This window comes from Podarcis liolepis (assembly GCF_965112155.1).
Source record: "Podarcis liolepis genome assembly, chromosome: 7".
Lineage (NCBI taxonomy): Eukaryota > Metazoa > Chordata > Lepidosauria > Squamata > Lacertidae > Podarcis > Podarcis liolepis.
In genome coordinates this window covers 9,155,393-9,224,837 of record NC_139561.1, presented here as the reverse complement: position 1 = coordinate 9,224,837, position 69,445 = coordinate 9,155,393, and positions in this window count along the sequence as shown.

Genomic DNA, 69,445 nt, shown 5'->3' with positions numbered 1-69,445 from the left:
AGGAGAGCATTTTCAAGCTTCTGGCACCATTTTTGAGTGAATTGCCAAAAGTCAGATTTTTGCTGAAATTGTGACCCCGGGGCTTAGGGATTTTTTCAAAAAAATATTTTCTGCCGGTGAAGTTTTTGAGAGCTGATTTCTTGTCCTGTGATAAAAAGCCTTCTGTTTCCATCGCCAAAGCTTTCAGGGGAGCATTTGCAAGCTTCTGGCACCATTTTTGAGTCAATTGCCAAAAGTCAGATTTTTGCTGAAATTGTGACCCCGGGGCTTAGGGATTTTTTCAAAAAAATATTTTCTGCCGGTGAAGTTTTTGAGGGCTGATTTCTTGTCCTGTGACAAAAAGCCTTCTATTTCGAGTGCCAAACCTTTCAGGGGAGCATTTGCAAGCTTCTGGCACCATTTTTGAGTGAATTGCCAAAAGTCAGATTTTTGCTGAAATTGTGACCCCGGGGCTTAGGGATTTTTTCAAAAAAATATTTTCTGCCGGTGAAGTTTTTGAGAGCTGATTTCTTGTCCTGTGATAAAAAGCCTTCTGTTTCAAGTGCCAAACATTTCAGGGGAGCATTTGCAAGCTTCTGGCACCATTTTTGAGTCAATTGCCAAAAGTCAGATTTTTGCTGAATTTGTGACCCCGGGGCTTAGGGATTTTTTCAAAAAAATATTTTCTGCCGGTGAAGTTTTTGAGAGCTGATTTCTTGTCCTGTTATAAAAAGCCTTCTGTTTCGAGTGCCAAAACTTTCAGGGGAGCATTTGCAAGCTTCTGGCACCATTTTTGAGTCAATTGCCAAAAGTCAGATTTTTGCTGAAATTGTGACCCCGGGGCTTAGGGATTTTTTCAAAAAAATATTTTCTGCCGGTGAAGTTTTTGAGAGCTGATTTCTTGTCCTGTGATAAAAAGCCTTCTGTTTCCATCGCCAAAGCTTTCAGGGGAGCATTTGCAAGCTTCTGGCACCATTTTTGAGTGAATTGCCAAAAGTCAGATTTTTGCTGAAATTGTGACCCCGGGGCTTAGGGATTTTTTCAAAAAAATATTTTCTGCCGGTTAAGTTTTTGAGAGCTGATTTTCTGCCGGTGAAGTTTTTGAGGGCTGATTTCTTGTCCTGTGATAAAAACCTTTCTTTTTCGATTGCCAAACCTTTCAGGAGAGCATATTCAAGCTTCTGGCACCATTTTTGAGTGAATTGCCAAAAGTCAGATTTTTGCTGAAATTGTGACCCCGGGGCTTAGGGATTTTTTCAAAAAAATATTTTCTGCCGGTGAAGTTTTTGAGGGCTGATTTCTTGTCCTGTGACAAAAAGCCTTCTGTTTCGAGTGCCAAACCTTTCAGGGGAGCATTTGCAAGCTTCTGGCACCATTTTTGAGTGAATTGCCAAAAGTCAGATTTTTGCTGAAATTGTGACCCCGGGGCTTAGGGATTTTTTCAAAAAAATATTTTCTGCCGGTGAAGTTTTTGAGAGCTGATTTCTTGTCCTGTGATAAAAAGCCTTCTGTTTCAAGTGCCAAACATTTCAGGGGAGCATTTGCAAGCTTCTGGCACCATTTTTGAGTCAATTGCCAAAAGTCAGATTTTTGCTGAAATTGTGACCCCGGGGCTTAGGGATTTTTTCAAAAAAATATTTTCTGCCGGTGAAGTTTTTGAGAGCTGATTTCTTGTCCTGTTATAAAAAGCCTTCTGTTTCGAGTGCCAAAACTTTCAGGGGAGCATTTGCAAGCTTCTGGCACCATTTTTGAGTCAATTGCCAAAAGTCAGATTTTTGCTGAAATTGTGACCCCGGGGCTTAGGGATTTTTTCAAAAAAATATTTTCTGCCGGTGAAGTTTTTGAGGGCTGATTTCTTGTCCTGTGATAAAAAGCCTTCTGTTTCGAGTGCCAAACCTTTCCGGGGAGCATTTGCAAGCTTCTGGCACCATTTTTGAGTGAATTGCCAAAAGTCAGATTTTTGCTGAAATTGTGACCCCGGGGCTTAGGGATTTTTTCAAAAAAATATTTTCTGCCGGTTAAGTTTTTGAGGGCTGATTTCTTGTCCTGTGATAAAAAGCCTTCTGTTTCGAGTGCCAAACCTTTCAGGGGAGCATTTTCAAGCTTCTGGCACCATTTTTGAGTGAATTGCCAAAAGTCAGATTTTTGCTGAAATTGTGACCCCGGGGCTTAGGGATTTTTTCAAAAAAATATTTTCTGCCGGTTAAGTTTTTGAGAGCTGATTTTCTGCCGGTGAAGTTTTTGAGGGCTGATTTCTTGTCCTGTGATAAAAACCTTTCTTTTTCGATTGCCAAACCTTTCAGGAGAGCATATTCAAGCTTCTGGCACCATTTTTGAGTGAATTGCCAAAAGTCAGATTTTTGCTGAAATTGTGACCCCAGGGCTTAGGGATTTTTTCAAAAAAATATTTTCTGCCGGTGAAGTTTTTGAGAGCTGATTTCTTGTCCTGTGATAAAAAGCCTTCTGTTTCCATCGCCAAAGCTTTCAGGGGAGCATTTGCAAGCTTCTGGCACCATTTTTGACTGAATTGCCAAAAGTCAGATTTTTGCTGAAATTGTGACCCCGGGGCTTAGGGATTTTTTCAAAAAAATATTTTCTGCCGGTGAAGTTTTTGAGAGCTGATTTCTTGTCCTGTGATAAAAACCTTTCTTTTTCGAGTGCCAAACCTTTCAGGAGAGCATTTTCAAGCTTCTGGCACCATTTTTGAGTGAATTGCCAAAAGTCAGATTTTTGCTGAAATTGTGACCCCGGGGCTTAGGGATTTTTTCAAAAAAATATTTTCTGCCGGTGAAGTTTTTGAGGGCTGATTTCTTCTCCTGTGATAAAAAGCCTTCTGTTTCCATCGCCAAAGCTTTCAGGGGAGCATTTGCAAGCTTCTGGCACCATTTTTGAGTGAATTGCCAAAAGTCAGATTTTTGCTGAAATTGTGACCCCGGGGCTTAGGGATTTTTTCAAAAAAATATTTTCTGCCTGTTAAGTTTTTGAGGGCTGATTTCTTGTTCTGTGATAAAAAGCCTTCTGTTTCCATCGCCAAAGCTTTCAGGGGAGCATTTGCAAGCTTCTGGCACCATTTTTGAGTGAATTGCCAAAAGTCAGATTTTTGCTGAAATTGTGACCCCGGGGCTTAGGGATTTTTTCAAAAAAATATTTTCTGCCGGTGAAGTTTTTGAGAGCTGATTTCTTGTCCTGTGATAAAAAGCCTTCTGTTTCGAGTGCCAAACCTTTCAGGGGAGCATTTGCAAGCTTCTGGCACCATTTTTGAGTGAATTGCCAAAAGTCAGATTTTTGCTGAAATTGTGACCCCGGGGCTTAGGGATTTTTTCAAAAAAATATTTTCTGCCGGTTAAGTTTTTGAGGGCTGATTTCTTGTCCTGTGACAAAAAGCCTTCTGTTTCCATCGCCAAAGCTTTCAGGGGAGCATTTGCAAGCTTCTGGCACCATTTTTGAGTGAATTGCCAAAAGTCAGATTTTTGCTGAAATTGTGACCCCGGGGCTTAGGGATTTTTTCAAAAAAATATTTTCTGCCTGTTAAGTTTTTGAGGGCTGATTTCTTGTTCTGTGATAAAAAGCCTTCTGTTTCCATCGCCAAAGCTTTCAGGGGAGCATTTGCAAGCTTCTGGCACCATTTTTGAGTGAATTGCCAAAAGTCAGATTTTTGCTGAAATTGTGACCCCGGGGCTTAGGGATTTTTTCAAAAAAATATTTTCTGCCGGTTAAGTTTTTGAGAGCTGATTTCTTGTCCTGTGATAAAAAGCCTTCTGTTTCGAGTGCCAAACCTTTCAGGGGAGCATTTGCAAGCTTCTGGCACCATTTTTGAGTCAATTGCCAAAAGTCAGATTTTTGCTGAAATTGTGACCCCGGGGCTTAGGGATTTTTTCAAAAAAATATTTTCTGCCGGTTAAGTTTTTGAGGGCTGATTTCTTGTTCTGTGATAAAAAGCCTTCTGTTTCCATCGCCAAACCTTTCAGGGGAGCATTTGCAAGCTTCTGGCACCATTTTTGAGTGAATTGCCAAAAGTCAGATTTTTGCTGAAATTGTGACCCCGGGGCTTGGGGATTTTTTCAAAAAAATATTTTCTGCCGGTGAAGTTTTTGAGAGCTGATTTCTTGTCCTGTGATAAAAACCTTTCTTTTTCGAGTGCCAAACCTTTCAGGAGAGCATTTTCAAGCTTCTGGTACCATTTTTGAGTGAATTGCCAAAAGTCAGATTTCTGCTGAAATTGTGACCCCGGGGCTTAGGGATTTTTTCAAAAAAATATTTTCTGCCGGTGAAGTTTTTGAGAGCTGATTTCTTGTCCTGTGATAAAAACCTTTCTTTTTCGAGTGCCAAACCTTTCAGGAGAGCATTTTCAAGCTTCTGGCACCATTTTTGAGTGAATTGCCAAAAGTCAGATTTTTGCTGAAATTGTGACCCCGGGGCTTAGGGATTTTTTCAAAAAAATATTTTCTGCCGGTGAAGTTTTTGAGAGCTGATTTCTTGTCCTGTGATAAAAAGCCTTCTGTTTCCATCGCCAAAGCTTTCAGGGGAGCATTTGCAAGCTTCTGGCACCATTTTTGAGAGAATTGCCAAAAGTCAGATTTTTGCTGAAATTGTGACCCCGGGGCTTAGGGATTTTTTCAAAAAAATATTTTCTGCCGGTGAAGTTTTTGAGGGCTGATTTCTTGTCCTGTGATAAAAAGCCTTCTGTTTCGAGTGCCAAACCTTTCAGGGGAGCATTTTCAAGCTTCTGGCACCATTTTTGAGTGAATTGCCAAAAGTCAGATTTTTGCTGAAATTGTGACCCCGGGGCTTAGGGATTTTTTCAAAAAAATATTTTCTGCCGGTTAAGTTTTTGAGAGCTGATTTTCTGCCGGTGAAGTTTTTGAGGGCTGATTTCTTGTCCTGTGATAAAAACCTTTCTTTTTCGATTGCCAAACCTTTCAGGAGAGCATATTCAAGCTTCTGGCACCATTTTTGAGTGAATTGCCAAAAGTCAGATTTTTGCTGAAATTGTGACCCCGGGGCTTAGGGATTTTTTCAAAAAAATATTTTCTGCCTGTTAAGTTTTTGAGGGCTGATTTCTTGTTCTGTGATAAAAAGCCTTCTGTTTCCATCGCCAAAGCTTTCAGGGGAGCATTTGCAAGCTTCTGGCACCATTTTTGAGTGAATTGCCAAAAGTCAGATTTTTGCTGAAATTGTGACCCCGGGGCTTAGGGATTTTTTCAAAAAAATATTTTCTGCCGGTTAAGTTTTTGAGAGCTGATTTCTTGTCCTGTGATAAAAAGCCTTCTGTTTCCATCGCCAAAGCTTTCAGGGGAGCATTTGCAAGCTTCTGGCACCATTTTTGAGTGAATTGCCAAAAGTCAGATTTTTGCTGAAATTGTGACCCCGGGGCTTAGGGATTTTTTCAAAAAAATATTTTCTGCCGGTTAAGTTTTTGAGGGCTGATTTCTTGTTCTGTGATAAAAAGCCTTCTGTTTCCATCGCCAAACCTTTCAGGGGAGCATTTACAAGCTTCTGGCACCATTTTTGAGTGAATTGCCAAAAGTCAGATTTTTGCTGAAATTGTGACCCCGGGGCTTAGGGATTTTTTCAAAAAAATATTTTCTGCCGGTGAAGTTTTTGAGAGCTGATTTCTTGTCCTGTGATAAAAACCTTTCTTTTTCGAGTGCCAAACCTTTCAGGAGAGCATTTTCAAGCTTCTGGCACCATTTTTGAGTGAATTGCCAAAAGTCAGATTTTTGCTGAAATTGTGACCCCGGGGCTTAGGGATTTTTTCAAAAAAATATTTTCTGCCGGTTAAGTTTTTGAGGGCTGATTTCTTGTGCTGTGATAAAAAGCCTTCTGTTTCGAGTGCCAAAGCTTTCAGGGGAGCATTTGCAAGCTTCTGGCACCATTTTTGAGTGAATTGCCAAAAGTCAGATTTTTGCTGAAATTGTGACCCCAGGGCTTAGGGATTTTTTCAAAAAAATATTTTCTGCCGGTGAAGTTTTTGAGAGCTGATTTCTTGTCCTGTGATAAAAAGCCTTCTGTTTCCATCGCCAAAGCTTTCAGGGGAGCATTTGCAAGCTTCTGGCACCATTTTTGAGTGAATTGCCAAAAGTCAGATTTTTGCTGAAATTGTGACCCCGGGGCTTAGGGATTTTTTCAAAAAAATATTTTCTGCCGGTGAAGCTTTTGAGAGCTGATTTCTTGTCCTGTGATAAAAAGCCTTCTGTTTCGAGTGCCAAAACTTTCAGGGGAGCATTTGCAAGCTTCTGGCACCATTTTTGAGTGAATTACCAAAAGTCAGATTTTTCCTGAAATTGTGACCCCGGGGCTTAGGGATTTTTTCAAAAAAATATTTTCTGCCGGTGAAGTTTTTGAGAGCTGATGTCTTGTCCTGTGATAAAAAGCCTTCTGTTTCCATCGCCAAAGCTTTCAGGGGAGCATTTGCAAGCTTCTGGCACCATTTTTGAGTGAATTGCCAAAAGTCAGATTTTTGCTGAAATTGTGACCCCGGGGCTTAGGGATTTTTTCAAAAAAATATTTTCTGCCGGTTAAGTTTTTGAGAGCTGATGTCTTGTCCTGTGATAAAAAGCCTTCTGTTTCCATCGCCAAAGCTTTCAGGGGAGCATTTGCAAGCTCCTGGCACCATTTTTGAGTGAATTGCCAAAAGTCAGATTTTTGCTGAAATTGTGACCCCGGGGCTTAGGGATTTTTTCAAAAAAATATTTTCTGCCGGTGAAGTTTTTGAGGGCTGATTTCTTGTCCTGTGATAAAAAGCCTTCTGTTTCCATCGCCAAAGCTTTCAGGGGAGCATTTTCAAGCTTTTAGCACCATTTTTGAGTGAATTGCCAAAAGTCAGATTTTTGCTGAAATTGTGACCCCGGGGCTTAGGGATTTTTTCAAAAAAATATTTTCTGCCGGTTAAGTTTTTGAGGGCTGATTTCTTGTCCTGTGATAAAAAGCCTTCTGTTTCGAGTGCCAAACCTTTCAGGGGAGCATTTTCAAGCTTCTGGCACCATTTTTGAGTGAATTGCCAAAAGTCAGATTTTTGCTGAAATTGTGACACCGGGGCTTAGGGATTTTTTCAAAAAAATATTTTCTGCCGGTTAAGTTTTTGAGAGCTGATTTCTTGTCCTGTGATAAAAAGCCTTCTGTTTCGAGTGCCAAACCTTTCAGGGGAGCATTTTCAAGCTTCTGGTACCATTTTTGAGTGAATTGCCAAAAGTCAGATTTTTGCTGAAATTGTGACCCCGGGGCTTAGGGATTTTTTCAAAAAAATCTTTTCTGCCGGTGAAGTTTTTGAGGGCTGATTTCTTGTCCTGTGATAAAAAGCCTTCTGTTTCGAGCGCCAAAGCTTTCAGGGGAGCATTTGCAAGCTTCTGGCACCATTTTTGAGTGAACTGCCAAAAGTCAGATTTTTGCTGAAATTGTGACCCCGGGGCTTAGGGATTTTTTCAAAAAAATATTTTCTGCCGGTGAAGTTTTTGAGAGCTGATGTCTTGTCCTGTGATAAAAAGCCTTCTGTTTCCATCGCCAAAGCTTTCAGGGGAGCATTTTCAAGCTTTTAGCACCATTTTTGAGTGAATTGCCAAAAGTCAGATTTTTGCTGAAATTGTGACCCCGGGGCTTAGGGATTTTTTCAAAAAAATATTTTCTGCCGGTGAAATTTTTGAGGGCTGATTTCTTGTCCTGTGATAAAAAGCCTTCTGTTTCCATCGCCAAAGCTTTCAGGGGAGCATTTTCAAGCTTTTAGCACCATTTTTGAGTGAATTGCCAAAAGTCAGATTTTTGCTGAAATTGTGACCCCGGGGCTTAGGGATTTTTTCAAAAAAATATTTTCTGCCGGTGAAGTTTTTGAGGGCTGATTTCTTGTCCTGTGATAAAAAGCCTTCTGTTTCGAGTGCCAAACCTTTCAGGGGAGCATTTTCAAGCTTCTGGCACCATTTTTGAGTGAATTGCCAAAAGTCAGATTTTTGCTGAAATTGTGACCCCGGGGCTTAGGGATTTTTTCAAAAAAATATTTTCTGCCGGTTAAGTTTTTGAGGGCTGATTTCTTGTCCTGTGATAAAAAGCCTTCTGTTTCGAGTGCCAAACCTTTCAGGGGAGCATTTGCAAGCTTCTGGCACCATTTTTGAGTGAATTGCCAAAAGTCAGATTTTTGCTGAAATTGTGACCCCGGGGCTTAGGGATTTTTTCAAAAAAATATTTTCTGCCGGTGAAGTTTTTGAGAGCTGATTTCTTGTCCTGTGATAAAAAGCCTTCTGTTTCGAGTGCCAAACCTTTCAGGGGAGAATTTGCAAGCTTCTGGCACCATTTTTGAGTGAATTGCCAAAAGTCAGATTTTTGCTGAAATTGTGACCCCGGGGCTTAGGGATTTTTTTAAAAAAAATATTTTCTGCCGGTGAAGTTTTTGAGAGCTGATGTCTTGTCCTGTGATAAAAAGCCTTCTGTTTCCATCGCCAAAGCTTTCAGGGGAGCATTTGCAAGCTTCTGGCACCATTTTTGAGTGAATTGCCAAAAGTCAGATTTTTGCTGAAATTGTGACCCCGGGGCTTAGGGATTTTTTCCAAAAAATATTTTCTGCCGGTTAAGTTTTTGAGAGCTGATTTCTTGTCCTGTGATAAAAAGCCTTCTGTTTCCATCGCCAAAGCTTTCAGGGGAGCATTTGCAAGCTCCTGGCACCATTTTTGAGTGAATTGCCAAAAGTCAGATTTTTGCTGAAATTGTGACCCCGGGGCTTAGGGATTTTTTCAAAAAAATATTTTCTGCCGCTGAAGTTTTTGAGGGCTGATTTCTTGTCCTGTGATAAAAAGCCTTCTGTTTCCATCGCCAAAGCTTTCAGGGGAGCATTTTCAAGCTTTTAGCACCATTTTTGAGTGAATTGCCAAAAGTCAGATTTTTGCTGAAATTGTGACCCCGGGGCTTAGGGATTTTTTCAAAAAAATATTTTCTGCCGCTGAAGTTTTTGAGGGCTGATTTCTTGTCCTGTGATAAAAAGCCTTCTGTTTCGAGCGCCAAAGCTTTCAGGGGAGCATTTTCAAGCTTCTGGCACCATTTTTGAGTGAATTGCCAAAAGTCAGATTTTTGCTGAAATTGTGACCCCGGGGCTTAGGGATTTTTTCAAAAAAATATTTTCGGCCGGTGAAGTTTTTGAGAGCTGATTTCTTGTCCTGTGATAAAAACCTTTCTTTTTCGAGTGCCAAACCTTTCAGGGGAGCATTTTCAAGCTTCTGGCACCATTTTTGAGTGAATTGCCAAAAGTCAGATTTTTGCTGAAATTGTGACCCCGGGGCTTAGGGATTTTTTCAAAAAAATATTTTCTGCCGGTGAAGTTTTTGAGAGCTGATTTCTTGTCCTGTGATAAAAACCTTTCTTTTTCGAGTGCCAAACCTTTCAGGAGAGCATTTTCAAGCTTTAGGCACCATTTTTGAGTGAATTGCCAAAAGTCAGATTTTTGCTGAAATTGTGACCCTGGGGCTTAGGGATTTTTTCAAAAAAATATTTTCTGCCGGTTAAGTTTTTGAGGGCCGATTTCTTGTCCTGTGATAAAAAGCCTTCTGTTTCGAGTGCCAAACCTTTCAGGGGAGCATTTTCAAGCTTCTGGCACCATTTTTGAGTGAATTGCCAAAAGTCAGATTTTTGCTGAAATTGTGACCCTGGGGCTTAGGGATTTTTTCAAAAAAATATTTTCTGCCGGTTAAGTTTTTGAGGGCCGATTTCTTGTCCTGTGATAAAAAGCCTTCTGTTTCGAGCGCCAAAGCTTTCAGGGGAGCATTTGCAAGCTTCTGGCACCATTTTTGAGTGAATTGCCAAAAGTCAGATTTTTGCTGAAATTGTGACCCCGGGGCTTAGGGATTTTTTCAAAAAAAATATTTTCTGCCGGTTAAGTTTTTGAGAGCTGATTTCTTGTCCTGTGATAAAAAGCCTTCTGTTTCGAGTGCCAAACCTTTCAGGGGACCATTTGCAAGCTTCTGGCACCATTTTTGAGTGAATTGCCAAAAGTCAGATTTTTGCTGAAATTGTGACCCCGGGGCTTAGGGATTTTTTCAAAAAAATATTTTCGGCCGGTGAAGTTTTTGAGAGCTGATTTCTTGTCCTGTGATAAAAACCTTTCTTTTTCGAGTGCCAAACCTTTCAGGGGAGCATTTTCAAGCTTCTGGCACCATTTTTGAGTGAATTGCCAAAAGTCAGATTTTTGCTGAAATTGTGACCCCGGGGCTTAGGGATTTTTTCAAAAAAATATTTTCTGCCGGTGAAGTTTTTGAGAGCTGATTTCTTGTCCTGTGATAAAAACCTTTCTTTTTCGAGTGCCAAACCTTTCAGGAGAGCATTTTCAAGCTTTAGGCACCATTTTTGAGTGAATTGCCAAAAGTCAGATTTTTGCTGAAATTGTGACCCTGGGGCTTAGGGATTTTTTCAAAAAAATATTTTCTGCCGGTTAAGTTTTTGAGGGCCGATTTCTTGTCCTGTGATAAAAAGCCTTCTGTTTCGAGTGCCAAACCTTTCAGGGGAGCATTTTCAAGCTTCTGGCACCATTTTTGAGTGAATTGCCAAAAGTCAGATTTTTGCTGAAATTGTGACCCTGGGGCTTAGGGATTTTTTCAAAAAAATATTTTCTGCCGGTTAAGTTTTTGAGGGCCGATTTCTTGTCCTGTGATAAAAAGCCTTCTGTTTCGAGCGCCAAAGCTTTCAGGGGAGCATTTGCAAGCTTCTGGCACCATTTTTGAGTGAATTGCCAAAAGTCAGATTTTTGCTGAAATTGTGACCCCGGGGCTTAGGGATTTTTTCAAAAAAAATATTTTCTGCCGGTTAAGTTTTTGAGAGCTGATTTCTTGTCCTGTGATAAAAAGCCTTCTGTTTCGAGTGCCAAACCTTTCAGGGGACCATTTGCAAGCTTCTGGCACCATTTTTGAGTGAATTGCCAAAAGTCAGATTTTTGCTGAAATTGTGACCCCGGGGCTTAGGGATTTTTTCAAAAAAATATTTTCTGCCGGTGAAGTTTTTGAGAGCTGATTTCTTGTCCTGTGATAAAAAGCCTTCTGTTTCCATCGCCAAAGCTTTCAGGGGAGCATTTGCAAGCTTCTGGCACCATTTTTGACTGAATTGCCAAAAGTCAGATTTTTGCTGAAATTGTGACCCCGGGGCTTAGGGATTTTTTCAAAAAAATATTTTCTGCCGGTGAAGTTTTTGAGAGCTGATTTCTTGTCCTGTGATATAAAGCCTTCTGTTTCCATCGCCAAACCTTTCAGGGGAGCATTTGCAAGCTTCTCGCACCATTTTTGAGTGAATTGCCAAAAGTCAGATTTTTGCTGAAATTGTGACCCCGGGGCTTAGGGATTTTTTCAAAAAAATATTTTCTGCCGGTTAAGTTTTTGAGAGCTGATGTCTTGTCCTGTGATAAAAAGCCTTCTGTTTCCATCGCCAAAGCTTTCAGGGGAGCATTTGCAAGCTTCTGGCACCATTTTTGAGTGAATTGCCAAAAGTCAGATTTTTGCTGAAATTGTGACCCCGGGGCTTAGGGATTTTTTCAAAAAAATATTTTCTGCCGGTTAAGTTTTTGAGAGCTGATTTCTTGTCCTGTGATAAAAAGCCTTCTGTTTCCATCGCCAAAGCTTTCAGGGGAGCATTTGCAAGCTCCTGGCACCATTTTTGAGTGAATTGCCAAAAGTCAGATTTTTGCTGAAATTGTGACCCCGGGGCTTAGGGATTTTTTCAAAAAAATATTTTCTGCCGGTGAAGTTTTTGAGGGCTGATTTCTTGTCCTGTGATAAAAAGCCTTCTGTTTCCATCGCCAAAGCTTTCAGGGGAGCATTTTCAAGCTTTTAGCACCATTTTTGAGTGAATTGCCAAAAGTCAGATTTTTGCTGAAATTGTGACCCCGGGGCTTAGGGATTTTTTCAAAAAAATATTTTCTGCCGGTGAAGTTTTTGAGGGCTGATTTCTTGTCCTGTGATAAAAAGCCTTCTGTTTCGAGCGCCAAAGCTTTCAGGGGAGCATTTTCAAGCTTCTGGCACCATTTTTGAGTGAATTGCCAAAAGTCAGATTTTTGCTGAAATTGTGACCCCGGGGCTTAGGGATTTTTTCAAAAAAATATTTTCGGCCGGTGAAGTTTTTGAGAGCTGATTTCTTGTCCTGTGATAAAAACCTTTCTTTTTCGAGTGCCAAACCTTTCAGGAGAGCATTTTCAAGCTTTAGGCACCATTTTTGAGTGAATTGCCAAAAGTCAGATTTTTGCTGAAATTGTGACCCCGGGGCTTAGGGATTTTTTCAAAAAAATATTTTCTGCCGGTTAAGTTTTTGAGGGCTGATTTCTTGTCCTGTGATATAAAGCCTTCTGTTTCCATCGCCAAACCTTTCAGGGGAGCATTTTCAAGCTTCTCGCACCATTTTTGAGTGAATTGCCAAAAGTCAGATTTTTGCTGAAATTGTGACCCCGGGGCTTAGGGATTTTTTCAAAAAAATATTTTCTGCCGGTTAAGTTTTTGAGAGCTGATGTCTTGTCCTGTGATAAAAAGCCTTCTGTTTCCATCGCCAAAGCTTTCAGGGGAGCATTTGCAAGCTTCTGGCACCATTTTTGAGTGAATTGCCAAAAGTCAGATTTTTGCTGAAATTGTGACCCCGGGGCTTAGGGATTTTTTCAAAAAAATATTTTCTGCCGGTTAAGTTTTTGAGAGCTGATTTCTTGTCCTGTGATAAAAAGCCTTCTGTTTCCATCGCCAAAGCTTTCAGGGGAGCATTTGCAAGCTCCTGGCACCATTTTTGAGTGAATTGCCAAAAGTCAGATTTTTGCTGAAATTGTGACCCCGGGGCTTAGGGATTTTTTCAAAAAAATATTTTCTGCCGGTGAAGTTTTTGAGGGCTGATTTCTTGTCCTGTGATAAAAAGCCTTCTGTTTCCATCGCCAAAGCTTTCAGGGGAGCATTTTCAAGCTTTTAGCACCATTTTTGAGTGAATTGCCAAAAGTCAGATTTTTGCTGAAATTGTGACCCCGGGGCTTAGGGATTTTTTCAAAAAAATATTTTCTGCCGGTGAAGTTTTTGAGGGCTGATTTCTTGTCCTGTGATAAAAAGCCTTCTGTTTCGAGCGCCAAAGCTTTCAGGGGAGCATTTTCAAGCTTCTGGCACCATTTTTGAGTGAATTGCCAAAAGTCAGATTTTTGCTGAAATTGTGACCCCGGGGCTTAGGGATTTTTTCAAAAAAATATTTTCGGCCGGTGAAGTTTTTGAGAGCTGATTTCTTGTCCTGTGATAAAAACCTTTCTTTTTCGAGTGCCAAACCTTTCAGGAGAGCATTTTCAAGCTTTAGGCACCATTTTTGAGTGAATTGCCAAAAGTCAGATTTTTGCTGAAATTGTGACCCCGGGGCTTAGGGATTTTTTCAAAAAAATATTTTCTGCCGGTTAAGTTTTTGAGGGCTGATTTCTTGTCCTGTGATAAAAAGCCTTCTGTTTCGAGTGCCAAACCTTTCAGGGGAGCATTTTCAAGCTTCTGGCACCATTTTTGAGTGAATTGCCAAAAGTCAGATTTTTGCTGAAATTGTGACCCCGGGGCTTAGGGATTTTTTCAAAAAAATATTTTCTGCCGGTTAAGTTTTTGAGGGCTGATTTCTTGTGCTGTGATAAAAAGCCTTCTGTTTCGAGTGCCAAACCTTTCAGGGGAGCATTTGCAAGCTTCTGGCACCATTTTTGAGTGAATTGCCAAGAGTCAGATTTTTGCTGAAATTGTGACCCCAGGGCTTAGGGATTTTTTCAAAAAAATATTTTCTGCCGGTGAAGTTTTTGAGAGCTGATTTCTTGTCCTGTGATAAAAAGCCTTCTGTTTCAAGTGCCAAACCTTTCAGGGGAGCATTTGCAAGCTTCTGGCACCATTTTTGAGTGAATTGCCAAAAGTCAGATTTTTGCTGAAATTGTGACCCCGGGGCTTAGGGATTTTTTCAAAAAAATATTTTCTGCCGGTGAAGTTTTTGAGAGCTGATTTCTTGTCCTGTTATAAAAAGCCTTCTGTTTCGAGTGCCAAAACTTTCAGGGGAGCATTTGCAAGCTTCTGGCACCATTTTTGAGTCAATTGCCAAAAGTCAGATTTTTGCTGAAATTGTGACTTAGGGATTTTTTCAAAAAAATATTTTCTGCCGGTGAAGTTTTTGAGAGCTGATTTCTTGTCCTGTGATAAAAAGCCTTCTGTTTCCATCGCCAAAGCTTTCAGGGGAGCATTTGCAAGCTTCTGGCACCATTTTTGAGTGAATTGCCAAAAGTCAGATTTTTGCTGAAATTGTGACCCCGGGGCTTAGGGATTTTTTCAAAAAAATATTTTCTGCCGGTTAAGTTTTTGAGAGCTGATTTCTTGTCCTGTGATAAAAAGCCTTCTGTTTCGAGTGCCAAAACCTTCAGGGGAGCATTTGCAAGCTCCTGGCACCATTTTTGAGTGAATTGCCAAAAGTCAGATTTTTGCTGAAATTGTGACCCCGGGGCTTAGGGATTTTTTCAAAAAAATATTTTCTGCCGGTGAAGTTTTTGAGGGCTGATTTCTTGTCCTGTGATAAAAAGCCTTCTGTTTCCATCGCCAAAGCTTTCAGGGGAGCATTTTCAAGCTTTTAGCACCATTTTTGAGTGAATTGCCAAAAGTCAGATTTTTGCTGAAATTGTGACCCCGGGGCTTAGGGATTTTTTCAAAAAAATATTTTCTGCCGGTGAAGTTTTTGAGGGCTGATTTCTTGTCCTGTGATAAAAAGCCTTCTGTTTCGAGCGCCAAAGCTTTCAGGGGAGCATTTTCAAGCTTCTGGCACCATTTTTGAGTGAATTGCCAAAAGTCAGATTTTTGCTGAAATTGTGACCCCGGGGCTTAGGGATTTTTTCAAAAAAATATTTTCGGCCGGTGAAGTTTTTGAGAGCTGATTTCTTGTCCTGTGATAAAAACCTTTCTTTTTCGAGTGCCAAACCTTTCAGGAGAGCATTTTCAAGCTTTAGGCACCATTTTTGAGTGAATTGCCAAAAGTCAGATTTTTGCTGAAATTGTGACCCCGGGGCTTAGGGATTTTTTCAAAAAAATATTTTCTGCCGGTTAAGTTTTTGAGGGCTGATTTCTTGTCCTGTGATAAAAAGCCTTCTGTTTCGAGTGCCAAACCTTTCAGGGGAGCATTTTCAAGCTTCTGGCACCATTTTTGAGTGAATTGCCAAAAGTCAGATTTTTGCTGAAATTGTGACCCCGGGGCTTAGGGATTTTTTCAAAAAAATATTTTCTGCCGGTTAAGTTTTTGAGGGCTGATTTCTTGTGCTGTGATAAAAAGCCTTCTGTTTCGAGTGCCAAACCTTTCAGGGGAGCATTTGCAAGCTTCTGGCACCATTTTTGAGTGAATTGCCAAGAGTCAGATTTTTGCTGAAATTGTGACCCCAGGGCTTAGGGATTTTTTCAAAAAAATATTTTCTGCCGGTGAAGTTTTTGAGAGCTGATTTCTTGTCCTGTGATAAAAAGCCTTCTGTTTCAAGTGCCAAACCTTTCAGGGGAGCATTTGCAAGCTTCTGGCACCATTTTTGAGTGAATTGCCAAAAGTCAGATTTTTGCTGAAATTGTGACCCCGGGGCTTAGGGATTTTTTCAAAAAAATATTTTCTGCCGGTGACGTTTTTGAGAGCTGATTTCTTGTCCTGTTATAAAAAGCCTTCTGTTTCGATTGCCAAAACTTTCAGGGGAGCATTTGCAAGCTTCTGGCACCATTTTTGAGTCAATTGCCAAAAGTCAGATTTTTGCTGAAATTGTGACTTAGGGATTTTTTCAAAAAAATATTTTCTGCCGGTGAAGTTTTTGAGAGCTGATTTCTTGTCCTGTGATAAAAAGCCTTCTGTTTCCATCGCCAAAGCTTTCAGGGGAGCATTTGCAAGCTTCTGGCACCATTTTTGAGTGAATTGCCAAAAGTCAGATTTTTGCTGAAATTGTGACCCCGGGGCTTAGGGATTTTTTCAAAAAAATATTTTCTGCCGGTTAAGTTTTTGAGAGCTGATTTCTTGTCCTGTGATAAAAAGCCTTCTGTTTCGAGTGCCAAAACCTTCAGGGGAGCATTTGCAAGCTCCTGGCACCATTTTTGAGTGAATTGCCAAAAGTCAGATTTTTGCTGAAATTGTGACCCCGGGGCTTAGGGATTTTTTCAAAAAAATATTTTCTGCCGGTGAAGTTTTTGAGGGCTGATTTCTTGTCCTGTGATAAAAAGCCTTCTGTTTTGAGTGCCAAACCTTTCCGGGGAGCATTTGCAAGCTTCTGGCACCATTTTTGAGTGAATTGCCAAAAGTCAGATTTTTGCTGAAATTGTGACCCCGGGGCTTAGGGATTTTTTCAAAAAAATATTTTCTGCCGGTGAAGTTTTTGAGAGCTGATTTCTTGTCCTGTGATAAAAAGCCTTCTGTTTCCATCGCCAAAGCTTTCAGGGGAGCATTTGCAAGCTTCTGGCACCATTTTTGAGTGAATTGCCAAAAGTCAGATTTTTGCTGAAATTGTGACCCCGGGGCTTAGGGATTTTTTCAAAAAAATATTTTCTGCCGGTTAAGTTTTTGAGAGCTGATTTCTTGTCCTGTGATAAAAAGCCTTCTGTTTCGAGTGCCAAACCTTTCAGGGGAGCATTTTCAAGCTTCTGGCACCATTTTTGAGTGAATTGCCAAAAGTCAGATTTTTGCTGAAATTGTGACCCCAGGGCTTAGGGATTTTTTCAAAAAAATATTTTCTGCCGGTGAAGTTTTTGAGAGCTGATTTTCTGCCGGTGAAGTTTTTGAGGGCTGATTTCTTGTCCTGTGATAAAAACCTTTCTTTTTCGATTGCCAAACCTTTCAGGAGAGCATTTTCAAGCTTCTGGCACCATTTTTGAGTGAATTGCCAAAAGTCAGATTTTTGCTGAAATTGTGACCCCGGGGCTTAGGGATTTTTTCAAAAAAATATTTTCTGCCGGTTAAGTTTTTGAGGGCTGATTTCTTGTCCTGTGATAAAAAGCCTTCTGTTTCGAGTGCCAAACCTTTCAGGGGAGCATTTTCAAGCTTCTGGCACCATTTTTGAGTGAATTGCCAAAAGTCAGATTTTTGCTGAAATTGTGACCCCGGGGCTTAGGGATTTTTTCAAAAAAATATTTTCTGCCGGTTAAGTTTTTGAGAGGTGATTTCTTGTCCTGTGATAAAAAGCCTTCTGTTTCGAGTGCCAAACCTTTCAGGGGAGCATTTTCAAGCTTCTGGCACCATTTTTGAGTGAATTGCCAAAAGTCAGATTTTTGCTGAAATTGTGACCCCAGGGCTTAGGGATTTTTTCAAAAAAATATTTTCTGCCGGTGAAGTTTTTGAGAGCTGATTTTCTGCCGGTGAAGTTTTTGAGGGCTGATTTCTTGTCCTGTGATAAAAACCTTTCTTTTTCGATTGCCAAACATTTCAGGAGAGCATTTTCAAGCTTCTGGCACCATTTTTGACTGAATTGCCAAAAGTCAGATTTTTGCTGAAATTGTGACCCCAGGGCTTAGGGATTTTTTCAAAAAAATATTTTCTGCCGGTGAAGTTTTTGAGAGCTGATTTCTTGTCCTGTGATAAAAAGCCTTCTGTTTCCATCGCCAAAGCTTTCAGGGGAGCATTTGCAAGCTTCTGGCACCATTTTTGAGTGAATTGCCAAAAGTCAGATTTTTGCTGAAATTGTGACCCCGGGGCTTAGGGATTTTTTCAAAAAAATATTTTCTGCCGGTGAAGTTTTGAGAGCTGATTTCTTGTCCTGTGATAAAAAGCCTTCTGTTTCGAGTGCCAAACCTTTCAGGGGAGCATTTGCAAGCTTCTGGCACCATTTTTGAGTGAATTGCCAAAAGTCAGATTTTTGCTGAAATTGTGACCCCGGGGCTTAGGGATTTTTTCAAAAAAATATTTTCTGCCGGTGAAGTTTTTGAGAGCTGATTTCTTGTCCTGTGATAAAAAGCCTTCTGTTTCGAGTGCCAAAACCTTCAGGGGAGCATTTGCAAGCTTCTGGCACCATTTTTGAGTGAATTGCCAAAAGTCAGATTTTTGCTGAAATTGTGACCCCGGGGCTTAGGGATTTTTTCAAAAAAATATTTTCTGCCGGTGAAGTTTTTGAGAGCTGATGTCTTGTCCTGTGATAAAAAGCCTTCTGTTTCCATCGCCAAAGCTTTCAGGGGAGCATTTGCAAGCTTCTGGCACCATTTTTGAGTGAATTGCCAAAAGTCAGATTTTTGCTGAAATTGTGACCCCGGGGCTTAGGGATTTTTTCAAAAAAATATTTTCTGCCGGTGAAGTTTTTGAGAGCTGATTTCTTGTCCTGTGATAAAAAGCCTTCTGTTTCCATCGCCAAAGCTTTCAGGGGAGCATTTGCAAGCTTCTGGCACCATTTTTGAGTGAATTGCCAAAAGTCAGATTTTTGCTGAAATTGTGACCCCGGGGCTTAGGGATTTTTTCAAAAAAATATTTTCTGCCGGTGAAGTTTTTGAGAGCTGATGTCTTGTCCTGTGATAAAAAGCCTTCTGTTTCCATCGCCAAAGCTTTCAGGGGAGCATTTGCAAGCTTCTGGCACCATTTTTGAGTGAATTGCCAAAAGTCAGATTTTTGCTGAAATTGTGACCCCGGGGCTTAGGGATTTTTTCAAAAAAATATTTTCTGCCGGTGAAGTTTTTGAGAGCTGATTTCTTGTCCTGTGATAAAAAGCCTTCTGTTTCCATCGCCAAAGCTTTCAGGGGAGCATTTGCAAGCTTCTGGCACCATTTTTGACTGAATTGCCAAAAGTCAGATTTTTGCTGAAATTGTGACCCCGGGGCTTAGGGATTTTTTCAAAAAAATATTTTCTGCCGGTGAAGTTTTTGAGAGCTGATTTCTTGTCCTGTGATAAAAAGCCTTCTGTTTCGAGTGCCAAACCTTTCAGGGGAGCATTTGCAAGCTTCTGGCACCATTTTTGAGTGAATTGCCAAAAGTCAGATTTTTGCTGAAATTGTGACCCCGGGGCTTAGGGATTTTTTCAAAAAAATATTTTCTGCCGGTGAAGTTTTTGAGAGCTGATTTCTTGTCCTGTGATAAAAAGCCTTCTGTTTCGAGTGCCAAAACTTTCAGGGGAGCATTTGCAAGCTTCTGGCACCATTTTTGAGTGAATTGCCAAAAGTCAGATTTTTGCTGAAATTGTGACCCCGGGGCTTAGGGATTTTTTCAAAAAAATATTTTCTGCCGGTTAAGTTTTTGAGAGCTGATTTCTTGTCCTGTGATAAAAAGCCTTCTGTTTCCATCGCCAAAGCTTTCAGGGGAGCATTTGCAAGCTCCTGGCACCATTTTTGAGTGAATTGCCAAAAGTCAGATTTTTGCTGAAATTGTGACCCCGGGGCTTACGGATTTTTTCAAAAAAATATTTTCTGCCGGTGAAGTTTTTGAGGGCTGATTTCTTGTCCTGTGATAAAAAGCCTTCTGTTTCGAGCGCCAAAGTTTTCAGGGGAGCATTTTCAAGCTTTTAGCACCATTTTTGAGTGAATTGCCAAAAGTCAGATTTTTGCTGAAATTGTGACCCCGGGGCTTAGGGATTTTTTCAAAAAAATATTTTCTGCCGGTGAAGTTTTTGAGGGCTGATTTCTTGTCCTGTGATAAAAAGCCTTCTGTTTCGAGCGCCAAAGCTTTCAGGGGAGCATTTGCAAGCTTCTGGCACCATTTTTGAGTGAATTGCCAAAAGTCAGATTTTTGCTGAAATTGTGACCCCGGGGCTTAGGGATTTTTTCAAAAAAATATTTTCGGCCGGTGAAGTTTTTGAGAGCTGATTTCTTGTCCTGTGATAAAAAGCCTTCTGTTTCCATCGCCAAAGCTTTCAGGGGAGCATTTGCAAGCTTCTGGCACCATTTTTGACTGAATTGCCAAAAGTCAGATTTTTGCTGAAATTGTGACCCCGGGGCTTAGGGATTTTTTCAAAAAAATATTTTCTGCCGGTGAAGTTTTTGAGAGCTGATTTCTTGTCCTGTGATAAAACCTTTCTTTTTCGAGTGCCAAACCTTTCAGGAGAGCATTTTCAAGCTTTAGGCACCATTTTTGAGTGAATTGCCAAAAGTCAGATTTTTGCTGAAATTGTGACCCCGGGGCTTAGGGATTTTTTCAAAAAAATATTTTCTGCCGGTTAAGTTTTTGAGGGCTGATTTCTTGTCCTGTGATAAAAAGCCTTCTGTTTCGAGTGCCAAACCTTTCAGGGGAGCATTTTCAAGCTTCTGGCACCATTTTTGAGTGAATTGCCAAAAGTCAGATTTTTGCTGAAATTGTGACCCCGGGGCTTAGGGATTTTTTCAAAAAAATATTTTCTGCCGGTTAAGTTTTTGAGGGCTGATTTCTTGTGCTGTGATAAAAAGCCTTCTGTTTCGAGTGCCAAACCTTTCAGGGGAGCATTTGCAAGCTTCTGGCACCATTTTTGAGTGAATTGCCAAGAGTCAGATTTTTGCTGAAATTGTGACCCTAGGGCTTAGGGATTTTTTCAAAAAAATATTTTCTGCTGGTGAAGTTTTTGAGAGCTGATTTCTTGTCCTGTGATAAAAAGCCTTCTGTTTCGAGTGCCAAACCTTTCAGGGGAGCATTTGCAAGCTTCTGGCACCATTTTTGAGTGAATTGCCAAAAGTCAGATTTTTGCTGAAATTGTGACCCCGGGGCTTAGGGATTTTTTCAAAAAAATATTTTCTGCCGGTGAAGTTTTTGAGAGCTGATTTCTTGTCCTGTGATAAAAACCTTTCTTTTTCGAGTGCCAAACCTTTCAGGAGAGCATTTTCAAGCTTTAGGCACCATTTTTGAGTGAATTGCCAAAAGTCAGATTTTCGCTGAAATTGTGACCCCGGGGCTTAGGGATTTTTTCAGAAAAATATTTTCTGCCGGTGAAGTTTTTGAGAGCTGATTTTCTGCCGGTGAAGTTTTTGAGGGCTGATTTCTTGTCCTGTGATAAAAACCTTTCTTTTTCGATTGCCAAACCTTTCAGGAGAGCATTTTCAAGCTTCTGGCACCATTTTTGAGTGAATTGCCAAAAGTCAGATTTTTGCTGAAATTGTGACCCCGGGGCTTAGGGATTTTTTCAAAAAATTTTTTTCTGCCGGTTAAGTTTTTGAGAGCTGATTTCTTGTCCTGTGATAAAAAGCCTTCTGTTTCCATCGCCAAAGCTTTCAGGGGAGCATTTGCAAGCTCCTGGCACCATTTTTGAGTGAATTGCCAAAAGTCAGATTTTTGCTGAAATTGTGACCCCGGGGCTTAGGGATTTTTTCAAAAAAATATTTTCTGCCGGTTAAGTTTTTGAGGGCTGATTTATTGTCCTGTGATAAAAAGCCTTCTGTTTCGAGTGCCAAACCTTTCAGGGGAGCATTTTCAAGCTTCTGGCACCATTTTTGAGTGAATTGCCAAAAGTCAGATTTTTGCTGAAATTGTGACCCCGGGGCTTAGGGATTTTTTCAAAAAAATATTTTCTGCCGGTTAAGTTTTTGAGAGCTGATTTCTTGTCCTGTGATAAAAAGCCTTCTGTTTCGAGTGCCAAACCTTTCAGGGGAGCATTTTCAAGCTTCTGGCACCATTTTTGAGTGAATTGCCAAAAGTCAGATTTTTGCTGAAATTGTGACCCCGGGGCTTAGGGATTTTTTCAAAAAAATATTTTCTGCCGGTGAAGTTTTTGAGAGCTGATTTTCTGCCGGTGAAGTTTTTGAGGGCTGATTTCTTGTCCTGTGATAAAAACCTTTCTTTTTCGATTGCCAAACCTTTCAGGAGAGCATTTTCAAGCTTCTGGCACCATTTTTGAGTGAATTGCCAAAAGTCAGATTTTTGCTGAAATTGTGACCCTGGGGCTTAGGGATTTTTTCAAAAAAATATTTTCTGCCGGTTAAGTTTTTGAGAGCTGATTTCTTGTCCTGTGATAAAAAGCCTTCTGTTTCCATCGCCAAAGCTTTCAGGGGAGCATTTGCAAGCTTCTGGCACCATTTTTGAGTGAATTGCCAAAAGTCAGATTTTTGCTGAAATTGTGACCCCGGGGCTTAGGGATTTTTTCAAAAAAATATTTTCTGCCGGTTAAGTTTTTGAGGGCTGATTTCTTGTCCTGTGATAAAAAGCCTTCTGTTTCGAGTGCCAAACCTTTCAGGGGAGCATTTGCAAGCTTCTGGCACCATTTTTGAGTGAATTCCAAAAGTCCGATTTTTGGTGAAATTGTGACCCCGGGGCTTAGGGATTTTTTCAAAAAAATATTTTCTGCCGGTGAAGTTTCTGAGAGCTGATTTCTTGTCCTGTGATAAAAAGCCTTCTGTTTCGAGTGCCAAACCTTTCAGGGGAGCATTTTCAAGCTTCTGGCACCATTTTTGAGTGAATTGCCAAAAGTCAGATTTTTGCTGAAATTGTGACCCCGGGGCTTAGGGATTTTTTCAAAAAAATATTTTCTGCCGGTGAAGTTTTTGAGAGCTGATTTCTTGTCCTGTGATAAAAACCTTTCTTTTTCGAGTGCCAAACCTTTCAGGGGAGCATTTTCAAGCTTCTGGCACCATTTTTGAGTGAATTGCCAAAAGTCAGATTTTTGCTGAAATTGTGACCCCGGGGCTTAGGGATTTTTTCAAAAAAATATTTTCTGCCGGTTAAGTTTTTGAGAGCTGATTTCTTGTCCTGTGATAAAAAGCCTTCTGTTTCGAGTGCCAAACCTTTCAGGGGAGCATTTGCAAGCTTCTGGCACCATTTTTGAGTGAATTGCCAAAAGTCAGATTTTTGCTGAAATTGTGACCCCGGGGCTTAGGGATTTTTTCAAAAAAATATTTTCTGCCGGTGAAGTTTTTGAGAGCTGATTTCTTGTCCTGTTATAAAAAGCCTTCTGTTTCGAGTGCCAAAACTTTCAGGGGAGCATTTGCAAGCTTCTGGCACCATTTTTGAGTGAATTGCCAAAAGTCAGATTTTTGCTGAAATTGTGACCCCGGGGCTTAGGGATTTTTTCAAAAAAATATTTTCTGCCGGTGAAGTTTTTGAGAGCTGATTTCTTGTCCTGTGATAAAAAGCCTTCTGTTTCCATCGCCAAAGCTTTCAGGGGAGCATTTGCAAGCTCCTGGCACCATTTTTGAGTGAATTGCCAAAAGTCAGATTTTTGCTGAAATTGTGACCCCGGGGCTTAGGGATTTTTTCAAAAAAATATTTTCTGCCGGTGAAGTTTTTGAGGGCTGATTTCTTGTCCTGTTATAAAAAGCCTTCTGTTTCGAGTGCCAAACCTTTCCGGGGAGCATTTGCAAGCTTCTGGCACCATTTTTGCGTGAATTGCCAAAAGTCAGATTTTTCCTGAAATTGTGACCCCGGGGCTTAGGGATTTTTTCAAAAAAATATTTTCTGCCGGTGAAGTTTTTGAGGGCTGATTTCTTGTCCTGTGATAAAAAGCCTTCTGTTTCGAGTGCCAAACCTTTCCGGGGAGCATTTGCAAGCTTCTGGCACCATTTTTGAGTGAATTGCCAAAAGTCAGATTTTTGCTGAAATTGTGACCCCGGGGCTTAGGGATTTTTTCAAAAAAATATTTTCTGCCGGTTAAGTTTTTGAGAGCTGATTTCTTGTCCTGTGATAAAAAGCCTTCTGTTTCGAGTGCCAAACCTTTCAGGGGAGCATTTTCAAGCTTCTGGCACCATTTTTGAGTGAATTGCCAAAAGTCAGATTTTTGCTGAAATTGTGACCCCGGGGCTTAGGGATTTTTTCAAAAAAATATTTTCTGCCGGTGAAGTTTTTGAGAGCTGATTTTCTGCCGGTGAAGTTTTTGAGGGCTGATTTCTTGTCCTGTGATAAAAACCTTTCTTTTTCGATTGCCAAACCTTTCAGGAGAGCATTTTCAAGCTTCTGGCACCATTTTTGAGTGAATTGCCAAAAGTCAGATTTTTGCTGAAATTGTGACCCCGGGGCTTAGGGATTTTTTCAAAAAAATATTTTCTGCCGGTTAAGTTTTTGAGAGCTGATTTCTTGTCCTGTGATAAAAAGCCTTCTGTTTCCATCGCCAAAGCTTTCAGGGGAGCATTTGCAAGCTCCTGGCACCATTTTTGAGTGAATTGCCAAAAGTCAGATTTTTGCTGAAATTGTGACCCCGGGGCTTAGGGATTTTTTCAAAAAAATATTTTCTGCCGGTTAAGTTTTTGAGGGCTGATTTCTTGTGCTGTGATAAAAAGCCTTCTGTTTCGAGTGCCAAACCTTTCAGGGGAGCATTTGCAAGCTTCTGGCACCATTTTTGAGTGAATTCCAAAAGTCCGATTTTTGGTGAAATTGTGACCCCGGGGCTTAGGGATTTTTTCAAAAAAATATTTTCTGCCGGTGAAGTTTTTGAGGGCTGATTTCTTGTCCTGTGATAAAAAGCCTTCTGTTTCGAGTGCCAAACCTTTCAGGGGAGCATTTTCAAGCTTCTGGCACCATTTTTGAGTGAATTGCCAAAAGTCAGATTTTTGCTGAAATTGTGACCCCGGGGCTTAGGGATTTTTTCAAAAAAATATTTTCTGCCGGTGAAGTTTTTGAGAGCTGATTTCTTGTCCTGTGATAAAAACCTTTCTTTTTCGAGTGCCAAACCTTTCAGGGGAGCATTTTCAAGCTTCTGGCACCATTTTTGAGTGAATTGCCAAAAGTCAGATTTTTGCTGAAATTGTGACCCCGGGGCTTAGGGATTTTTTCAAAAAAATATTTTCTGCCGGTTAAGTTTTTGAGAGCTGATTTCTTGTCCTGTGATAAAAAGCCTTCTGTTTCGAGTGCCAAACCTTTCAGGGGAGCATTTGCAAGCTTCTGGCACCATTTTTGAGTGAATTGCCAAAAGTCAGATTTTTGCTGAAATTGTGACCCCCGGGGCTTAGGGATTTTTTCAAAAAAATATTTTCTGCCGGTGAAGTTTTTGAGAGCTGATTTCTTGTCCTGTTATAAAAAGCCTTCTGTTTCGAGTGCCAAAACTTTCAGGGGAGCATTTGCAAGCTTCTGGCACCATTTTTGAGTGAATTGCCAAAAGTCAGATTTTTGCTGAAATTGTGACCCCGGGGCTTAGGGATTTTTTCAAAAAAATATTTTCTGCCGGTGAAGTTTTTGAGAGCTGATTTCTTGTCCTGTGATAAAAAGCCTTCTGTTTCCATCGCCAAAGCTTTCAGGGGAGCATTTGCAAGCTCCTGGCACCATTTTTGAGTGAATTGCCAAAAGTCAGATTTTTGCTGAAATTGTGACCCCGGGGCTTAGGGATTTTTTCAAAAAAATATTTTCTGCCGGTGAAGTTTTTGAGGGCTGATTTCTTGTCCTGTGATAAAAAGCCTTCTGTTTCGAGTGCCAAACCTTTCCGGGGAGCATTTGCAAGCTTCTGGCACCATTTTTGCGTGAATTGCCAAAAGTCAGATTTTTCCTGAAATTGTGACCCCGGGGCTTAGGGATTTTTTCAAAAAAATATTTTCTGCCGGTGAAGTTTTTGAGGGCTGATTTCTTGTCCTGTGATAAAAAGCCTTCTGTTTCGAGTGCCAAACCTTTCCGGGGAGCATTTGCAAGCTTCTGGCACCATTTTTGAGTGAATTGCCAAAAGTCAGATTTTTGCTGAAATTGTGACCCCGGGGCTTAGGGATTTTTTCAAAAAAATATTTTCTGCCGGTTAAGTTTTTGAGAGCTGATTTCTTGTCCTGTGATAAAAAGCCTTCTGTTTCGAGTGCCAAACCTTTCAGGGGAGCATTTTCAAGCTTCTGGCACCATTTTTGAGTGAATTGCCAAAAGTCAGATTTTTGCTGAAATTGTGACCCCGGGGCTTAGGGATTTTTTCAAAAAAATATTTTCTGCCGGTGAAGTTTTTGAGAGCTGATTTTCTGCCGGTGAAGTTTTTGAGGGCTGATTTCTTGTCCTGTGATAAAAACCTTTCTTTTTCGATTGCCAAACCTTTCAGGAGAGCATTTTCAAGCTTCTGGCACCATTTTTGAGTGAATTGCCAAAAGTCAGATTTTTGCTGAAATTGTGACCCCGGGGCTTAGGGATTTTTTCAAAAAAATATTTTCTGCCGGTTAAGTTTTTGAGAGCTGATTTCTTGTCCTGTGATAAAAAGCCTTCTGTTTCCATCGCCAAAGCTTTCAGGGGAGCATTTGCAAGCTCCTGGCACCATTTTTGAGTGAATTGCCAAAAGTCTGATATTTGCTGAAATTGTGACCCCGGGGCTTAGGGATTTTTTCAAAAAAATATTTTCTGCCGGTTAAGTTTTTGAGGGCTGATTTCTTGTCCTGTGATAAAAAGCCTTCTGTTTCGAGTGCCAAACCTTTCAGGGGAGCATTTTCAAGCTTCTGGCACCATTTTTGAGTGAATTGCCAAAAGTCAGATTTTTGCTGAAATTGTGACCCCGGGGCTTAGGGATTTTTTCAAAAAAATATTTTCTGCCGGTTAAGTTTTTGAGAGCTGATTTCTTGTCCTGTGATAAAAAGCCTTCTGTTTCGAGTGCCAAACCTTTCAGGGGAGCATTTTCAAGCTTCTGGCACCATTTTTGAGTGAATTGCCAAAAGTCAGATTTTTGCTGAAATTGTGACCCCGGGGCTTAGGGATTTTTTCAAAAAAATATTTTCTGCCGGTGAAGTTTTTGAGAGCTGATTTTCTGCCGGTGAAGTTTTTGAGGGCTGATTTCTTGTCCTGTGATAAAAACCTTTCTTTTTCGATTGCCAAACCTTTCAGGAGAGCATTTTCAAGCTTCTGGCACCATTTTTGAGTGAATTGCCAAAAGTCAGATTTTTGCTGAAATTGTGACCCCGGGGCTTAGGGATTTTTTCAAAAAAATATTTTCTGCCGGTTAAGTTTTTGAGAGCTGATTTCTTGTCCTGTGATAAAAAGCCTTCTGTTTCCATCGCCAAAGCTTTCAGGGGAGCATTTGCAAGCTTCTGGCACCATTTTTGAGTGAATTGCCAAAAGTCAGATTTTTGCTGAAATTGTGACCCCGGGGCTTAGGGATTTTTTCAAAAAAATATTTTCTGCCGGTTAAGTTTTTGAGAGCTGATTTCTTGTCCTGTGATAAAAGGCCTTCTGTTTCCATCGCCAAAGCTTTCAGGGGAGCATTTGCAAGCTCCTGGCACCATTTTTGAGTGAATTGCCAAAAGTCAGATTTTTGCTGAAATTGTGACCCCGGGGCTTAGGGATTTTTTCAAAAAAATATTTTCTGCCGGTTAAGTTTTTGAGAGCTGATTTCTTGTCCTGTGATAAAAAGCCTTCTGTTTCGAGTGCCAAACCTTTCAGGGGAGCATTTGCAAGCTTCTGGCACCATTTTTGCGTGAATTGCCAAAAGTCAGATTTTTGCTGAAATTGTGACCCCGGGGCTTAGGGATTTTTTCAAAAAAATATTTTCTGCCGGTGAAGTTTTTGAGAGCTAATTTTCTGCCGGTGAAGTTTTTGAGGGCTGATTTCTTGTCCTGTGATAAAAACCTTTCTTTTTCGATTGCCAAACCTTTCAGGAGAGCATTTTCAAGCTTCTGGCACCATTTTTGAGTGAATTGCCAAAAGTCAGATTTTTGCTGAAATTGTGACCCCGGGGCTTAGGGATTTTTTCAAAAAAATATTTTCTGCCGGTTAAGTTTTTGAGAGCTGATTTCTTGTCCTGTGATAAAAAGCCTTCTGTTTCCATCGCCAAAGCTTTCAGGGGAGCATTTGCAAGCTCCTGGCACCATTTTTGAGTGAATTGCCAAAAGTCAGATTTTTGCTGAAATTGTGACCCCGGGGCTTAGGGATTTTTTCAAAAAAATATTTTCTGCCGGTTAAGTTTTTGAGGGCTGATTTCTTGTCCTGTGATAAAAAGCCTTCTGTTTCGAGTGCCAAACCTTTCAGGGGAGCATTTTCAAGCTTCTGGCACCATTTTTGAGTGAATTGCCAAAAGTCAGATTTTTGCTGAAATTGTGACCCCGGGGCTTAGGGATTTTTTCAAAAAAATATTTTCTGCCGGTTAAGTTTTTGAGAGCTGATTTCTTGTCCTGTGATAAAAAGCCTTCTGTTTCGAGTGCCAAACCTTTCAGGGGAGCATTTTCAAGCTTCTGGCACCATTTTTGAGTGAATTGCCAAAAGTCAGATTTTTGCTGAAATTGTGACCCCGGGGCTTAGGGATTTTTTCAAAAAAATATTTTCTGCCGGTGAAGTTTTTGAGAGCTGATTTTCTGCCGGTGAAGTTTTTGAGGGCTGATTTCTTGTCCTGTGATAAAAACCTTTCTTTTTCGATTGCCAAACCTTTCAGGAGAGCATTTTCAAGCTTCTGGCACCATTTTTGAGTGAATTGCCAAAAGTCAGATTTTTGCTGAAATTGTGACCCTGGGGCTTAGGGATTTTTTCAAAAAAATATTTTCTGCCGGTTAAGTTTTTGAGAGCTGATTTCTTGTCCTGTGATAAAAAGCCTTCTGTTTCCATCGCCAAAGCTTTCAGGGGAGCATTTGCAAGCTTCTGGCACCATTTTTGAGTGAATTGCCAAAAGTCAGATTTTTGCTGAAATTGTGACCCCGGGGCTTAGGGATTTTTTCAAAAAAATATTTTCTGCCGGTTAAGTTTTTGAGGGCTGATTTCTTGTGCTGTGATAAAAAGCCTTCTGTTTCGAGTGCCAAACCTTTCAGGGGAGCATTTGCAAGCTTCTTGCACCATTTTTGAGTGAATTGCCAAAAGTCAGATTTTTGCTGAAATTGTGACCCCGGGGCTTAGGGATTTTTTCAAAAAAATATTTTCTGCCGGTGAAGTTTCTGAGAGCTGATTTCTTGTCCTGTGATAAAAAGCCTTCTGTTTCGAGTGCCAAACCTTTCAGGGGAGCATTTTCAAGCTTCTGGCACCATTTTTGAGTGAATTGCCAAAAGTCAGATTTTTGCTGAAATTGTGACCCCGGGGCTTAGGGATTTTTTCAAAAAAATATTTTCTGCCGGTGAAGTTTTTGAGAGCTGATTTCTTGTCCTGTGATAAAAACCTTTCTTTTTCGAGTGCCAAACCTTTCAGGGGAGCATTTTCAAGCTTCTGGCACCATTTTTGAGTGAATTGCCAAAAGTCAGATTTTTGCTGAAATTGTGACCCCGGGGCTTAGGGATTTTTTCAAAAAAATATTTTCTGCCGGTTAAGTTTTTGAGAGCTGATTTCTTGTCCTGTGATAAAAAGCCTTCTGTTTCGAGTGCCAAACCTTTCAGGGGAGCATTTGCAAGCTTCTGGCACCATTTTTGAGTGAATTGCCAAAAGTCAGATTTTTGCTGAAATTGTGACCCCGGGGCTTAGGGATTTTTTCAAAAAAATATTTTCTGCCGGTGAAGTTTTTGAGAGCTGATTTCTTGTCCTGTTATAAAAAGCCTTCTGTTTCGAGTGCCAAAACTTTCAGGGGAGCATTTGCAAGCTTCTGGCACCATTTTTGAGTGAATTGCCAAAAGTCAGATTTTTGCTGAAATTGTGACCCCGGGGCTTAGGGATTTTTTCAAAAAAATATTTTCTGCCGGTGAAGTTTTTGAGAGCTGATTTCTTGTCCTGTGATAAAAAGCCTTCTGTTTCCATCGCCAAAGCTTTCAGGGGAGCATTTGCAAGCTTCTGGCACCATTTTTGAGTGAATTGCCAAAAGTCAGATTTTTGCTGAAATTGTGACCCCGGGGCTTAGGGATTTTTTCAAAAAAATATTTTATGCCGGTTAAGTTTTTGAGAGCTGATTTCTTGTCCTGTGATAAAAAGCCTTCTGTTTCCATCGCCAAAGCTTTCAGGGGAGCATTTGCAAGCTTCTGGCACCATTTTTGAGTGAATTGCCAAAAGTCAGATTTTTGCTGAAATTGTGACCCCGGGGCTTAGGGATTTTTTCAAAAAAATATTTTCTGCCGGTTAAGTTTTTGAGAGCTGATTTCTTGTCCTGTGATAAAAGGCCTTTGTTTCCATCGCCAAAGCTTTCAGGGGAGCATTTGCAAGCTCCTGGCACCATTTTTGAGTGAATTGCCAAAAGTCAGATTTTTGCTGAAATTGTGACCCCGGGGCTTAGGGATTTTTTCAAAAAAATATTTTCTGCCGGCGAAGTTTTTGAGGGCTGATTTCTTGTCCTGTGATAAAAAGCCTTCTGTTTCGAGTGCCAAACCTTTCCGGGGAGCATTTGCAAGCTTCTGGCACCATTTTTGCGTGAATTGCCAAAAGTCAGATTTTTGCTGAAATTGTGACCCCGGGGCTTAGGGATTTTTTCAAAAAAATATTTTCTGCCGGTGAAGTTTTTGAGAGCTGATTTTCTGCCGGTGAAGTTTTTGAGGGCTGATTTCTTGTCCTGTGATAAAAACCTTTCTTTTTCGATTGCCAAACCTTTCAGGAGAGCATTTTCAAGCTTCTGGCACCATTTTTGAGTGAATTGCCAAAAGTCAGATTTTTGCTGAAATTGTGACCCCGGGGCTTAGGGATTTTTTCAAAAAAATATTTTCTGCCGGTTAAGTTTTTGAGAGCTGATTTCTTGTCCTGTGATAAAAAGCCTTCTGTTTCCATCGCCAAAGCTTTCAGGGGAGCATTTGCAAGCTCCTGGCACCATTTTTGAGTGAATTGCCAAAAGTCAGATTTTTGCTGAAATTGTGACCCCGGGGCTTAGGGATTTTTTCAAAAAAATATTTTCTGCCGGTTAAGTTTTTGAGGGCTGATTTCTTGTCCTGTGATAAAAAGCCTTCTGTTTCGAGTGCCAAACCTTTCAGGGGAGCATTTTCAAGCTTCTGGCACCATTTTTGAGTGAATTGCCAAAAGTCAGATTTTTGCTGAAATTGTGACCCCGGGGCTTAGGGATTTTTTCAAAAAAATATTTTCTGCCGGTTAAGTTTTTGAGAGCTGATTTCTTGTCCTGTGATAAAAAGCCTTCTGTTTCGAGTGCCAAACCTTTCAGGGGAGCATTTTCAAGCTTCTGGCACCATTTTTGAGTGAATTGCCAAAAGTCAGATTTTTGCTGAAATTGTGACCCCGGGGCTTAGGGATTTTTTCAAAAAAATATTTTCTGCCGGTGAAGTTTTTGAGAGCTGATTTTCTGCCGGTGAAGTTTTTGAGGGCTGATTTCTTGTCCTGTGATAAAAACCTTTCTTTTTCGATTGCCAAACCTTTCAGGAGAGCATTTTCAAGCTTCTGGCACCATTTTTGAGTGAATTGCCAAAAGTCAGATTTTTGCTGAAATTGTGACCCTGGGGCTTAGGGATTTTTTCAAAAAAATATTTTCTGCCGGTTAAGTTTTTGAGAGCTGATTTCTTGTCCTGTGATAAAAAGCCTTCTGTTTCCATCGCCAAAGCTTTCAGGGGAGCATTTGCAAGCTTCTGGCACCATTTTTGAGTGAATTGCCAAAAGTCAGATTTTTGCTGAAATTGTGACCCCGGGGCTTAGGGATTTTTTCAAAAAAATATTTTCTGCCGGTTAAGTTTTTGAGGGCTGATTTCTTGTGCTGTGATAAAAAGCCTTCTGTTTCGAGTGCCAAACCTTTCAGGGGAGCATTTGCAAGCTTCTGGCACCATTTTTGAGTGAATTGCCAAAAGTCAGATTTTTGCTGAAATTGTGACCCCGGGGCTTAGGGATTTTTTCAAAAAAATATTTTCTGCCGGTGAAGTTTCTGAGAGCTGATTTCTTGTCCTGTGATAAAAAGCCTTCTGTTTCGAGTGCCAAACCTTTCAGGGGAGCATTTGCAAGCTTCTGGCACCATTTATGAGTGAATTGCCAAAAGTCAGATTTTTGCTGAAATTGTGACCCCGGGGCTTAGGGATTTTTTCAAAAAAATATTTTCTGCCGGTGAAGTTTTTGAGAGCTGATTTCTTGTCCTGTGATAAAAACCTTTCTTTTTCGAGTGCCAAACCTTTCAGGGGAGCATTTTCAAGCTTCTGGCACCATTTTTGAGTGAATTGCCAAAAGTCAGATTTTTGCTGAAATTGTGACCCCGGGGCTTAGGGATTTTTTCAAAAAAATATTTTCTGCCGGTTAAGTTTTTGAGAGCTGATTTCTTGTCCTGTGATAAAAAGCCTTCTGTTTCCATCGCCAAAGCTTTCAGGGGAGCATTTGCAAGCTTCTGGCACCATTTTTGAGTGAATTGCCAAAAGTCAGATTTTTGCTGAAATTGTGACCCCGGGGCTTAGGGATTTTTTCAAAAAAATATTTTCTGCTGGTTAAGTTTTTGAGGGCTGATTTCTTGTTCTGTGATAAAAAGCCTTCTGTTTCGAGTGCCAAACCTTTCAGGGGAGCATTTTCAAGCTTCTGGCACCATTTTTGAGTGAATTGCCAAAAGTCAGATTTTTGCTGAAATTGTGACCCCGGGGCTTAGGGATTTTTTCAAAAAAATATTTTCTGCCGGTTAAGTTTTTGAGGGCTGATTTCTTGTCCTGTGATAAAAAGCCTTCTGTTTCGAGTGCCAAACCTTTCCGGGGAGCATTTGCAAGCTTCTGGCACCATTTTTGCGTGAATTGCCAAAAGTCAGATTTTTCCTGAAACTGTGACCCCGGGGCTTAGGGATTTTTTCAAAAAAATATTTTCTGCCGGTGAAGTTTTTGAGGGCTGATTTCTTGTCCTGTGATAAAAAGCCTTCTGTTTCGAGTGCCAAACCTTTCCGGGGAGCATTTGCAAGCTTCTGGCACCATTTTTGAGTGAATTGCCAAAAGTCAGATTTTTGCTGAAATTGTGACCCCGGGGCTTAGGGATTTTTTCAAAAAAATATTTTCTGCCGGTTAAGTTTTTGAGAGCTGATTTCTTGTCCTGTGATAAAAAGCCTTCTGTTTCGAGCGCCAAAGCTTTCAGGGGAGCATTTTCAAGCTTCTGGCACCATTTTTGAGTGAATTGCCAAAAGTCAGATTTTTGCTGAAATTGTGACCCCGGGGCTTAGGGATTTTTTCAAAAAAATATTTTCTGCCGGTGAAGTTTTTGAGAGCTGATTTTCTGCCGGTGAAGTTTTTGAGGGCTGATTTCTTGTCCTGTGATAAAAACCTTTCTTTTTCGATTGCCAAACCTTTCAGGAGAGCATTTTCAAGCTTCTGGCACCATTTTTGAGTGAATTGCCAAAAGTCAGATTTTTGCTGAAATTGTGACCCAGGGGCTTAGGGATTTTTTCAAAAAAATATTTTCTGCCGGTTAAGTTTTTGAGAGCTGATTTCTTGTCCTGTGATAAAAAGCCTTCTGTTTCCATCGCCAAAGCTTTCAGGGGAGCATTTGCAAGCTCCTGGCACCATTTTTGAGTGAATTGCCAAAAGTCAGATTTTTGCTGAAATTGTGACCCCGGGGCTTAGGGATTTTTTCAAAAAAATATTTTCTGCCGGTTAAGTTTTTGAGGGCTGATTTCTTGTCCTGTGATAAAAAGCCTTCTGTTTCGAGTGCCAAACCTTTCAGGGGAGCATTTTCAAGCTTCTGGCACCATTTTTGAGTGAATTGCCAAAAGTCAGATTTTTGCTGAAATTGTGACCCCGGGGCTTAGGGATTTTTTCAAAAAAATATTTTCTGCCGGTTAAGTTTTTGAGAGCTGATTTCTTGTCCTGTGATAAAAAGCCTTCTGTTTCGAGTGCCAAACCTTTCAGGGGAGCATTTTCAAGCTTCTGGCACCATTTTTGAGTGAATTGCCAAAAGTCAGATTTTTGCTGAAATTGTGACCCCGGGGCTTAGGGATTTTTTCAAAAAAATATTTTCTGCCGGTGAAGTTTTTGAGAGCTGATTTTCTGCCGGTGAAGTTTTTGAGGGCTGATTTCTTGTCCTGTGATAAAAACCTTTCTTTTTCGATTGCCAAAACTTTCAGGAGAGCATTTTCAAGCTTCTGGCACCATTTTTGAGTGAATTGCCAAAAGTCAGATTTTTGCTGAAATTGTGACCCTGGGGCTTAGGGATTTTTTCAAAAAAATATTTTCTGCCGGTTAAGTTTTTGAGAGCTGATTTCTTGTCCTGTGATAAAAAGCCTTCTGTTTCCATCGCCAAAGCTTTCAGGGGAGCATTTGCAAGCTTCTGGCACCATTTTTGAGTGAATTGCCAAAAGTCAGATTTTTGCTGAAATTGTGACCCCGGGGCTTAGGGATTTTTTCAAAAAAATATTTTCTGCCGGTTAAGTTTTTGAGGGCTGATTTCTTGTGCTGTGATAAAAAGCCTTCTGTTTCGAGTGCCAAACCTTTCAGGGGAGCATTTGCAAGCTTCTGGCACCATTTTTGAGTGAATTGCCAAAAGTCAGATTTTTGCTGAAATTGTGACCCCGGGGCTTAGGGATTTTTTCAAAAAAATATTTTCTGCCGGTGAAGTTTCTGAGAGCTGATTTCTTGTCCTGTGATAAAAAGCCTTCTGTTTCGAGTGCCAAACCTTTCAGGGGAGCATTTGCAAGCTTCTGGCACCATTTTTGAGTGAATTGCCAAAAGTCAGATTTTTGCTGAAATTGTGACCCCGGGGCTTAGGGATTTTTTCAAAAAAATATTTTCTGCCGGTGAAGTTTTTGAGAGCTGATTTCTTGTCCTGTGATAAAAACCTTTCTTTTTCGAGTGCCAAACCTTTCAGGGGAGCATTTTCAAGCTTCTGGCACCATTTTTGAGTGAATTGCCAAAAGTCAGATTTTTGCTGAAATTGTGACCCCGGGGCTTAGGGATTTTTTCAAAAAAATATTTTCTGCCGGTTAAGTTTTTGAGAGCTGATTTCTTGTCCTGTGATAAAAAGCCTTCTGTTTCCATCGCCAAAGCTTTCAGGGGAGCATTTGCAAGCTTCTGGCACCATTTTTGAGTGAATTGCCAAAAGTCAGATTTTTGCTGAAATTGTGACCCCGGGGCTTAGGGATTTTTTCAAAAAAATATTTTCTGCCGGTTAAGTTTTTGAGGGCTGATTTCTTGTTCTGTGATAAAAAGCCTTCTGTTTCGAGTGCCAAACCTTTCAGGGGAGCATTTTCAAGCTTCTGGCACCATTTTTGAGTGAATTGCCAAAAGTCAGATTTTTGCTGAAATTGTGACCCCGGGGCTTAGGGATTTTTTCAAAAAAATATTTTCTGCCGGTTAAGTTTTTGAGAGCTGATTTCTTGTCCTGTGATAAAAAGCCTTCTGTTTCCATCGCCACAGCTTTCAGGGGAGCATTTGCAAGCTTCTGGCACCATTTTTGAGTGAATTGCCAAAAGTCAGATTTTTGCTGAAATTGTGACCCCGGGGCTTAGGGATTTTTTCAAAATAATATTTTCTGCCGGTTAAGTTTTTGAGGGCTGATTTCTTGTGCTGTGATAAAAAGCCTTCTGTTTCGAGTGCCAAACCTTTCAGGGGAGCATTTGCAAGCTTCTGGCATCATTTTTGAGTGAATTGCCAAAAGTCAGATTTTTGCTGAAATTGTGACCCCGGGGCTTAGGGATTTTTTCAAAAAAATATTTTCTGCCGGTGAAGTTTCTGAGAACTGATTTCTTGTCCTGTGATAAAAAGCCTTCTGTTTCGAGTGCCAAACCTTTCAGGGGAGCATTTTCAAGCTTCTGGCACCATTTTTGAGTGAATTGCCAAAAGTCAGATTTTTGCTGAAATTGTGACCCCGGGGCTTAGGGATTTTTTCAAAAAAATATTTTCTGCCGGTGAAGTTTTTGAGAGCTGATTTCTTGTCCTGTGATAAAAACCTTTCTTTTTCGAGTGCCAAACCTTTCAGGGGAGCATTTTCAAGCTTCTGGCACCATTTTTGAGTGAATTGCCAAAAGTCAGATTTTTGCTGAAATTGTGACCCCGGGGCTTAGGGATTTTTTCAAAAAAATATTTTCTGCCGGTTAAGTTTTTGAGAGCTGATTTCTTGTCCTGTGATAAAAAGCCTTCTGTTTCGAGTGCCAAACCTTTCAGGGGAGCATTTTCAAGCATCTGGCACCATTTTTGAGTGAATTGCCAAAAGTCAGATTTTTGCTGAAATTGTGACCCCGGGGCTTAGGGATTTTTTCAAAAAAATATTTTCTGCCGGTGAAGTTTTTGAGAGCTGATTTCTTGTCCTGTGATAAAAACCTTTCTTTTTCGAGTGCCAAACCTTTCAGGGGAGCATTTTCAAGCTTCTGGCACCATTTTTGAGTGAATTGCCAAAAGTCAGATTTTTGCTGAAATTGTGACCCCGGGGCTTAGGGATTTTTTCAAAAAAATATTTTCTGCCGGTGAAGTTTTTGAGGGCTGATTTCTTGTCCTGTGATAAAAAGCCTTCTGTTTCGAGTGCCAAACCTTTCAGGAGAGCATTTTCAAGCTTTAGGCACCATTTTTGAGTGAATTGCCAAAAGTCAGATTTTTGCTGAAATTGTGACCCCGGGGCTTAGGGATTTTTTCAAAAAAATATTTTCTGCCGGTGAAGTTTTTGAGAGCTGATTTCTTGTCCTGTGATAAAAAGCCTTCTATTTCGAGTACCAAACCTTTCAGGGGAGCATTTGCAAGCTTCTGGCACCATTTTTGAGTGAATTGCCAAAAGTCAGATTTTTGCTGAAATTGTGACCCCGGGGCTTAGGGATTTTTTCAAAAAAATATTTTCTGCCGGTGAAGTTTTTGAGAGCTGATTTCTTGTCCTGTGATATAAAGCCTTCTGTTTCGAGTGCCAAACCTTTCAGGGGAGCATTTGCAAGCTTCTGGCACCATTTTTGAGTGAATTGCCAAAAGTCAGATTTTTGCTGAAATTGTGACCCCGGGGCTTAGGGATTTTTTCAAAAAAATATTTTCTGCCGGTTAAGTTTTTGAGAGCTGATTTCTTGTCCTGTGATAAAAAGCCTTCTGTTTCCATCGCCACAGCTTTCAGGGGAGCATTTGCAAGCTTCTGGCACCATTTTTGAGTGAATTGCCAAAAGTAAGATTTTTGCTGAAATTGTGACCCCGGGGCTTAGGGATTTTTTTCAGAAAAATATTTTCTGCCGGTTAAGTTTTTGAGAGCTGATTTCTTGTCCGGTGATAAAAAGCCTTCTGTTTCGAGGGCCAAACATTTCAGGGGAGCATTTGCAAGCTTCTGGCACCATTTTTGAGTGAATTGCCAAAAGTCAGATTTTTGCTGAAATTGTGACCCCGGGGCTTAGGGATTTTTTCAAAAAAATATTTTCTGCCGGTTAAGTTTTTGAGGGCTGATTTCTTGTTCTGTGATAAAAAGCCTTCTGTTTCGAGTGCCAAACCTTTCAGGAGAGCATTTTCAAGCTTTAGGCACCATTTTTGAGTGAATTGCCCAAAGTGAGATTTTTGCTGAAATTGTGACCCCGGGGCTTAGGGATTTTTTCAAAAAAATATTTTCTGCCGGTGAAGTTTTTGAGAGCTGATTTCTTGTCCTGTGATAAAAAGCCTTCTGTTTCCATCGCCAAAGCTTTCAGGGGAGCATTTGCCAGCTTCTGGCACCATTTTTGAGTGAATTGCCAAAAGTCAGATTTTTGCTGAAATTGTGACCCCGGGGCTTAGGGATTTTTTCAAAAAAATATTTTCTGCCGGTGAAGTTTTTGAGAGCTGATTTCTTGTCCTGTGATAAAAAGCCTTCTGTTTCGAGCGCCAAAGCTTTCAGGGGAGCATTTGCAAGCTTCTGGCACCATTTTTGAGTGAATTGCCAAAAGTCAGATTTTTGCTGAAATTGTGACCCCGGGGCTTAGGGATTTTTTCAAAAAAATATTTTCTGCCGGTGAAGTTTTTGAGAGCTGATTTCTTGTCCTGTGATATAAAGCCTTCTGTTTCCATCGCCAAACCTTTCAGGGGAGCATTTGCAAGCTTCTGGCACCATTTTTGAGTGAATTGCCAAAAGTCAGATTTTTGCTGAAATTGTGACCCCGGGGCTTAGGGATTTTTTCAAAAAAATATTTTCTGCCGGTGAAGTTTTTGAGAGCTGCTTTCTTGTCCTGTGATAAAAAGCCTTCTGTTTCCATCGCCAAAGCTTTCAGGGGAGCATTTGCAAGCTTCTGGCACCATTTTTGAGTGAATTGCCAAAAGTCAGATTTTTGCTGAAATTGTGACCCCGGGGCTTAGGGATTTTTTCAAAAAAATATTTTCTGCCGGTTAAGTTTTTGAGAGCTGATTTCTTGTCCTGTGATAAAAAGCCTTCTGTTTCCATCGCCAAAGCTTTCAGGGGAGCATTTGCAAGCTCCTGGCACCATTTTTGAGTGAATTGCCAAAAGTCAGATTTTTGCTGAAATTGTGACCCCGAGGCTTAGGGATTTTTTCAAAAAAATATTTTCTGCCGGTGAAGTTTTTGAGGGCTGATTTCTTGTCCTGTGATAAAAAGCCTTCTGTTTCGAGCGCCAAAGCTTTCAGGGGAGCATTTGCAAGCTTCTGGCACCATTTTTGAGTGAATTGCCAAAAGTCAGATTTTTGCTGAAATTGTGGCTTAGGGATTTTTTCAAAAAAATATTTTCTGCCGGTTAAGTTTTTGAGGGCTGATTTCTTGTCCTGTGATAAAAAGCCTTCTGTTTCGAGTTCCAAACCTTTCAGGGGAGCATTTTCAAGCTTCTGGCACCATTTTTGAGTGAATTGCCAAAAGTCAGATTTTTGCTGAAATTGTGACCCCGGGGCTTAGGGATTTTTTCAGAAAAATATTTTCTGCCGGTGAAGTTTTTGAGAGCTGATTCCTTGTCCTGTGATAAAAAGCCTTCTGTTTCCATCGCCAAAGCTTTCAGGGGAGCATTTGCAAGCTTCTGGCACCATTTTTGAGTGAATTGCCAAAAGTCAGATTTTTGCTGAAATTGTGACCCCGGGGCTTAGGGATTTTTTCAGAAAAATATTTTCTGCCGGTTAAGTTTTTGAGAGCTGATTTCTTGTCCGGTGATAAAAAGCCTTCTGTTTCGAGGGCCAAACATTTCAGGGGAGCATTTGCAAGCTTCTGGCACCATTTTTGAGTGAATTGCCAAAAGTCAGATTTTTGCTGAAATTGTGACCCCGGGGCTTAGGGATTTTTTCAAAAAAATATTTTCTGCCGGTTAAGTTTTTGAGGGCTGATTTCTTGTCCTGTGATAAAAAGCCTTCTGTTTCGAATGCCAAACCTTTCAGGGGAGCATTTTCAAGCTTCTGGCACCATTTTTGAGTGAATTGCCAAAAGTCAGATTTTTGCTGAAATTGTGACCCCGGGGCTTAGGGATTTTTTCAAAAAAATATTTTCTGCCGGTTAAGTTTTTGAGAGCTGATTTCTTGTCCTGTGATAAAAAGCCTTCTTTTTCCATCGCCAAAGCTTTCAGGGGAGCATTTGCAAGCTCCTGGCACCATTTTTGAGTGAATTGCCAAAAGTCAGATTTTTGCTGAAATCGTGACCCCGAGGCTTAGGGATTTTTTAAAAAAAATATTTTCTGCCGGTGAAGTTTTTGAGGGCTGATTTCTTGTTCTGTGATAAAAAGCCTTCTGTTTCCATCGCCAAAGCTTTCAGGGGAGTATTTGCAAGCTTCTGGCACCATTTTTGAGTGAATTGCCAAAAGTCAGATTTTTGCTGAAATTGTGACCCCGGGGCTTAGGGATTTTTTCAAAAAAATATTTTCTGCCGGTGAAGTTTTTGAGAGCTGATTTCTTGTCCTGTGATAAAAAGCCTTCTGTTTCGAGTGCCAAACCTTTCAGGGGAGCATTTGCAAGCTTCTGGCACCATTTTTGAGTGAACTGCCAAAAGTCAGATTTTTGCTGAAATTGTGACCCCGGGGCTTAGGGATTTTTTTAAAAAAATATTTTCTGCCGGTTAAGTTTTTGAGGGCTGATTTCTTGTCCTGTGATAAAAAGCCTTCTGTTTCGAGTGCCAAACCTTTCAGGGGAGCATTTTCAAGCTTCTGGCACCATTTTTGAGTGAATTGCCAAAAGTCAGATTTTTGCTGAAATTGTGACCCCGGGGCTTAGGGATTTTTTCAAAAAAATATTTTCTGCCGGTTAAGTTTTTGAGAGCTGATTTCTTGTCCTGTGATAAAAAGCCTTCTGTTTCGAGTGCCAAACCTTTCAGGGGAGCATTTTCAAGCTTCTGGCACCATTTTTGAGTGAATTGCCAAAAGTCAGATTTTTGCTGAAATTGTGACCCCGGGGCTTAGGGATTTTTTCAAAAAAATATTTTCTGCCGGTGAAGTTTTTGAGGGCTGATTTCTTGTCCTGTGATAAAAAGCCTTCTGTTTCGAGTGCCAAAGCTTTCAGGGGAGCATTTGCAAGCTTCTGGCACCATTTTTGAGTGAATTGCCAAAAGTCAGATTTTTGCTGAAATTGTGACCCCGGGGCTTAGGGATTTTTTCAAAAAAATATTTTCTGCCGGTGAAGTTTTTGAGGGCTGATTTCTTGTTCTGTGATAAAAACCTTTCTTTTTCGATTGCCAAACCTTTCAGGAGAGCAATTTCAAGCTTCTGGCACCATTTTTGAGTGAATTGCCAAAAGTCAGATTTTTGCTGAAATTGTGACCCCGGGGCTTAGGGATTTTTTCAAAAAAATATTTTCTGCCGGTGAAGTTTTTGAGGGCTGATTTCTTGTCCTGTGATAAAAAGCCTTCTGTTTCGAGCGCCAAAGCTTTCAGGGGAGCATTTTCAAGCTTCTGGCACCATTTTTGAGTGAATTGCCAAAAGTCAGATTTTTGCTGAAATTGTGACCCCGGGGCCTAGGGATTTTTTCAAAAAAATATTTTCTGCCGGTGAAGTTTTTGAGAGCTGATTTCTTGTCCTGTGATAAAAAGCCTTCTGTTTCGAGTGCCAAAACTTTCAGGGGAGCATTTGCAAGCTTCTGGCACCATCTTTGAGTCAATTGCCAAAAGTCAGATTTTTGCTGAAATTGTGACCCCGGGGCTTAGGGATTTTTTCAAAAAAATATTTTCTGCCGGTTAAGTTTTTGAGAGCTGATTTCTTGTCCTGTGATAAAAAGCCTTCTTTTTCCATCGCCAAAGCTTTCAGGGGAGCATTTGCAAGCTCCTGGCACCATTTTTGAGTGAATTGCCAAAAGTCAGATTTTTGCTGAAATTGTGACCCCGGGGCTTAGGGATTTTTTCAAAAAAATATTTTCTGCCGGTTAAGTTTTTGAGAGCTGATTTCTTGTCCTGTGATAAAAAGCCTTCTGTTTCCATCGCCAAAGCTTTCAGGGGAGCATTTGCAAGCTTCTGGCACCATTTTTGAGTGAATTGCCAAAAGTCAGATTTTTGCTGAAATTGTGACCCCGGGGCTTAGGGATTTTTTCAAAAAAATATTTTCTGCCGGTGAAGTTTCTGAGAGCTGATTTCTTGTCCTGTGATAAAATGCCTTCTGTTTCGAGTGCCAAACCTTTCAGGGGAGCATTTGCAAGCTTCTGGCACCATTTTTGAGTGAATTGCCAAAAGTCAGATTTTTGCTGAAATTGTTACCCCGGGGCTTAGGGATTTTTTCAAAAAAATATTTTCTGCCGGTGAAGTTTTTGAGAGCTGATTTCTTGTCCTGTGATAAAAACCTTTCTTTTTCGAGTGCCAAACCTTTCAGGGGAGCATTTTCAAGCTTCTGGCACCATTTTTGAGTGAATTGCCAAAAGTCAGATTTTTGCTGAAATTGTGACCCCGGGGCTTAGGGATTTTTTCAAAAAAATATTTTCTGCCTGTGAAGTTTTTGAGGGCTGATTTCTTGTTCTGTGATAAAAAGCCTTCTGTTTCGAGTGCCAAACCTTTCAGGAGAGCATTTTCAAGCTTTAGGCACCATTTTTGAGTGAATTGCCCAAAGTCAGATTTTTGCTGAAATTGTGACCCCGGGGCTTAGGGATTTTTTCAAAAAAATATTTTCTGCCGGTTAAGTTTTTGAGAGCTGATTTCTTGTCCTGTGATAAAAAGCCTTCTGTTTCGAGTGCCAAACCTTTCAGGGGAGCATTTGCAAGCTTCTGGCACCATTTTTGAGTGAATTGCCAAAAGTCAGATTTTTGCTGAAATTGTGACCCCGGGGCTTAGGGATTTTTTCAAAAAAATATTTTCTGCTGGTGAAGTTTTTGAGAGCTGATTTCTTGTCCTGTGATAAAAAGCCTTCTGTTTCGAGTGCCAAACCTTTCAGGGGAGCATTTGCAAGCTTCTGGCACCATTTTTGAGTGAATTGCCAAAAGTCAGATTTTTGCTGAAATTGTGACCCCGGGGCTTAGGGATTTTTTCAAAAAAATATTTTCTGCCGGTGAAGTTTTTGAGAGCTGATTTCTTGTCCTGTGATAAAAAGCCTTCTGTTTCGAGTGCCAAACCTTTCAGGGGAGCATTTGCAAGCTTCTGGCACCATTTTTGAGTGAATTGCCAAAAGTCAGATTTTTGCTGAAATTGTGTCCCCGGGGCTTAGGGATTTTTTCAAAAAAATATTTTCTGCCGGTGAAGTTTTTGAGAGCTGATTTCTTGTCCTGTGATAAAAAGCCTTCTGTTTCGAGTGCCAAACCTTTCAGGAGAGCATTTTCAAGCTTTAGGCACCATTTTTGAGTGAATTGCCAAAAGTCAGATTTTTGCTGAAATTGTGACCCCGGGGCTTAGGGATTTTTTCAAAAAAATATTTTCTGCCGGTGAAGTTTTTGAGAGCTGATTTCTTGTCCTGTGATAAAAAGCCTTCTGTTTCCATCGCCAAAGCTTTCAGGGGAGCATTTGCAAGCTTCTGGCACCATTTTTGAGTGAATTGCCCAAAGTCAGATTTTTGCTGAAATTGTGACCCCGGGGCTTAGGGATTTTTTCAAAAAAATATTTTCTGCCGGTTAAGTTTTTGAGACCTGATTTCTTGTCCTGTGATAAAAAGCCTTCTATTTCCATCACCAAAGCTTTCAGGGGAGCATTTGCAAGCTCCTGGCACCATTTTTGAGTGAACTGCCAAAAGTCAGATTTTTGCTGAAATTGTGACCCCGGGGCTTAGGGATTTTTTCAAAAAAATATTTTCTGCCGGTTAAGTTTTTGAGGGCTGATTTCTTGTCCTGTGATAAAAAGCCTTCTGTTTCGAGTTCCAAACCTTTCAGGGGAGCATTTTCAAGCTTCTGGCACCATTTTTGAGTGAATTGCCAAAAGTCAGATTTTTGCTGAAATTGTGACCCCGGGGCTTAGGGATTTTTTCAAAAAAATATTTTCTGCCGGTTAAGTTTTTGAGAGCTGATTTCTTGTCCTGTGATAAAAAGCCTTCTGTTTCGAGTGCCAAACCTTTCAGGGGAGCATTTTCAAGCTTCTGGCACCATTTTTGAGTGAATTGCCAAAAGTCAGATTTTTGCTGAAATTGTGACCCCGGGGCTTAGGGATTTTTTCAAAAAAATATTTTCTGCCGGTGAAGTTTTTGAGGGCTGATTTCTTGTCCTGTGATAAAAAGCCTTCTGTTTCGAGCGCCAAAGCTTTCAGGGGAGCATTTGCAAGCTTCTGGCACCATTTTTGAGTGAATTGCCAAAAGTCAGATTTTTGCTGAAATTGTGACCCCGGGGCTTAGGGATTTTTTCAAAAAAATATTTTCTGCCGGTGAAGTTTTTGAGGGCTGATTTCTTGTTCTGTGATAAAAACCTTTCTTTTTCGATTGCCAAACCTTTCAGGAGAGCAATTTCAAGCTTCTGGCACCATTTTTGAGTGAATTGCCAAAAGTCAGATTTTTGCTGAAATTGTGACCCCGGCCGGGGCTTAGGGATTTTTTCAAAAAAATATTTTCTGCCGGTTAAGGTTTTGAGAGCTGATTTCTTGTCCTGTGATAAAAAGCCTTCTGTTTCCATCGCCAAAGCTTTCAGGGGAGCATTTGCAAGCTTCTGGCACCATTTTTGAGTGAATTGCCAAAAGTCAGATTTTTGCTGAAATTGTGACCCCGGGGCTTAGGGATTTTTTCAAAAAAATATTTTCTGCCGGTTAAGTTTTTGAGGGCTGATTTCTTGTGCTGTGATAAAAAGCCTTCTGTTTCGAGTGCCAAACCTTTCAGGGGAGCATTTGTAAGCTTCTGGCACCATTTTTGAGTGAATTGCCAAAAGTCAGATTTTTGCTGAAATTGTGACCCCGGGGCTTAGGGATTTTTTCAAAAAAATATTTTCTGCCGGTGAAGTTTTTGAGAGCTGATTTCTTGTCCTGTGATAAAAAGCCTTCTGTTTCGAGTGCCAAACCTTTCAGGGGAGCATTTGCAAGCTTCTGGCACCATTTTTGAGTGAATTGCCAAAAGTCAGATTTTTGCTGAAATTGTGACCCCGGGGCTTAGGGATTTTTTCAAAAAAATATTTTCTGCCTGTGAAGTTTTTGAGGGCTGATTTCTTGTCCTGTGATAAAAAGCCTTCTGTTTCCATCGCCAAAGCTTTCAGGGGAGCATTTGCAAGCTTTAGGCACCATTTTTGAGTGAATTGCCCAAAGTCAGATTTTTGCTGAAATTGTGACCCCGGGGCTTAGGGATTTTTTCAAAAAAATATTTTCTGCCGGTTAAGTTTTTGAGAGCTGATTTCTTGTCCTGTGATAAAAAGCCTTCTGTTTCGAGTGCCAAACCTTTCAGGGGAGCATTTGCAAGCTTCTGGCACCATTTTTGAGTGAATTGCCAAAAGTCAGATTTTTGCTGAAATTGTGACCCCGGGGCTTAGGGATTTTTTCAAAAAAATATTTTCTGCCGGTGAAGTTTTTGAGAGCTGATTTCTTGTCCTGTGATAAAAAGCCTTCTGTTTCGAGTGCCAAACCTTTCAGGAGAGCATTTTCAAGCTTTAGGCACCATTTTTGAGTGAATTGCCAAAAGTCAGATTTTTGCTGAAATTGTGACCCAGGGGCTTAGGGATTTTTTCAAAAAAATATTTTCTGCCGGTGAAGTTTTTGAGAGCTGATTTCTTGTCCTGTGATAAAAAGCCTTCTGTTTCGAGTGCCAAACCTTTCAGGAGAGCATTTTCAAGCTTTAGGCACCATTTTTGAGTGAATTGCCAAAAGTCAGATTTTTGCTGAAATTGTTACCCCGGGGCTTAGGGATTTTTTCAAAAAAATATTTTCTGCCGGTTAAGTTTTTGAGAGCTGATTTCTTGTCCTGTGATAAAAAGCCTTCTGTTTCGAGTGCCAAACCTTTCAGGGGAGCATTTTCAAGCTTCTGGCACCATTTTTGAGTGAATTGCCAAAAGTCAGATTTTTGCTGAAATTGTGACCCCGGGGCTTAGGGATTTTTTCAAAAAAATATTTTCTGCCGGTTAAGGTTTTGAGAGCTGATTTCTTGTCCTGTGATAAAAAGCCTTCTGTTTCCATTGCCAAAGCTTTCAGGGGAGCATTTGCAAGCTTCTGGCACCATTTTTGAGTGAATTGCCAAAAGTCAGATTTTTGCTGAAATTGTGACCCCGGGGCTTAGGGATTTTTTCAAAAAAATATTTTCTGCCGGTGAAGTTTTTGAGAGCTGATTTCTTGTCCTGTGATAAAAAGCCTTCTGTTTCGAGTGCCAAACCTTTCAGGAGAGCATTTTCAAGCTTTAGGCACCATTTTTGAGTGAATTGCCAAAAGTCAGATTTTTGCTGAAATTGTGACCCAGGGGCTTAGGGATTTTTTCAAAAAAATATTTTCTGCCGGTGAAGTTTTTGAGAGCTGATTTCTTGTCCTGTGATAAAAAGCCTTCTGTTTCGAGTGCCAAACCTTTCAGGAGAGCATTTGCAAGCTTTAGGCACCATTTTTGAGTGAATTGCCAAAAGTCAGATTTTTGCTGAAATTGTGACCCCGGGGCTTAGGGATTTTTTCAAAAAAATATTTTCTGCCGGTGAAGTTTTTGAGACCTGATTTCTTGTCCTGTGATAAAAACCTTTCTTTTTCGAGTGCCAAACCTTTCAGGGGAGCATTTTCAAGCTTCTGGCACCATTTTTGAGTGAATTGCCAAAAGTCAGATTTTTGCTGAAATTGTGACCCCGGGGCTTAGGGATTTTTTCAAAAAAATATTTTCTGCCGGTGAAGTTTTTGAGACCTGATTTCTTGTCCTGTGATAAAAACCTTTCTTTTTCGAGTGCCAAACCTTTCAGGGGAGCATTTTCAAGCTTCTGGCACCATTTTTGAGTGAATTGCCAAAAGTCAGATTTTTGCTGAAATTGTGACCCCGGGGCTTAGGGATTTTTTCAAAAAAATATTTTCTGCCTGTGAAGTTTTTGAGGGCTGATTTCTTGTTCTGTGATAAAAAGCCTTCTGTTTCGAGTGCCAAACCTTTCAGGAGAGCATTTTCAAGCTTTAGGCACCATTTTTGAGTGAATTGCCCAAAGTCAGATTTTTGCTGAAATTGTGACCCCGGGGCTTAGGGATTTTTTCAAAAAAATATTTTCTGCCGGTTAAGTTTTTGAGAGCTGATTTCTTGTCCTGTGATAAAAAGCCTTCTGTTTCGAGTGCCAAACCTTTCAGGGGAGCATTTGCAAGCTTCTGGCACCATTTTTGAGTGAATTGCCAAAAGTCAGATTTTTGCTGAAATTGTGACCCCGGGGCTTAGGGATTTTTTCAAAAAAATATTTTCTGCCGGTGAAGTTTTTGAGAGCTGATTTCTTGTCCTGTGATAAAAAGCCTTCTGTTTCGAGTGCCAAACCTTTCAGGGGAGCATTTGCAAGCTTCTGGCACCATTTTTGAGTGAATTGCCAAAAGTCAGATTTTTGCTGAAATTGTGACCCCGGGGCTTAGGGATTTTTTCAAAAAAATATTTTCTGCCGGTGAAGTTTTTGAGAGCTGATTTCTTGTCCTGTGATAAAAAGCCTTCTGTTTCGAGTGCCAAACCTTTCAGGAGAGCATTTTCAAGCTTTAGGCACCATTTTTGAGTGAATTGCCAAAAGTCAGATTTTTGCTGAAATTGTGACCCCGGGTCTTAGGGATTTTTTCAAAAAAATATTTTCTGCCGGTGAAGTTTTTGAGAGCTGATTTCTTGTCCTGTGATAAAAAGCCTTCTGTTTCCATCGCCAAAGCTTTCAGGGGAGCATTTGCAAGCTTCTGGCACCATTTTTGAGTGAATTGCCCAAAGTCAGATTTTTGCTGAAATTGTGACCCCGGGGCTTAGGGATTTTTTCAAAAAAATATTTTCTGCCGGTTAAGTTTTTGAGAGCTGATTTCTTGTCCTGTGATAAAAAGCCTTCTGTTTCGAGTGCCAAACCTTTCAGGGGAGCATTTTCAAGCTTCTGGCACCATTTTTGAGTGAATTGCCAAAAGTCAGATTTTTGCTGAAATTGTGACCCCGGGGCTTAGGGATTTTTTCAAAAAAATATTTTCTGCCGGTTAAGGTTTTGAGAGCTGATTTCTTGTCCTGTGATAAAAAGCCTTCTGTTTCCATCGCCAAAGCTTTAAGGGGAGCATTTGCAAGCTTCTGGCACCATTTTTGAGTGAATTGCCAAAAGTCAGATTTTTACTGAAATTGTGACCCCGGGGCTTAGGGATTTTTTCAAAAAAATATTTTCTGCCGGTGAAGTTTTTGAGGGCTGATTTCTTGTTCTGTGATAAAAAGCCTTCTGTTTCGAGTGCCAAACCTTTCAGGGGAGCATTTGTAAGCTTCTGGCACCATTTTTGAGTGAATTGCCAAAAGTCAGATTTTTGCTGAAATTGTGACCCCGGGGCTTAGGGATTTTTTCAAAAAAATATTTTCTGCCGGTGAAGTTTTTGAGAGCTGATTTCTTGTCCTGTGATAAAAAGCCTTCTGTTTCGAGTGCCAAACCTTTCAGGGGAGCATTTTCAAGCTTCTGGCACCATTTTTGAGTGAATAGCCAAAAGTCAGATTTTTGCTGAAATTGTGACCCCGGGGCTTAGGGATTTTTTCAAAAAAATATTTTCTGCCGGTGAAGTTTTTGAGAGCTGATTTCTTGTCCTGTGATAAAAAGCCTTCTGTTTCGAGTGCCAAACCTTTCAGGAGAGCATTTTCAAGCTTTAGGCACCATTTTTGAGTGAATTGCCAAAAGTCAGATTTTTGCTGAAATTGTGACCCCGGGGCTTAGGGATTTTTTCAAAAAAATATTTTCTGCCGGTGAAGTTTTTGAGAGCTGATTTCTTGTCCTGTGATAAAAAGCCTTCTGTTTCCATCGCCAAAGCTTTCAGGGGAGCATTTGCAAGCTTCTGGCACCATTTTTGAGTGAATTGCCCAAAGTCAGATTTTTGCTGAAATTGTGACCCCGGGGCTTAGGGATTTTTTCAAAAAAATATTTTCTGCCGGTTAAGTTTTTGAGACCTGATTTATTGTCCTGTGATAAAAAGCCTTCTGTTTCCATCACCAAAGCTTTCAGGGGAGCATTTGCAAGCTCCTGGCACCATTTTTGAGTGAACTGCCAAAAGTCAGATTTTTGCTGAAATTGTGACCCCGGGGCTTAGGGATTTTTTCAAAAAAATATTTTCTGCCGGTTAAGTTTTCGAGGGCTGATTTCTTGTCCTGTGATAAAAAGCCTTCTGTTTCGAGTTCCAAACCTTTCAGGGGAGCATTTTCAAGCTTCTGGCACCATTTTTGAGTGAATTGCCAAAAGTCAGATTTTTGCTGAAATTGTGACCCCGGGGCTTAGGGATTTTTTCAAAAAAATATTTTCTGCCGGTTAAGTTTTTGAGAGCTGATTTCTTGTCCTGTGATAAAAAGCCTTCTGTTTCGAGTGCCAAACCTTTCAGGGGAGCATTTTCAAGCTTCTGGCACCATTTTTGAGTGAATTGCCAAAAGTCAGATTTTTGCTGAAATTGTGACCCCGGGGCTTAGGGATTTTTTCAAAAAAATATTTTCTGCCGGTGAAGTTTTTGAGGGCTGATTTCTTGTCCTGTGATAAAAAGCCTTCTGTTTCGAGCGCCAAAGCTTTCAGGGGAGCATTTGCAAGCTTCTGGCACCATTTTTGAGTGAATTGCAAAAAGTCAGATTTTTGCTGAAATTGTGACCCCGGGGCTTAGGGATTTTTTCAAAAAAATATTTTCTGCCGGTGAAGTTTTTGAGGGCTGATTTCTTGTTCTGTGATAAAAACCTTCCTTTTTCGATTGCCAAACCTTTCTGGAGAGCAATTTCAAGCTTCTGGCACCATTTTTGAGTGAATTGCCAAAAGTCAGATTTTTGCTGAAATTGTGACCCCGGCCGGGGCTTAGGGATTTTTTCAAAAAAATATTTTCTGCCGGTTAAGGTTTTGAGAGCTGATTTCTTGTCCTGTGATAAAAAGCCTTCTGTTTCCATCGCCAAAGCTTTCAGGGGAGCATTTGCAAGCTTCTGGCACCATTTTTGAGTGAATTGCCAAAAGTCAGATTTTTGCTGAAATTGTGACCCCGGGGCTTAGGGATTTTTTCAAAAAAATATTTTCTGCCGGTTAAGTTTTTGAGGGCTGATTTCTTGTGCTGTGATAAAAAGCCTTCTGTTTCGAGTGCCAAACCTTTCAGGGGAGCATTTGTAAGCTTCTGGCACCATTTTTGAGTGAATTGCCAAAAGTCAGATTTTTGCTGAAATTGTGACCCCGGGGCTTAGGGATTTTTTCAAAAAAATATTTTCTGCCGGTGAAGTTTCTGAGAGCTGATTTCTTGTCCTGTGATAAAAAGCCTTCTGTTTCGAGTGCCAAACCTTTCAGGGGAGCATTTTCAAGCTTCTGGCACCATTTTTGAGTGAATTGCCAAAAGTCAGATTTTTGCTGAAATTGTGACCCCGGGGCTTAGGGATTTTTTCAAAAAAATATTTTCTGCCGGTGAAGTTTTTGAGGGCTGATTTCTTGTTCTGTGATAAAAAGCCTTCTGTTTCGAGTGCCAAACCTTTCAGGAGAGCATTTTCAAGCTTTAGGCACCATTTTCGAGTGAATTGCCCAAAGTCAGATTTTTGCTGAAATTGTGACCCCGGGGCTTAGGGATTTTTTCAAAAAAATATTTTCTGCCGGTGAAGTTTTTGAGAGCTGATTTCTTGTCCTGTGATAAAAAGCCTTCTGTTTCCATCGCCAAAGCTTTCAGGGGAGCATTTGCAAGCTTCTGGCACCATTTTTGAGTGAATTGCCAAAAGTCAGATTTTTGCTGAAATTGTGACCCCGGGGCTTAGGGATTTTTTCAAAAAAATATTTTCTGCCGGTGAAGTTTTTGAGAGCTGATTTCTTGTCCTGTGATAAAAAGCCTTCTGTTTCGAGTGCCAAACCTTTCAGGAGAGCATTTTCAAGCTTTAGGCACCATTTTTGAGTGAATTGCCAAAAGTCAGATTTTTGCTGAAATTGTGACCCCGGGGCTTAGGGATTTTTTCAAAAAAATATTTTCTGCCGGTGAAGTTTTTGAGAGCTGATTTCTTGTCCTGTGATAAAAAGCCTTCTGTTTCGAGTTCCAAACCTTTCAGGGGAGCATTTTCAAGCTTCTGGCACCATTTTTGAGTGAATTGCCAAAAGTCAGATTTTTGCTGAAATTGTGACCCCGGGGCTTAGGGATTTTTTCAAAAAAATATTTTCTGCCTGTGAAGTTTTTGAGGGCTGATTTCTTGTTCTGTGATAAAAAGCCTTCTGTTTCGAGTGCCAAACCTTTCAGGAGAGCATTTTCAAGCTTTAGGCACCATTTTTGAGTGAATTGCCCAAAGTCAGATTTTTGCTGAAATTGTGACCCCGGGGCTTAGGGATTTTTTCAAAAAAATATTTTCTGCCGGTGAAGTTTCTGAGAGCTGATTTCTTGTCCTGTGATAAAAAGCCTTCTGTTTCGAGTGCCAAACCTTTCAGGGGAGCATTTTCAAGCTTCTGGCACCATTTTTGAGTGAATTGCCAAAAGTCAGATTTTTGCTGAAATTGTGACCCCGGGGCTTAGGGATTTTTTCAAAAAAATATTTTCTGCCGGTGAAGTTTTTGAGAGCTGATTTCTTGTCCTGTGATAAAAAGCCTTCTGTTTCGAGTGCCAAACCTTTCAGGAGAGCATTTTCAAGCTTTAGGCACCATTTTTGAGTGAATTGCCAAAAGTCAGATTTTTGCTGAAATTGTGACCCCGGGGCTTAGGGATTTTTTCAAAAAAATATTTTCTGCCGGTGAAGTTTTTGAGAGCTGATTTCTTGTCCTGTGATAAAAAGCCTTCTGTTTCGAGTGCCAAACCTTTCAGGAGAGCATTTTCAAGCTTCTGGCACCATTTTTGAGTGAATTGCCAAAAGTCAGATTTTTGCTGAAATTGTGACCCCGGGGCTTAGGGATTTTTTCAAAAAAATATTTTCTGCCGGTGAAGTTTTTGAGGGCTGATTTCTTGTTCTGTGATAAAAAGCCTTCTGTTTCGAGTGCCAAACCTTTCAGGAGAGCATTTTCAAGCTTTAGGCACCATTTTCGAGTGAATTGCCCAAAGTCAGATTTTTGCTGAAATTGTGACCCCGGGGCTTAGGGATTTTTTCAAAAAAATATTTTCTGCCGGTGAAGTTTTTGAGAGCTGATTTCTTGTCCTGTGATAAAAAGCCTTCTGTTTCCATCGCCAAAGCTTTCAGGGGAGCATTTGCAAGCTTCTGGCACCATTTTTGAGTGAATTGCCAAAAGTCAGATTTTTGCTGAAATTGTGACCCCGGGGCTTAGGGATTTTTTCAAAAAAATATTTTCTGCCGGTGAAGTTTTTGAGAGCTGATTTCTTGTCCTGTGATAAAAAGCCTTCTGTTTCCATCGCCAAAGCTTTCAGGGGAGCATTTGCAAGCTTTAGGCACCATTTTCGAGTGAATTGCCCAAAGTCAGATTTTTGCTGAAATTGTGACCCCGGGGCTTAGGGATTTTTTCAAAAAAATATTTTCTGCCGGTGAAGTTTTTGAGAGCTGATTTCTTGTCCTGTGATAAAAAGCCTTCTGTTTCCATCGCCAAAGCTTTCAGGGGAGCATTTGCAAGCTTCTGGCACCATTTTTGAGTGAATTGCCAAAAGTCAGATTTTTGCTGAAATTGTGACCCCGGGGCTTAGGGATTTTTTCAAAAAAATATTTTCTGCCGGTTAAGTTTTTGAGACCTGATTTCTTGTCCTGTGATAAAAAGCCTTCTGTTTCCATCACCAAAGCTTTCAGGGGAGCATTTGCAAGCTCCTGGCACCATTTTTGAGTGAACTGCCAAAAGTCAGATTTTTGCTGAAATTGTGACCCCGGGGCTTAGGGATTTTTTCAAAAAAATATTTTCTGCCGGTTAAGTTTTTGAGGGCTGATTTCTTGTCCTGTGATAAAAAGCCTTCTGTTTCGAGTTCCAAACCTTTCAGGGGAGCATTTTCAAGCTTCTGGCACCATTTTTGAGTGAATTGCCAAAAGTCAGATTTTTGCTGAAATTGTGACCCCGGGGCTTAGGGATTTTTTCAAAAAAATATTTTCTGCCGGTTAAGTTTTTGAGAGCTGATTTCTTGTCCTGTGATAAAAAGCCTTCTGTTTCGAGTGCCAAACCTTTCAGGGGAGCATTTTCAAGCTTCTGGCACCATTTTTGAGTGAATTGCCAAAAGTCAGATTTTTGCTGAAATTGTGACCCCGGGGCTTAGGGATTTTTTCAAAAAAATATTTTCTGCCTGTGAAGTTTTTGAGGGCTGATTTCTTGTTCTGTGATAAAAAGCCTTCTGTTTCGAGTGCCAAACCTTTCAGGAGAGCATTTTCAAGCTTTAGGCACCCTTTTTGAGTGAATTGCCCAAAGTCAGATTTTTGCTGAAATTGTGACCCCGGGGCTTAGGGATTTTTTCCAAAAAATATTTTCTGCTGGTTAAGTTTTTGAGAGCTGATTTCTTGTCCTGTGATAAAAAGCCTTCTGTTTCGAGTGCCAAACCTTTCAGGGGAGCATTTGCAAGCTTCTGGCACCATTTTTGAGTGAATTGCCAAAAGTCAGATTTTTGCTGAAATTGTGACCCCGGGGCTTAGGGATTTTTTCAAAAAAATATTTTCTGCCGGTGAAGTTTTTGAGAGCTGATTTCTTGTCCTGTGATAAAAAGCCTTCTGTTTCGAGTGCCAAACCTTTCAGGGGAGCATTTGCAAGCTTCTGGCACCATTTTTGAGTGAATTGCCAAAAGTCAGATTTTTGCTGAAATTGTGACCCCGGGGCTTAGGGATTTTTTCAAAAAAATATTTTCTGCCGGTGAAGTTTTTGAGAGCTGATTTCTTGTCCGGTGATAAAAAGCCTTCTGTTTCGAGTGCCAAACCTTTCAGGAGAGCATTTTCAAGCTTTAGGCACCATTTTTGAGTGAATTGCCAAAAGTCAGATTTTTGCTGAAATTGTGACCCCGGGGCTTAGGGATTTTTTCAAAAAAATATTTTCTGCCGGTGAAGTTTTTGAGAGCTGATTTCTTGTCCTGTGATAAAAAGCCTTCTGTTTCCATCGCCAAAGCTTTCAGGGGAGCATTTGCAAGCTTCTGGCACCATTTTTGAGTGAATTGCCCAAAGTCAGATTTTTGCTGAAATTGTGACCCCGGGGCTTAGGGATTTTTTCAAAAAAATATTTTCTGCCGGTTAAGTTTTTGAGACCTGATTTCTTGTCCTGTGATAAAAAGCCTTCTGTTTCCATCACCAAAGCTTTCAGGGGAGCATTTGCAAGCTCCTGGCACCATTTTTGAGTGAACTGCCAAAAGTCAGATTTTTGCTGAAATTGTGACCCCGGGGCTTAGGGATTTTTTCAAAAAAATATTTTCTGCTGGTTAAGTTTTTGAGGGCTGATTTCTTGTCCTGTGATAAAAAGCCTTCTGTTTCGAGTTCCAAACCTTTCAGGGGAGCATTTTCAAGCTTCTGGCACCATTTTTGAGTGAATTGCCAAAAGTCAGATTTTTGCTGAAATTGTGACCCCGGGGCTTAGGGATTTTTTCAAAAAAATATTTTCTGCCGGTTAAGTTTTTGAGAGCTGATTTCTTGTCCTGTGATAAAAAGCCTACTGTTTCGAGTGCCAAACCTTTCAGGGGAGCATTTTCAAGCTTCTGGCACCATTTTTGAGTGAATTGCCAAAAGTCAGATTTTTGCTGAAATTGTGACCCCGGGGCTTAGGGATTTTTTCAAAAAAATATTTTCTGCCGGTTAAGTTTTTGAGAGCTGATTTCTTGTCCTGTGATAAAAAGCCTTCTGTTTCGAGTGCCAAACCTTTCAGGGGAGCATTTTCAAGCTTCTGGCACCATTTTTGAGTGAATTGCCAAAAGTCAGATTTTTGCTGAAATTGTGACCCTGGGGCTTAGGGATTTTTTCAAAAAAATATTTTCTGCCGGTGAAGTTTTTGAGGGCTGATTTCTTGTCCTGTGATAAAAAGCCTTCTGTTTCGAGTGCCAAAGCTTTCAGGGGAGCATTTGCAAGCTTCTGGCACCATTTTTGAGTGAATTGCCAAAAGTCAGATTTTTGCTGAAATTGTGACCCCGGGGCTTAGGGATTTTTTCAAAAAAATATTTTCTGCCGGTGAAGTTTTTGAGGGCTGATTTCTTGTTCTGTGATAAAAACCTTTCTTTTTCGATTGCCAAACCTTTCAGGAGAGCAATTTCAAGCTTCTGGCACCATTTTTGAGTGAATTGCCAAAAGTCAGATTTTTGCTGAAATTGTGACCCCGGGGCTTAGGGATTTTTTCAAAAAAATATTTTCTGCCGGTGAAGTTTTTGAGGGCTGATTTCTTGTCCTGTGATAAAAAGCCTTCTGTTTCGAGCGCCAAAGCTTTCAGGGGAGCATTTTCAAGCTTCTGGCACCATTTTTGAGTGAATTGCCAAAAGTCAGATTTTTGCTGAAATTGTGACCCCGGGGCTTAGGGATTTTTTCAAAAAAATATTTTCTGCCGGTGAAGTTTTTGAGAGCTGATTTCTTGTCCTGTGATAAAAAGCCTTCTGTTTCGAGTGCCAAAACTTTCAGGGGAGCATTTGCAAGCTTCTGGCACCATCTTTGAGTCAATTGCTAAAAGTCAGATTTTTGCTGAAATTGTGACCCCGGGGCTTAGGGATTTTTTCAAAAAAATATTTTCTGCCGGTTAAGTTTTTGAGAGCTGATTTCTTGTCCTGTGATAAAAAGCCTTCTTTTTCCATCGCCAAAGCTTTCAGGGGAGCATTTGCAAGCTCCTGGCCCCATTTTTGAGTGAATTGCCAAAAGTCAGATTTTTGCTGAAATCGTGACCCCGAGGCTTAGGGATTTTTTCAAAAAAATATTTTCTGCCGGTGAAGTTTTTGAGGGCTGATTTCTTGTTCTGTGATAAAAAGCCTTCTGTTTCCATCGCCAAAGCTTTCAGGGGAGTATTTGCAAGCTTCTGGCACCATTTTTGAGTGAATTGCCAAAAGTCAGATTTTTGCTGAAATTGTGACCCCGGGGCTTAGGGATTTTTTCAAAAAAATATTTTCTGCCGGTGAAGTTTTTGAGAGCTGATTTCTTGTCCTGTGATAAAAAGCCTTCTGTTTCGAGTGCCAAACCTTTCAGGGGAGCATTTGCAAGCTTCTGGCACCATTTTTGAGTGAACTGCCAAAAGTCAGATTTTTGCTGAAATTGTGACCCCGGGGCTTAGGGATTTTTTCAAAAAAATATTTTCTGCCGGTTAAGTTTTTGAGGGCTGATTTCTTGTCCTGTGATAAAAAGCCTTCTGTTTCGAGTGCCAAACCTTTCAGGGGAGCATTTGCAAGCTTCTGGCACCATTTTTGAGTGAATTGCCAAAAGTCAGATTTTTGCTGAAATTGTGACCCCGGGGCTTAGGGATTTTTTCAAAAAAATATTTTCTGCCGGTTAAGTTTTTGAGAGCTGATTTCTTGTCCTGTGATAAAAAGCCTTCTGTTTCGAGTGCCAAACCTTTCAGGGGAGCATTTTCAAGCTTCTGGCACCATTTTTGAGTGAATTGCCAAAAGTCAGATTTTTGCTGAAATTGTGACCCCGGGGCTTAGGGATTTTTTCAAAAAAATATTTTCTGCCGGTGAAGTTTTTGAGGGCTGATTTCTTGTTCTGTGATAAAAACCTTTCTTTTTCGATTGCCAAACCTTTCAGGAGAGCAATTTCAAGCTTCTGGCACCATTTTTGAGTGAATTGCCAAAAGTCAGATTTTTGCTGAAATTGTGACCCCGGGGCTTAGGGATTTTTTCAAAAAAATATTTTCTGCCGGTGAAGTTTTTGAGGGCTGATTTCTTGTCCTGTGATAAAAAGCCTTCTGTTTCGAGCGCCAAAGCTTTCAGGGGAGCATTTTCAAGCTTCTGGCACCATTTTTGAGTGAATTGCCAAAAGTCAGATTTTTGCTGAAATTGTGACCCCGGGGCTTAGGGATTTTTTCAAAAAAATATTTTCTGCCGGTGAAGTTTTTGAGAGCTGATTTCTTGTCCTGTGATAAAAAGCCTTCTGTTTCGAGTGCCAAAACTTTCAGGGGAGCATTTGCAAGCTTCTGGCACCATCTTTGAGTCAATTGCTAAAAGTCAGATTTTTGCTGAAATTGTGACCCCGGGGCTTAGGGATTTTTTCAAAAAAATATTTTCTGCCGGTTAAGTTTTTGAGAGCTGATTTCTTGTCCTGTGATAAAAAGCCTTCTTTTTCCATCGCCAAAGCTTTCAGGGGAGCATTTGCAAGCTCCTGGCCCCATTTTTGAGTGAATTGCCAAAAGTCAGATTTTTGCTGAAATCGTGACCCCGAGGCTTAGGGATTTTTTCAAAAAAATATTTTCTGCCGGTGAAGTTTTTGAGGGCTGATTTCTTGTTCTGTGATAAAAAGCCTTCTGTTTCCATCGCCAAAGCTTTCAGGGGAGTATTTGCAAGCTTCTGGCACCATTTTTGAGTGAATTGCCAAAAGTCAGATTTTTGCTGAAATTGTGACCCCGGGGCTTAGGGATTTTTTCAAAAAAATATTTTCTGCCGGTGAAGTTTTTGAGAGCTGATTTCTTGTCCTGTGATAAAAAGCCTTCTGTTTCGAGTGCCAAACCTTTCAGGGGAGCATTTGCAAGCTTCTGGCACCATTTTTGAGTGAACTGCCAAAAGTCAGATTTTTGCTGAAATTGTGACCCCGGGGCTTAGGGATTTTTTCAAAAAAATATTTTCTGCCGGTTAAGTTTTTGAGGGCTGATTTCTTGTCCTGTGATAAAAAGCCTTCTGTTTCGAGTGCCAAACCTTTCAGGGGAGCATTTGCAAGCTTCTGGCACCATTTTTGAGTGAATTGCCAAAAGTCAGATTTTTGCTGAAATTGTGACCCCGGGGCTTAGGGATTTTTTCAAAAAAATATTTTCTGCCGGTTAAGTTTTTGAGAGCTGATTTCTTGTCCTGTGATAAAAAGCCTTCTGTTTCGAGTGCCAAACCTTTCAGGGGAGCATTTTCAAGCTTCTGGCACCATTTTTGAGTGAATTGCCAAAAGTCAGATTTTTGCTGAAATTGTGACCCCGGGGCTTAGGGAATTTTTTCAAAAAAATATTTTCTGCCGGTGAAGTTTTTGAGGGCTGATTTCTTGTCCTGTGATAAAAAGCCTTCTGTTTCGAGTGCCAAAGCTTTCAGGGCAGCATTTGCAAGCTTCTGGCACCATTTTTGAGTGAATTGCCAAAAGTCAGATTTTTGCTGAAATTGTGACCCCGGGGCTTAGGGATTTTTTCAAAAAAATATTTTCTGCCGGTGAAGTTTTTGAGGGCTGATTTCTTGTTCTGTGATAAAAACCTTTCTTTTTCGATTGCCAAACCTTTCAGGAGAGCAATTTCAAGCTTCTGGCACCATTTTTGAGTGAATTGCCAAAAGTCAGATTTTTGCTGAAATTGTGACCCCGGGGCTTAGGGATTTTTTCAAAAAAATATTTTCTGCCGGTTAAGTTTTTGAGAGCTGATTTCTTGTCCTGTGATAAAAAGCCTTCTGTTTCCATCGCCAAAGCTTTCAGGGGAGCATTTGCAAGCTTCTGGCACCATTTTTGAGTGAATTGCCAAAAGTCAGATTTTTGCTGAAATTGTGACCCCGGGGCTTAGGGATTTTTTCAAAAAAATATTTTCTGCCGGTTAAGTTTTTGAGGGCTGATTTCTTGTGCTGTGATAAAAAGCCTTCTGTTTCGAGTGCCAAACCTTTCAGGGGAGCATTTGCAAGCTTCTGGCACCATTTTTGAGTGAATTGCCAAAAGTCAGATTTTTGCTGAAATTGTGACCCCGGGGCTTAGGGATTTTTTCAAAAAAATATTTTCTGCCGGTGAAGTTTTTGAGAGCTGATTTCTTGTCCTGTGATAAAAACCTTTCTTTTTCGAGTGCCAAACCTTTCAGGGGAGCATTTTCAAGCTTCTGGCACCATTTTTGAGTGAATTGCCAAAAGTCAGATTTTTGCTGAAATTGTGACCCCGGGGCTTAGGGATTTTTTCAAAAAAATATTTTCTGCCTGTGAAGTTTTTGAGGGCTGATTTCTTGTTCTGTGATAAAAAGCCTTCTGTTTCGAGTGCCAAACCTTTCAGGAGAGCATTTTCAAGCTTTAGGCACCATTTTTGAGTGAATTGCCCAAAGTCAGATTTTTGCTGAAATTGTGACCCCGGGGCTTAGGGATTTTTTCAAAAAAATATTTTCTGCCGGTTAAGTTTTTGAGAGCTGATTTCTTGTCCTGTGATAAAAAGCCTTCTGTTTCGAGTGCCAAACCTTTCAGGGGAGCATTTTCAAGCTTCTGGCACCATTTTTGAGTGAATTGCCAAAAGTCAGATTTTTGCTGAAATTGTGACCCTGGGGCTTAGGGATTTTTTCAAAAAAATATTTTCTGCCGGTGAAGTTTTTGAGGGCTGATTTCTTGTCCTGTGATAAAAAGCCTTCTGTTTCGAGTGCCAAAGCTTTCAGGGGAGCATTTGCAAGCTTCTGGCACCATTTTTGAGTGAATTGCCAAAAGTCAGATTTTTGCTGAAATTGTGACCCCGGGGCTTAGGGATTTTTTCAAAAAAATATTTTCTGCCGGTGAAGTTTTTGAGGGCTGATTTCTTGTTCTGTGATAAAAACCTTTCTTTTTCGATTGCCAAACCTTTCAGGAGAGCAATTTCAAGCTTCTGGCACCATTTTTGAGTGAATTGCCAAAAGTCAGATTTTTGCTGAAATTGTGACCCCGGGGCTTAGGGATTTTTTCAAAAAAATATTTTCTGCCGGTGAAGTTTTTGAGGGCTGATTTCTTGTCCTGTGATAAAAAGCCTTCTGTTTCGAGCGCCAAAGCTTTCAGGGGAGCATTTTCAAGCTTCTGGCACCATTTTTGAGTGAATTGCCAAAAGTCAGATTTTTGCTGAAATTGTGACCCCGGGGCTTAGGGATTTTTTCAAAAAAATATTTTCTGCCGGTGAAGTTTTTGAGAGCTGATTTCTTGTCCTGTGATAAAAAGCCTTCTGTTTCGAGTGCCAAAACTTTCAGGGGAGCATTTGCAAGCTTCTGGCACCATCTTTGAGTCAATTGCTAAAAGTCAGATTTTTGCTGAAATTGTGACCCCGGGGCTTAGGGATTTTTTCAAAAAAATATTTTCTGCCGGTTAAGTTTTTGAGAGCTGATTTCTTGTCCTGTGATAAAAAGCCTTCTTTTTCCATCGCCAAAGCTTTCAGGGGAGCATTTGCAAGCTCCTGGCCCCATTTTTGAGTGAATTGCCAAAAGTCAGATTTTTGCTGAAATCGTGACCCCGAGGCTTAGGGATTTTTTCAAAAAAATATTTTCTGCCGGTGAAGTTTTTGAGGGCTGATTTCTTGTTCTGTGATAAAAAGCCTTCTGTTTCCATCGCCAAAGCTTTCAGGGGAGTATTTGCAAGCTTCTGGCACCATTTTTGAGTGAATTGCCAAAAGTCAGATTTTTGCTGAAATTGTGACCCCGGGGCTTAGGGATTTTTTCAAAAAAATATTTTCTGCCGGTGAAGTTTTTGAGAGCTGATTTCTTGTCCTGTGATAAAAAGCCTTCTGTTTCGAGTGCCAAACCTTTCAGGGGAGCATTTGCAAGCTTCTGGCACCATTTTTGAGTGAACTGCCAAAAGTCAGATTTTTGCTGAAATTGTGACCCCGGGGCTTAGGGATTTTTTCAAAAAAATATTTTCTGCCGGTTAAGTTTTTGAGGGCTGATTTCTTGTCCTGTGATAAAAAGCCTTCTGTTTCGAGTGCCAAACCTTTCAGGGGAGCATTTGCAAGCTTCTGGCACCATTTTTGAGTGAATTGCCAAAAGTCAGATTTTTGCTGAAATTGTGACCCCGGGGCTTAGGGATTTTTTCAAAAAAATATTTTCTGCCGGTTAAGTTTTTGAGAGCTGATTTCTTGTCCTGTGATAAAAAGCCTTCTGTTTCGAGTGCCAAACCTTTCAGGGGAGCATTTTCAAGCTTCTGGCACCATTTTTGAGTGAATTGCCAAAAGTCAGATTTTTGCTGAAATTGTGACCCCGGGGCTTAGGGATTTTTTCAAAAAAATATTTTCTGCCGGTGAAGTTTTTGAGGGCTGATTTCTTGTCCTGTGATAAAAAGCCTTCTGTTTCGAGTGCCAAAGCTTTCAGGGCAGCATTTGCAAGCTTCTGGCACCATTTTTGAGTGAATTGCCAAAAGTCAGATTTTTGCTGAAATTGTGACCCCGGGGCTTAGGGATTTTTTCAAAAAAATATTTTCTGCCGGTGAAGTTTTTGAGGGCTGATTTCTTGTTCTGTGATAAAAACCTTTCTTTTTCGATTGCCAAACCTTTCAGGAGAGCAATTTCAAGCTTCTGGCACCATTTTTGAGTGAATTGCCAAAAGTCAGATTTTTGCTGAAATTGTGACCCCGGGGCTTAGGGATTTTTTCAAAAAAATATTTTCTGCCGGTTAAGTTTTTGAGAGCTGATTTCTTGTCCTGTGATAAAAAGCCTTCTGTTTCCATCGCCAAAGCTTTCAGGGGAGCATTTGCAAGCTTCTGGCACCATTTTTGAGTGAATTGCCAAAAGTCAGATTTTTGCTGAAATTGTGACCCCGGGGCTTAGGGATTTTTTCAAAAAAATATTTTCTGCCGGTTAAGTTTTTGAGGGCTGATTTCTTGTGCTGTGATAAAAAGCCTTCTGTTTCGAGTGCCAAACCTTTCAGGGGAGCATTTGCAAGCTTCTGGCACCATTTTTGAGTGAATTGCCAAAAGTCAGATTTTTGCTGAAATTGTGACCCCGGGGCTTAGGGATTTTTTCAAAAAAATATTTTCTGCCGGTGAAGTTTTTGAGAGCTGATTTCTTGTCCTGTGATAAAAACCTTTCTTTTTCGAGTGCCAAACCTTTCAGGGGAGCATTTTCAAGCTTCTGGCACCATTTTTGAGTGAATTGCCAAAAGTCAGATTTTTGCTGAAATTGTGACCCCGGGGCTTAGGGATTTTTTCAAAAAAATATTTTCTGCCTGTGAAGTTTTTGAGGGCTGATTTCTTGTTCTGTGATAAAAAGCCTTCTGTTTCGAGTGCCAAACCTTTCAGGAGAGCATTTTCAAGCTTTAGGCACCATTTTTGAGTGAATTGCCCAAAGTCAGATTTTTGCTGAAATTGTGACCCCGGGGCTTAGGGATTTTTTCAAAAAAATATTTTCTGCCGGTTAAGTTTTTGAGAGCTGATTTCTTGTCCTGTGATAAAAAGCCTTCTGTTTCGAGTGCCAAAGCTTTCAGGGGAGCATTTGCAAGCTTCTGGCACCATTTTTGAGTGAATTGCCAAAAGTCAGATTTTTGCTGAAATTGTGACCCCGGGGCTTAGGGATTTTTTCAAAAAAATATTTTCTGCCGGTTAAGTTTTTGAGGGCTGATTTCTTGTGCTGTGATAAAAAGCCTTCTGTTTCGAGTGCCAAACCTTTCAGGGGAGCATTTGTAAGCTTCTGGCACCATTTTTGAGTGAATTGCCAAAAGTCAGATTTTTGCTGAAATTGTGACCCCGGGGCTTAGGGATTTTTTCAAAAAAATATTTTCTGCCGGTGAAGTTTCTGAGAGCTGATTTCTTGTCCTGTGATAAAATGCCTTCTGTTTCGAGTGCCAAACCTTTCAGGGGAGCATTTGCAAGCTTCTGGCACCATTTTTGAGTGAATTGCCAAAAGTCAGATTTTTGCTGAAATTGTTACCCCGGGGCTTAGGGATTTTTTCAAAAAAATATTTTCTGCCGGTGAAGTTTTTGAGAGCTGATTTCTTGTCCTGTGATAAAAACCTTTCTTTTTCGAGTGCCAAACCTTTCAGGGGAGCATTTTCAAGCTTCTGGCACCATTTTTGAGTGAATTGCCAAAAGTCAGATTTTTGCTGAAATTGTGACCCCGGGGCTTAGGGATTTTTTCAAAAAAATATTTTCTGCCTGTGAAGTTTTTGAGGGCTGATTTCTTGTTCTGTGATAAAAAGCCTTCTGTTTCGAGTGCCAAACCTTTCAGGAGAGCATTTTCAAGCTTTAGGCACCATTTTTGAGTGAATTGCCCAAAGTCAGATTTTTGCTGAAATTGTGCCCCCGGGGCTTAGGGATTTTTTCAAAAAAATATTTTCTGCCGGTTAAGTTTTTGAGAGCTGATTTCTTGTCCTGTGATAAAAAGCCTTCTGTTTCGAGTGCCAAACCTTTCAGGGGAGCATTTGCAAGCTTCTGGCACCATTTTTGAGTGAATTGCCAAAAGTCAGATTTTTGCTGAAATTGTGACCCCGGGGCTTAGGGATTTTTTCAAAAAAATATTTTCTGCCGGTGAAGTTTTTGAGAGCTGATTTCTTGTCCTGTGATAAAAAGCCTTCTGTTTCGAGTGCCAAACCTTTCAGGGGAGCATTTGCAAGCTTCTGGCACCATTTTTGAGTGAATTGCCAAAAGTCAGATTTTTGCTGAAATTGTGACCCCGGGGCTTAGGGATTTTTTCAAAAAAATATTTTCTGCCGGTGAAGTTTTTGAGAGCTGATTTCTTGTCCTGTGATAAAAAGCCTTCTGTTTCGAGTGCCAAACCTTTCAGGAGAGCATTTTCAAGCTTTAGGCACCATTTTTGAGTGAATTGCCAAAAGTCAGATTTTTGCTGAAATTGTGACCCCGGGGCTTAGGGATTTTTTCAAAAAAATATTTTCTGCCGGTGAAGTTTTTGAGAGCTGATTTCTTGTCCTGTGATAAAAAGCCTTCTGTTTCCATCGCCAAAGCTTTCAGGGGAGCATTTGCAAGCTTCTGGCACCATTTTTGAGTGAATTGCCCAAAGTCAGATTTTTGCTGAAATTGTGACCCCGGGGCTTAGGGATTTTTTCAAAAAAATATTTTCTGCCGGTTAAGTTTTTGAGACCTGATTTCTTGTCCTGTGATAAAAAGCCTTCTGTTTCCATCACCAAAGCTTTCAGGGGAGCATTTGCAAGCTCCTGGCACCATTTTTGAGTGAACTGCCAAAAGTCAGATTTTTGCTGAAATTGTGACCCCGGGGCTTAGGGATTTTTTCAAAAAAATATTTTCTGCCGGTTAAGTTTTTGAGGGCTGATTTCTTGTCCTGTGATAAAAAGCCTTCTGTTTCGAGTTCCAAACCTTTCAGGGGAGCATTTTCAAGCTTCTGGCACCATTTTTGAGTGAATTGCCAAAAGTCAGATTTTTGCTGAAATTGTGACCCCGGGGCTTAGGGATTTTTTCAAAAAAATATTTTCTGCCGGTTAAGTTTTTGAGAGCTGATTTCTTGTCCTGTGAGAAAAAGCCTTCTGTTTCGAGTGCCAAACCTTTCAGGGGAGCATTTTCAAGCTTCTGGCACCATTTTTGAGTGAATTGCCAAAAGTCAGATTTTTGCTGAAATTGTGACCCCGGGGCTTAGGGATTTTTTCAAAAAAATATTTTCTGCCGGTGAAGTTTTTGAGGGCTGATTTCTTGTCCTGTGATAAAAAGCCTTCTGTTTCGAGCGCCAAAGCTTTCAGGGGAGCATTTGCAAGCTTCTGGCACCATTTTTGAGTGAATTGCCAAAAGTCAGATTTTTGCTGAAATTGTGACCCCGGGGCTTAGGGATTTTTTCAAAAAAATATTTTCTGCCGGTGAAGTTTTTGAGGGCTGATTTCTTGTTCTGTGATAAAAACCTTTCTTTTTCGATTGCCAAACCTTTCAGGAGAGCAATTTCAAGCTTCTGGCACCATTTTTGAGTGAATTGCCAAAAGTCAGATTTTTGCTGAAATTGTGACCCCGGCCGGGGCTTAGGGATTTTTTCAAAAAAATATTTTCTGCCGGTTAAGGTTTTGAGAGCTGATTTCTTGTCCTGTGATAAAAAGCCTTCTGTTTCCATCGCCAAAGCTTTCAGGGGAGCATTTGCAAGCTTCTGGCACCATTTTTGAGTGAATTGCCAAAAGTCAGATTTTTGCTGAAATTGTGACCCCGGGGCTTAGGGATTTTTTCAAAAAAATATTTTCTGCCGGTTAAGTTTTTGAGGGCTGATTTCTTGTGCTGTGATAAAAAGCCTTCTGTTTCGAGCGCCAAAGCTTTCAGGGGAGCATTTGCAAGCTTCTGGCACCATTTTTGAGTGAATTGCCAAAAGTCAGATTTTTGCTGAAATTGTGACCCCGGGGCTTAGGGATTTTTTCAAAAAAATATTTTCTGCCGGTGAAGTTTTTGAGGGCTGATTTCTTGTTCTGTGATAAAAACCTTTCTTTTTCGATTGCCAAACCTTTCAGGAGAGCAATTTCAAGCTTCTGGCACCATTTTTGAGTGAATTGCCAAAAGTCAGATTTTTGCTGAAATTGTGACCCCGGCCGGGGCTTAGGGATTTTTTCAAAAAAATATTTTCTGCCGGTTAAGGTTTTGAGAGCTGATTTCTTGTCCTGTGATAAAAAGCCTTCTGTTTCCATCGCCAAAGCTTTCAGGGGAGCATTTGCAAGCTTCTGGCACCATTTTTGAGTGAATTGCCAAAAGTCAGATTTTTGCTGAAATTGTGACCCCGGGGCTTAGGGATTTTTTCAAAAAAATATTTTCTGCCGGTTAAGTTTTTGAGGGCTGATTTCTTGTGCTGTGATAAAAAGCCTTCTGTTTCGAGTGCCAAACCTTTCAGGGGAGCATTTGTAAGCTTCTGGCACCATTTTTGAGTGAATTGCCAAAAGTCAGATTTTTGCTGAAATTGTGACCCCGGGGCTTAGGGATTTTTTCAAAAAAATATTTTCTGCCGGTGAAGTTTCTGAGAGCTGATTTCTTGTCCTGTGATAAAAAGCCTTCTGTTTCGAGTGCCAAACCTTTCAGGGGAGCATTTTCAAGCTTCTGGCACCATTTTTGAGTGAATTGCCAAAAGTCAGATTTTTGCTGAAATTGTGACCCCGGGGCTTAGGGATTTTTTCAAAAAAATATTTTCTGCCGGTGAAGTTTTTGAGGGCTGATTTCTTGTTCTGTGATAAAAAGCCTTCTGTTTCGAGTGCCAAACCTTTCAGGAGAGCATTTTCAAGCTTTAGGCACCATTTTCGAGTGAATTGCCCAAAGTCAGATTTTTGCTGAAATTGTGACCCCGGGGCTTAGGGATTTTTTCAAAAAAATATTTTCTGCCGGTGAAGTTTTTGAGAGCTGATTTCTTGTCCTGTGATAAAAAGCCTTCTGTTTCCATCGCCAAAGCTTTCAGGGGAGCATTTGCAAGCTTCTGGCACCATTTTTGAGTGAATTGCCAAAAGTCAGATTTTTGCTGAAATTGTGACCCCGGGGCTTAGGGATTTTTTCAAAAAAATATTTTCTGCCGGTGAAGTTTTTGAGAGCTGATTTCTTGTCCTGTGATAAAAAGCCTTCTGTTTCGAGTGCCAAACCTTTCAGGAGAGCATTTTCAAGCTTTAGGCACCATTTTTGAGTGAATTGCCAAAAGTCAGATTTTTGCTGAAATTGTGACCCCGGGGCTTAGGGATTTTTTCAAAAAAATATTTTCTGCCGGTGAAGTTTTTGAGAGCTGATTTCTTGTCCTGTGATAAAAAGCCTTCTGTTTCCATCGCCAAAGCTTTCAGGGGAGCATTTGCAAGCTTCTGGCACCATTTTTGAGTGAATTGCCCAAAGTCAGATTTTTGCTGAAATTGTGACCCCGGGGCTTAGGGATTTTTTCAAAAAAATATTTTCTGCCGGTTAAGTTTTTGAGACCTGATTTCTTGTCCTGTGATAAAAAGCCTTCTGTTTCCATCACCAAAGCTTTCAGGGGAGCATTTGCAAGCTCCTGGCACCATTTTTGAGTGAACTGCCAAAAGTCAGATTTTTGCTGAAATTGTGACCCCGGGGCTTAGGGATTTTTTCAAAAAAATATTTTCTGCCGGTTAAGTTTTTGAGGGCTGATTTCTTGTCCTGTGATAAAAAGCCTTCTGTTTCGAGTTCCAAACCTTTCAGGGGAGCATTTTCAAGCTTCTGGCACCATTTTTGAGTGAATTGCCAAAAGTCAGATTTTTGCTGAAATTGTGACCCCGGGGCTTAGGGATTTTTTCAAAAAAATATTTTCTGCCGGTTAAGTTTTTGAGAGCTGATTTCTTGTCCTGTGATAAAAAGCCTTCTGTTTCGAGTGCCAAACCTTTCAGGGGAGCATCTTCAAGCTTCTGGCACCATTTTTGAGTGAATTGCCAAAAGTCAGATTTTTGCTGAAATTGTGACCCCGGGGCTTAGGGATTTTTTCAAAAAAATATTTTCTGCCTGTGAAGTTTTTGAGGGCTGATTTCTTGTTCTGTGATAAAAAGCCTTCTGTTTCGAGTGCCAAACCTTTCAGGAGAGCATTTTCAAGCTTTAGGCACCATTTTTGAGTGAATTGCCCAAAGTCAGATTTTTGCTGAAATTGTGACCCCGGGGCTTAGGGATTTTTTCAAAAAAATATTTTCTGCCGGTTAAGTTTTTGAGAGCTGATTTCTTGTCCTGTGATAAAAAGCCTTCTGTTTCGAGTGCCAAACCTTTCAGGGGAGCATTTGCAAGCTTCTGGCACCATTTTTGAGTGAATTGCCAAAAGTCAGATTTTTGCTGAAATTGTGACCCCGGGGCTTAGGGATTTTTTCAAAAAATTATTTTCTGCCGGTGAAGTTTTTGAGAGCTGATTTCTTGTCCTGTGATAAAAAGCCTTCTGTTTCGAGTGCCAAACCTTTCAGGGGAGCATTTGCAAGCTTCTGGCACCATTTTTGAGTGAATTGCCCAAAGTCAGATTTTTGCTGAAATTGTGACCCCGGGGCTTAGGGATTTTTTCAAAAAAATATTTTCTGCCGGTTAAGTTTTTGAGACCTGATTTCTTGTCCTGTGATAAAAAGCCTTCTGTTTCCATCACCAAAGCTTTCAGGGGAGCATTTGCAAGCTCCTGGCACCATTTTTGAGTGAACTGCCAAAAGTCAGATTTTTGCTGAAATTGTGACCCCGGGGCTTAGGGATTTTTTCAAAAAAATATTTTCTGCCGGTTAAGTTTTTGAGGGCTGATTTCTTGTCCTGTGATAAAAAGCCTTCTGTTTCGAGTTCCAAACCTTTCAGGGGAGCATTTTCAAGCTTCTGGCACCATTTTTGAGTGAATTGCCAAAAGTCAGATTTTTGCTGAAATTGTGACCCCGGGGCTTAGGGATTTTTTCAAAAAAATATTTTCTGCCGGTTAAGTTTTTGAGAGCTGATTTCTTGTCCTGTGATAAAAAGCCTTCTGTTTCGAGTGCCAAACCTTTCAGGGGAGCATTTTCAAGCTTCTGGCACCATTTTTGAGTGAATTGCCAAAAGTCAGATTTTTGCTGAAATTGTGACCCCGGGGCTTAGGGATTTTTTCAAAAAAATATTTTCTGCCGGTGAAGTTTTTGAGGGCTGATTTCTTGTTCTGTGATAAAAACCTTTCTTTTTCGATTGCCAAACCTTTCAGGAGAGCAATTTCAAGCTTCTGGCACCATTTTTGAGTGAATTGCCAAAAGTCAAATTTTGGTGAAATTGTGACCCCGGGGCTTAGGGATTTTTTCAAAAAAATATTTTCTGCCGGTTAAGTTTTTGAGAGCTGATTTCTTGTCCTGTGATAAAAAGCCTTCTGTTTCCATCGCCAAAGCTTTCAGGGGAGCATTTGCAAGCTTCTGGCACCATTTTTGAGTGAATTGCCAAAAGTCAGATTTTTGCTGAAATTGTGACCCCGGGGCTTAGGGATTTTATCAAAAAAATATTTTCTGCCGGTTAAGTTTTTGAGGGCTGATTTCTTGTGCTGTGATAAAAAGCCTTCTGTTTCGAGTGCCAAACCTTTCAGGGGAGCATTTGCAAGCTTCTGGCACCATTTTTGAGTGAATTGCCAAAAGTCAGATTTTTGCTGAAATTGTGACCCCGGGGCTTAGGGATTTTTTCAGAAAAATATTTTCTGCCGGTGAAGTTTCTGAGAGCTGATTTCTTGTCCTGTGATAAAAACCTTTCTTTTTCGAGTGCCAAACCTTTCAGGGGAGCATTTTCAAGCTTCTGGCACCATTTTTGAGTGAATTGCCAAAAGTCAGATTTTTGCTGAAATTGTGACCCCGGGGCTTAGGGATTTTTTCAAAAAAATATTTTCTGCCGGTGAAGTTTTTGAGGGCTGATTTCTTGTTCTGTGATAAAAAGCCTTCTGTTTCGAGTGCCAAACCTTTCAGGAGAGCATTTTCAAGCTTTAGGCACCATTTTTGAGTGAATTGCCCAAAGTCAGATTTTTGCTGAAATTGTGACCCCGGGGCTTAGGGATTTTTTCAAAAAAATATTTTCTGCCGGTGAAGTTTTTGAGGGCTGATTTCTTGTCCTGTGATAAAAAGCCTTCTGTTTCCATCGCCAAAGCTTTCAGGGGAGCATTTGCAAGCTTCTGGCACCATTTTTGAGTGAATTGCCAAAAGTCAGATTTTTACTGAAATTGTGACCCCGGGGCTTAGGGATTTTTTCAAAAAAATATTTTCTGCCGGTGAAGTTTTTGAGAGCTGATTTCTTGTCCTGTGATAAAAAGCCTTCTGTTTCGAGTGCCAAACCTTTCAGGGGAGCATTTGCCAGCTTCTGGCACCATTTTTGAGTGAATTCCCAAAAGTCAGATTTTTGCTGAAATTGTGACCCCGGGGCTTAGGGATTTTTTCAAAAAAATATTTTCTGCCGGTGAAGTTTTTGAGAGCTGATTTCTTGTCCTGTGATAAAAAGCCTTCTGTTTCCATCGCCAAAGCTTTCAGGGGAGCATTTGCAAGCTTCTGGCACCATTTTTGAGTGAATTGCCAAAAGTCAGATTTTTGCTGAAATTGTGACCCCGGGGCTTAGGGATTTTTTCAAAAAAATATTTTCTGCCGGTTAAGTTTTTGAGGGCTGATTTCTTGTCCTGTGATAAAAAGCCTTCTGTTTCGAGTGCCAAACCTTTCAGGGGAGCATTTTCAAGCTTCTGGCACCATTTTTGAGTGAATTGCCAAAAGTCAGATTTTTGCTGAAATTGTGACCCCGGGGCTTAGGGATTTTTTCAAAAAAATATTTTCTGCCGGTTAAGTTTTTGAGGGCTGATTTCTTGTCCTGTGATAAAAAGCCTTCTGTTTCGAGTGCCAAACCTTTCAGGGGAGCATTTTCAAGCTTCTGGCACCATTTTTGAGTGAATTGCCAAAAGTCAGATTTTTGCTGAAATTGTGACCCCGGGGCTTAGGGATTTTTTCAAAAAAATATTTTCTGCCGGTGAAGTTTTTGAGGGCTGATTTCTTGTTCTGTGATAAAAAGCCTTCTGTTTCGAGTGCCAAACCTTTCAGGAGAGCATTTTCAAGCTTCTGGCACCATTTTTGAGTGAATTGCCAAAAGTCAGATTTTTGCTGAAATTGTGACCCCGGGGCTTAGGGATTTTTTCAGAAAAATATTTTCTGCCGGTTAAGTTTTTGAGAGCTTATTTCTTGTCCGGTGATAAAAAGCCTTCTGTTTCGAGTGCCAAACATTTCAGGGGAGCATTTGCAAGCTTCTGGCACCATTTTTGAGTGAATTGCCAAAAGTCAGATTTTTGCTGAAATTGTGACCCCGGGGCTTAGGGATTTTTTCAAAAAAATATTTTCTGCCGGTTAAGTTTTTGAGGGCTGATTTCTTGTCCTGTGATAAAAAGCCTTCTGTTTCGAGTGCCAAACCTTTCAGGGGAGCATTTTCAAGCTTCTGGCACCATTTTTGAGTGAATTGCCAAAAGTCAGATTTTTGCTGAAATTGTGACCCCGGCTTAGGGATATTTTCAAAAAAATATTTTCTGGCGGTTAAGTTTTTGAGAGCTGATTTCTTGTCCTGTGATAAA